Here is a 72,089-nt window from a genome sequence, read left to right as displayed (position 1 = left end):
CGTATACAAACTAGTGCTTTAGTCTCCACCGCGAGCATACAAGTCAATATTTAACCCTTAGAATGCGATCTAAACACTTGTTCAATCCAACACACTTTAACCAATCAAACTCTTTTTCAAAAGGACATTGTTTAGTCCATTCTAATGTGAATATAAACAAACGCTTTAAGTCTTCAATTGTGAGCACAAACAATGTTTAACCATTAGAGCGCGCTCTAAATAATCCTTCATTAAAATAAACCAACCAACAAAGCATAGTCTTTCCCCCGAACTACGAAGCTTTGAGTTCCTCATTCTACCCAAGGATATGTAGGAGTGAGATCCGCAATCTCATTAAACACCATAATAAAAACCTTTTTGCGACCCCTTTTATTTTTATTTTGGACTTTTATCATTAGAAGAAAATAAATAACATTAGACAACATTCAATCGCAAGTTTAACTAAAAGGTTCTCGTTGAGTATAACGGACGTGAGGGGTGTTAATACCTTCCCCATGCGTAATTGACTCCTGAATCTGAATTTGACTGCGACGACCATTTTCTTTTTCTATTAAAGGGTTTTATCGATATTTTCTCTTTCCTCTTTGCGAACTAAATTAAGTTCGGTGGCGACTCTGTTCAAACTATTTTTTCTGCGACTTTGCGAATAATCGTATTTTTCAAGATGCGACACCATATTCGAGCACCCTCCGAATCATATCTTCTCTTGAAAATCGATGGATTGTTTCTCTGAAGTTTGTCCAGCCCATAAAACTCATCGTTATCACCTTGATGATTCTGCTGACACTACAACGCTTGAGCCACTGACTATAAAGAGTCAGCAATTGCACGATTGTTTCTTCTAGCCATTACTCTGTACACCACCAAACATACTTTAGAATAAACAATGCATCGATAATGTACACACACACTTTGCACACTAGGGGCAATTAACATGTCAAAAACTTGGTTGTAAATGTAAAGTGCACCTAAGAGGAGGGTGAATTAGGTACTTTGATCAATTTTTGATTTTAGTGAAATCTTATTTTTAATTTCTAGTTTGATATAGTTAATGAAAGTGGTAAAATACAGAAAAACAAAGAACACTAAGGGATTATCCTAGTTCCTCTCACAACCCGGGAGTACGTCTAGTCCCCTTACCACATGTAAGAGATTTCACTATTTGTTATAACCTTGTACAAGCCTAATCCTAACCTCTATACACGAAATAGAAAATAGAGTGTTACAGATTTTTCAAGAACTATGCAATGTTATTTTGCTATCCTTCAGGGATGTTTTATAAGTTCTTCAGGAACTCAAAATGCTTTATAAGTTATTCAAAAATTATATAATATTATTTTGCTATCCTTCAGGGATGTTTTATAAGTTCTTCAGGAACTCAGAATGTTTTATAAGTTCTTCAAGAACTATATAATGTTATATACTTGATAAGTTCTTCAGGAACTTATATAAATATTTTTTTGCTATTCATCAAGGATGTTTGATAATCATCATTAATTTTTTTTCTAAGCAATATATTATAATTAACAGGTAGAAAATATATATTATAAAAAAATAATAATGTTACCTTACAACATCAGAATATCATTTCAAATCTTGGAGATTCCTACCAATAACGTGTTATAAAATAAAGAGAAATAAGACAATAATATTTATCATAATTATAGAAAATCATATAGACAGTGTAAAAAATATAAATGATTATAAATAAGGAATAAAATTATTTGGGAGACAAATCATTTATTATTCATAAATATATATATATATATATATATATATATATATATATATATATATATATATATATATATATATATATATATATATATATATATATATATATATAAACCAAAAGTTGAAGTGCCACACGCCACACGATAATAGGATAGTTATGTTGGTGATAGAAGCCGCATGTTAGCTGATTCGGCATATTCTCTACAAGGTTCTTTCTAAACCCAACATGAACCTTTGCACCGTCCTTTGTCTCTCACATCACAAACACTGTCGAATAATGGCATGAAAAATGCACTGTAGTATTTTTATATTTATATATGAATAATAACAAATTCACTATATATGCAAGTGCAATTCTAGCTCATGACTAACTAAATTACTTTTCGTGCTTAGTGATGTTCACACATCACCTAAATACGTACTTTTTAACAATTAGTAATACAAACCTAAACCAATTGTTGTCGTTAAAGTAGTTGTTCTAGCTGTTCATTTAGTATTAAACTGTTCTCATTTGGGGGTTTTTTTAACATTGACTTTGAATACTTTATTTATCCAATAAACACACTTAATCGGTAAAGTAATCATTAAAATAGAAGTCATTGTCATCTACTATTTGAAAAGTCAGCCAATTAAATTTATTTGTAGAGCAATGCATTGAAGTGTAAACAAAAGTAAAATATTTTATTATTATCCAATGTTGTTTAGAATGACTCCTAGTAAACTTGTAAGTGGAATGCATTTAGAGTTAATTTGTATTATATTTAAAAATTGTGATGGTATAAATATCGAAAGTTAGTTTAGTTTGGATTAAGAATTTATTTTGTAAACAATTTAAATAGTGTTAGAGAAAATTAGTTTCAGATTCAGATTCTTTCTCTTTCTCTTTAATCATTTTTTTCATCTTCAACCTTGTGTTTCAGCAATTGGTATCTAGAGCTTTAGTTTAGATTCAGGAACGGGAAGCACGAGTGTACGTAAGACGCGTGTAATAAATTTTGCTCGGTCAATTCAAATCGAATTGAAGATCTGAATCAAAATTGAATCACATTTCTTGATTCTGAGGGATTGGGAAACACAAGTGTTTGTGACTTTTTGAGTGAATTTGCACAAGAGCGAAGATGAACGGTGGAAATGGTAGATTGAACGCAAAGCTTCAAGTCTTTGATGGAAAAAATTGGAATCAATGAATGATTCGGATGCTTGTGTTGTTTGGAGCTCAAGATGTTATTGATCTCGTCATTGACGGTTATCAACTGTTGTAGGAGATGCAATTGAAGCACAAAGAAACATGCATAGAGAGATGAGGAAGAAGGGTGAAAAGTTTTTGTTCTATATCCATCAGTGTGTGAATCTGAATGTGTTTGAGAAGATCATTAATTCAACAATAACGAAGGTTGTATGGTGTCGCATCCGCGAAAAACAACCGGCGGGCTGAAACAAAACAAACAGAGCCGCCACCGTGCGTTATTTATCCCAAAAGAGGGAAAAGAAACGCTCAAAGTAAACCTGGAAAAGACATGGTCTCTCGACCAAAGAGAATGGGATCGGGAGTCGGTTATGCGAAGGGAAGGTATTAGCACCCCTACGCATCCGTCGTACTCGACGGGATCCACGCTCTAAAAGATAGGAAAAGGTTGCTAAAACAAACATCACACACACACACACACACACACACAACACAGGTGGGAGAAGAGGGGAGAGGGCTCGCTAGGATATCGCATCCCATGCCTACGTATCTCGTCTGGAACGAGAATCAGAGCTACCGTAGTTCGGCTCACGCACGCCGAAACAAAACACAACACAAAAAGGCAAACATGGAACCCGAACGCCAATCGCTGGACTTACATCAGCTTCCGAACCAAACAAACCCACACTGGAAACCAGATGCCACTTGATGGACTTATACCGGACTCCAAGCACACAACAAGAGGATACGGAATACCAATGGATGGACTTACATCCGTCTCCTAACACACACAAGAAGAAACAAGCAACAAGTTACTAAGAAGTCGGGAACTCGAGCCTAGCAACTGTCAAGCAAACACACAAAAAGAAAAAGGGTGAACACACAGACTAACAGGGAGTCGGGAACTCGAGCCTGATAGCTGCCAAACAAAACACACGCAAAAAAGAAAAGGGTGCCCGGAGAGATCTCGTACGACCTCCTGCCTACGTACCTCATCTGGTATGAGGATCAGGGCAACGTAGTTCCCCTGAACAGGGGAGAAAGACTAGCCTAACCAGATACAGAGGGAGACACAACTAGGGAGACTATGACTCGAGCCTAGATGTTATCATGCATATCATCCCTAAGTTAAGGTTGGCTATCTATCTTGCTCAGGCAGCAAGCTAATCCTAAACAGGCAAAGCAAAGCATGCAAGCATAATCAAAACAAAGCAAACATTCACACTTAGCACACACTATATACAGACAAAGTGGGCTCACACAAGGGTTAGGCTGCAAAAGCAAACCAACTGTATCAGGTGATGTTAGCTCTTAACCCTAACATTGAGAGTTAGGGTGAAGCAGATGAAATAGGAAGTGAGGGGTGTGCCTCACAGCTCTTATCCCTGGCCAGGGAGAGCTTCAGACAAATGAAGTGTGGGTTCAAAAAGTGGGAACCCTTCTACACTTATGACACTGACTCAACTGTACAACTGTGCAAGGATCTTGGGTTAATATCCACAATGCATCAACACCAGTTGTGTGAGCAGAGGGATGACTCAACTGAATAGCAGGAGATGGATTGCACATCTCTTGTATCTGCCAATTGCCTTAACAAAGGTCTTTTCCTGCTTGGGGACAAAGATAAACAATCACAAGCATTGCCTCTTAAGGAGGACTTCAGACAGGTGCCTGGCCAAGTAACAGGCCAGGTCTTCCAGACTACATGGAGAAAAGAAATTCTACCTCAATTGGTTAAGCAACCAAGCAACAGCACAAGCAAGTTCAAAATGAACTAGAGCAACTAAGGTACCTGAAATCAATCCAACATAATCAGTATACCAGACAAACAAAAGTCAAACAGAAAATTACAAGTCCACAGCACAAACAGATAACAAGCATCAATGCACATATGTGCAAGCCACAAGGCCTAAGCATAAATCTCAATGCCTACAAAACAAACTCAAGGTTAGTCATAAACAAGCAATAAACCAATCCCAATTGAGTTCACACCATCAAGTATAAGCAATTGTGCTCTTTGACTTGAAACAAAGCTCAAACATTAGGCACTAACCACTAGGACATGGCCTAGGGTCAAAATGAGAGCAATAAACCAAAACAGAACATGAAACTTATCAAAAATCAAGATCAATCAAATAAGAATCAAATCCAAGTGGTCTCACATTCATATCATCAACCATTATCATTTCATGAAGCAAAGAGTACAAAGCATGCAATTTAGAACCTCATAGGACCAAACAGAAAGATCCAATTCAAATCAACTCACAAACATTTCAATAAATCCCCAAAAAATTCATGGATAAACAGCATTCATTCAAGGATCATCACACCAAATTTCAAGTCATTTGGACAAAAGGAAGCAAGTCAATTAAATTCATAAAGCCAAAGCATACTCAAACATGCTCATACAAGGCATTAAATCATGCATCAACTTCAAGTAATCATAAAACAGAAACCAAACATGATAAATGAGTGAAACCAAAACCATGGCAAACTTCAAGATGTCTATAATACACATGCCAAATTTCAAGTCCATCCAATAAACCACAAGAATTTCACAAAACATATGAGATCATGACTCACAAAAGGTTCACAATTGGTCAAACAGGGGAGAAATTCTCAAAAAAATTGGAAATGCATCCAAAAAATCCATAAAAATTCACAAGTGAACCTAACATCCATAAATATCATCATGCAAAAATTCAGCTCAATCCAAGTTCATATGGCATGGCAAATAAAATCAGGAAGTTAGACAAGAAATGGTGTGACACAAATTGTCACACCTAGATTCAAATGATCACATCTCACAAACCAGGAATGATAAAATCACAAACTCAAAGCCAAAATGTCCATCAAGGTCTCTAGTTTATGCATGCAAAATTTCAGCTCCATCCAGTTAAGAATCATCATTTCATGATCAAAATACCAAGCAATGTGCATGCAAGAATACATGTGAACAAACCCTAGGCCATTCCAAAAACGACACGTGCACAATTTCCACAAAAATCACCAAAAATTAATAGAGATTACAAGGATCATGGTGGAAAATGTTTCATCTCAATTGGATTAATGGTTTATGAGTTATGATTTTTTTTATGAGTGAAGAAAATAAAAAAATGCATGTGGGATGGCATGTACATGTGAAGTATGTGAGAAAAAAATATCAAAAGCCAAAATGAGAAATGCTTGGGAGCGGGATCGAAGGGAGTATGAAATTAAAACAGGAGCGCGCGCTAACACCTTCAGCCAGGCAAAACATGAAAATGAAGATCAAAGCAAGGTTCTGGAAAAATTTCATCACATTCATCATGTGTTCTTCATCATTCATACACTCAAGAACAAATGTTCACCAAATTTGACAAATCTTATATCAATGGAAAGGTCTTTCAACCAACAACACGAATCTAAACTCAATTAAGCCTAATTATTCCTAGATTAAAAGTTTCGAAGGAAAACATAATCATGCACAAAACTTCTAATTCACATAACTCTCTCATTTCTCAACGAAAATCAATGGTTCAAATTGCAGATTCACCTCCTAAGAAAGATCTACAAGAAGCATCAATTAATTTCAAGAATTATCAAAATCGAAATCTGACCTTCTTTGGATGACAGTTGTGAATTCGCGCGAACCAAGCCTTGTAAGTGCAAAACAGATGCTCCTTGATGCTTGAGTTGATGAATGGAACAAGGTTTGGAGGTTGATTGTACACGATCTAGCTCAAAACTTGAATTGCCATTGTTGAAGCTCTCTTTAACAGTCCACGAATTCAGCTTGAAAAGGATGAAATCTTGCTTCCAACAGCTTCAATAATGCACATGGATCATGGATTGATGAAGATCTTGGCAAGGTTTGTGAAAAAATTGCAAAAAAAAGTGAGAGAAGAAGTTGAAGAATTTGGTGATTTTCAGATCTAGATCTTGATTCTGTTATGGTTAATCAGAAAACAGTTATGATTTAACTTATATATGTGATGTTAATGATGCTAGTAATCATGATTAGTGTAATTACAAAGGATTAGTGAAAATCAAGTTTCATGCTAAATGGCCAATTGACCAATCCACCCTCTCATGTGCAAAACCAATGTAACAGTAGAAATTTCTGGTTGTAGCAAGTTTCAAATGATATTTGTGAGCTAGTACAAGTGGAATCATGTGAAAACAAGGCTTATTTTGCAAAAACACCTTTTTCCCTCCAAAATTCAAATTAAGTCCACTTGAAAAATGGACTTTTTATGTGAGCAAAATTCATGAAATGTAATGCTTGTTTTGTATAGAGGACATCAAAAGAATTTTGCTCAAAAAAGTCTCATTCCATTTGGCCTTGTGAATCAAAAGTTATGCACCTTTGAAATTCAACTTTTTTGGACAATGATCAATCCATAACTTGCCAACCACAAATGAGAAATTCATGTTCTTGGACTTTTTGGAAAGGTGAGAGCAAGATCTTCAACTTTCATGTTGGACAAAATTTCATTTGAAGCATTTTTGGACATGTAATTTTGAGGAGAAAACCTTTCCATTTTTGGCAATTTTGAATTACAAGTCACTTTCTATTTTTGGAAAGTTTCCATCTGACTTTATTTTCTTCATTCTTGATGTTTAAAATGTCAAATGAAACTTGTTTGGACATGAATAAAGTGTCTCTAACCCTCTCCCACCTCCAAATCCATCAGTTGACTTATGGTTGACTTTTTCTGACTGACAGATGAATTGGCCATGCACTGATGAACTTGAACTTCAAACTCCTGATGAAATGGCTCAATGATGAAACCCTAGCTTCCATAAGCTCAATAAAACCATGAAATGATCCCCCATCTCAATGAAGACCTCATTCCCTTGACAAGCCCTGATTGGCACAATTCAGATGATTAGGGTTGACCAGAGGTCAAAATCCTAATCCCAAGGTATCTGATCAAGCCTAAGGAATCTCTTGGTGATGACAAGACCATGATGATGATGATGTACCATTTCAACCAAGATGATGATCAATCTCCTTGAGGAATCAAGAAACCCTAATTTGAAGCACCAACCCTCAGATGATTAGTGATCAATTCAATTAAACCTTCAGCTTGAATCTCAACCTCTTTATCTTCTGATCAAGACCTAAGAGGATGACTTGCTTATGTAGCCACATGATTTGCAAATATGTAATGCCTAATGACCTAAGAAATGAAATGCAATATGTTAAGCTAGTCGCAAGAGAGGAGGGCAAATTTTGAGGTGTTACAGCTGCCCCTATTCAATCCACTGTGAACCTGTCGATATGAATAGCCTCGGCTTTCAGATGATCAGGATGAAGAGTGATTGAATACCAAGAACAGACGAACAATTTGCACTCTGATGGGCAATAATTAACAATGCCTGTCAGAATCGTCAAAGAAACAACCTTGAAAGAAAAACCCGTCTGGTACGGAGAAAGTCGGCCGGAATACCGAAACAGAAATGTCGACCCGTATACCAAAATAAATGGTAACACAGGGGTAACCATGGCCTGATCACCACATATCCGCTGGGGATTATTATCATTTTTTTTTTGCTTTTCTTGAACCCCGAAATTTTCTGATTAATAATCTTTTTCCTTTTCTCTGATTGAACTGTATTTTCGCGCTGATCGCGTAATGTCCTTTGATTTTATTCCCATCTCCGCCCGACGGAAAAGTTTCCTCCAGTATCGTACTACTGGGGAACATTGCTGACCTGACGTCATGATGTTAAACTCATCCGAGTAACATCTTCACCATCCGGTGAAACCAAATCTCAAGCGGTAACCACGGCTTGAATCGCGCTGATCGCGTCACGATGTTAAACTCATCCGAGTAACATCTTCACCATCCGGTGAAACCAAATCTCAAGCGGTAACCACAACTTGAATCGCGCCGATCGCATCATGATGTTAAACTCATCCGAGTAACATCTTCACCATCCAGTGAAACCAAATCTCAAGCGGTAACCACGGCTTGAATCGCGCTGATCGCGTCATGATGTTAAAGTCATCCGAGTAACATCTTCACCATCCGGTGAAACCAAATCTCAAGCGGTAACCACGGCTTGAATCGCGCTGATCGCGTCATGATGTTAAACTCATCCGAGTAACATCTTCACCATCCGGTGAAACCAAATCTCAAGCGGTAACCACGGCTTGAATCGCGCTGATCGCGTCATGATGTTAAACTCATCCGAGTAACATCTTCACCATCCGGTGAAACCAAATCTCAAGCGGTAACCACGGCTTGAGTAGCATCTCCACCCACTGGCCAAACCATATCTCAAACGGTAACCACGGCTTGAGACTAGCTTATGCTTGCAATATGATGCATGATTGATTTTCAGCGTAATGCTCCATAATCATGGAAATGCTACGCGATTTATTATGCAGTATGCTATGCTTATCTACATGATGAATGCATAAAAGTATCCCCCTCAAGGGACTCTTCTGAGAAGCGCGAGGCGCTCTGTTGAGGAACTCGCCATTGCTTCAACTCCACCCTGCTGGGGAATAGCACTGCTGCTGGGAAAAGGCAACCCTTGCTGGGGAAAACCTCCTTTGCATTCAGTCCGCTTGGGGACATTGCTGGGGAAGAATCACCAACGCACTCTGTGGGGATACAACGGTCTTTGACTTGCTGGGGATATAAATCCCGACTCTGCTTGAGAAATCACCGCACACAGATACTTCTGCTGGGGAAATTGCCACCTTCAGGCCTGGCGACTGGGGAAGCATCAATCTCGAACCTGCTGGGGATAACCATCCTGATCCTGCTAGGGAGGCCACAGACCTTGAATCTGCTGGGGAATTAGTCCTCACAACTCTGCTTAGGGAGATGAGGAAAGTCTAATAATGAACACCTGTCGACTTGTCGAACCAGGGCACTCAATATCCAACTCCAGTGTCAGCTTTCCACTTTTGAGAGCTCCCAGACTCGTCTGGACTTTTCTGATTCATCACCTTGTATTCTCAACTACCCCGTACTCGTCGAAGAGCGAACTCCTGGGATGTATACAGACTTTTCAATTTCAGACTTTGAAGAGTCTTCTTGATTAATCCCAAGGATCGTCGTATGTCCTCGCCGTCTTTTCACCGTTCTTCTATCCATTCGTCCCTGATTGGACTCCGTGGGGATTGTTTTGTCAAAAGCTTCCACGTCACCACCTGCAAGTGAGGGAAAATACCTAACAGCACCTGCAGAAGAGATCGTTAGATAAAAACGTGCCCCAGGCGTGTCAAGATTTCAACACTTGAGTCACTCAACCTTCCAAATAAGATTTCAAGCTTTCAATCTTATATACATGCATTGGAAGGGACCTGTATGTCTTAAAATGCAAAGATTCTTCATCAACATAATCGGATTTTTTTGCAATCAAAGCGGTAATGAAAAACAAAAACAAAATTATTTGACTGAATATGCATTTTATTGATTGAAAAAGTGTGGCTCAAATTGAGCAATACAATGGAAGCAATTCCTGAAAAGAGGTAATTGCGCACAAAAGGAAAAATCTATCCTAATGGCAATGTGAAACCCGTGATCTCATCAACTTCCAACTCGGTTACACCCCATATGTCCTTAGACTTCCCGTGCTTTCTGCCTTCTGAACAAGACGCTTCCGACCGATCCCTACCGGGGATTATCCGTGTGCTTTAACCAAAGTAAACGATCATGCCAGACGCAGTTGTTCGTTTCAATCCCTCTTTTGCCTGGACCGCCCCTTCAGGTTTTCAGTCCACCGGGATACCCTTTTTTGCCCAAGTCGCCTTTTCAGGTTTTCGACTTGCCGGGTGTACAATTTTTTCTTTTTTTATCCCTAACTTTTGCCCGAACCTTTTCTTTCTGTTTTTTGGTTCGCCGGGATGCCCATTTTTGCCTGGACTATTTTATTCTTTTCGTCCAGCGGGTCTCTTTATACAAAGTATTTTTTAACTGCGTCTGCATTCACAGGGGATGGAAAATCCTCACCATCCATGGTCGTTAACAACAAGGCTCCGCCTGAGAAAACCTTCTTGACCACGAATGAACCTTCGTAATTGGGTGTCCACTTGCCCCTTCGATCGTTTTGAGGAGGAAGGATCCTTTTCAGCACCATATCACCTACGTGATATACCCGAGGTCGTACCTTTCTGTCAAAAGCACGTTTCATTCGCTGCTGATACAACTGCCCATGACAGATGGCTGCCAGCCTCTTTTCTTCAATCAGGCTCAACTCTTCGTACCGGGTCCTTGCCCATTCAGCCTCTTGCAATTTCACGTCCATCAGGACTCTCAAAGAGGGAATCTGAACCTCAACCGGTAGCACCGCTTCCATTCCATATACCAACGAGAAAGGCGTTGCCCCAGTATGCGCATCGAGGTTCGATACCCAAGATACCAGCTTCATACTCAATCACACTGTCGGTGCATTCAAATGCTAGTCGGGTAGCAAAAAGGAACGTGGGATCCTTTTGGTGCAACCAAAACGACACTAACTCCTTCACATTAACCCCATCAGACATCAGAATCCGTTCGGATTCAGGGTCAGGCCCCTCCTCCGGGATCAGTTCCTCACAATCTTTCGATTTGAGAACTTCGATGTCCTCATCAGGGAACTCAAACATCATCGGCCGATAATCCTCAATAGGTTGCTGGGCGAGGTAATAAGACAATACACTCCCCTTTATTGCTTCCTGGGAGGTATACTGAATATCATATTCAATCAAAATCATTTGCCCTCTTGCAACCCGTCCGGTCATTGCTGGCTTCTCAGATATGTACTTGATCAGATCCATCTTGAAATCCACAAAGTGGTATGAACCAACATATACTGTCTCAGTCGGCGAGCAGCCTATGCCAAAGTACATCAAGTTTTCTCGAGCAGTGAATGTATTGTTTCACAGTCGGTAAACTTTTTGCTAAGGTAAATTGCATGCTCTTTTCGACCAGACTTGTCATGCTGCCCCAGTACACACCTCATAGACCCCTCGAGGGCCGTCAAGTACAGGATTGATGGTCGTCCCTCCACATGAGGTATCAGAATCAGAGGTTCCTGCAACTTTTTCTTTTATTCTTTCAATGCCCCTTGGCAATCATTATTTCACTTGACCGCTTGATCTTTCTTTTCAACATCTTGAATATGGGTTCACACGTGGCTGTTAGATGAGATGTGAACCATGACATGTAGTTCAATCTACCTAATAGACCACGAACCTCTTTCTTTATTCTCGGTTCAGGCACTTTTTTTTTATCTTTTTTTTTTATGCAGGATCAACCTTGATTCATCTCTTACAATGAACCCCAACAACTTACCGGATCGCACTCTGATAGTGCTCTTATTCGGATCCAACCTCAGTTCGAACTGTCTTAACCGGTCCAACAGCTTGGCCAGATCTACCAGATGCCCCTCCTCTGTTTAGGACTTTGCTATCATGTCATCAACATAGCATTCAATTTCATGATGAATCATATCATGAAACAAAGTCACCATGGCTCTCTGATATAGGCACTGACGTTCTGCTTCTCTAGAGGACAGTCTTCTCTCCATGGTAGCTTGTGCACAACGACACCGGTATCCAACCCTGGCATATCCTGACACGACCAGGTGAAGGTATCCACATGCTCTTCTAACAGGGCTACCATTCTGCTCTCGACTCGCCTCTGAAGCGGCCCCAATTTTCTCTTCCTTTCTGACCTCGGCGGTGCTTGGAATAACAATCTCGCATCGCTCCTCGAGCGGCTGAATCACCTTCTCCTCTTATTTCAACAACCTGGCTAATCTTCCAGCAGATCACAATCTTCTCCGCCTTCTTCTTCGGCATGATAGATCGGATTGTCGAAGTCATATGAGGTGTAACCAAATCGTTATCAACGAGATCCGGAGAATTACTTTTCGAAATTGGAACAAGACAAATCAAAAAGGGAAAAAACACAGAAAACAAACATTGCCATTTTTATTTGTTTTTAAACTGCAAAAATAAATGAAAAAACAGGGAACACCGCTTTTAACTGAAAAACACCCTTTTATTAATGATGCCAAATGTTGCAAAATGAAACATGAGGTGGCCCTTACAATGGACCAATACGTTTCGGGCAAAACGTATGGCTTTCATGCAAATAAAATTGAAAACAAGAAAATATTACTCTTCCAGTAAAGTGACAGTGATGATCTTTTTTAGGCCTTCCAGTTCCCTGGTACGCACGATCTTATCCATGACTCCAACTCGCGGTCACTGTTAATCTCTTTACGCACTGTATAGGCGTGATCTGGATCCAGCACTCCGGCACTGACAAATGCGAACGGTGGACGGCGTCCTCTGTTCTGCGCAGACGAGTCTTGACCTTCCTGATAGCCAATCCCAAACATATCCGCCTTTATCACAATGCCTATGATCTGTCCCCAGCCTGGGATCCCTCCATTTCTCACCACTTCCACTGCCTGCTTGTAAGAAGAAATGGACGACTTTCTCTCTTTCTCAGCAATAATGGCATTCTCCACCTTGACGGTTTCGGCTGCCAGACTGGGTGCTTTACATCTTACATCGTCCATTTCCACCTCCATCATTCTCTGAGCCGTCTCCCTCAGCATTACACACCCCTTTGTGGCAACAGCCGCACAACAATCATCAACATGAGGGGAAGCTCCATTTTTCGTCTGACGTTTTGGGAACACAAACATCGGCATTTTTAACTGATCCTTCTCAGTCACCTCTATCCCTTTCCTGTCCGTCGACATCAGTTTCATTTTTACAGGACCAGGCCTTGTCGCGGGGTTAGCACTATCATCTGGCGTCGGTGCAAAGTTGATTGCCTTAGAATCCACCAAGTCTTGGACCACATGCTTAAAAGCTTTGCAATCCTCAATGTGATGTCCGGGCGCCCCAGCATGGAACTCACACCTGACATTCTCATCATAACTGGCAACCCTCTGATCCGGTTTCCCTGGAATCAATGTCCTCGGCTGCACCAACCCAATATCCTTCAACCTTTTAAATAGAGAGGCGTAAGTCAAAGGCGGCCTATTGAAATGACGATCTGTCGTCCTTCTTCTCACTTGGCCCCCTGCTCTTTGTGTCTTCTGTTGAGGTGGCGGTTGTTGCTGTGGTGCAGGTGAATTACCAACAGGAACAGTTATAGTGGCAGCATAAGGGTGATAACGATCCTTACCGCGTTCTTTTTTAGCCTACACACCACCTGATTCAACTTCCTTCTTGAGCTGATCATTGTCATAGGGCTTCTTTACTACGGAGGACGAAGCCTTTCCCTGAACTTTCTCCGCTAACAACCATTTCTCAATCTTCTCCACCTTTTCAGCAATTACCTTTTGCCCCAAGGCAACCCCATGCACGACTTTGAACAACTCTCTCATCATCTCTTTAAGCTCGAGAATGTCGGCGTTGAGTGGGTCCATCGGCCTGGGTTTGTTGAGTCTGGGGATGTATCTGTGGGGACGTGTTGCGTGCAAGGGAATAACTCTATGCGCACGAGCAATAATTCCTGAAACAGCCAAGCATGTCAGAAACCAATACCTGCAAAATAGAAAATAGGTTATTATGATCATGCATGAATGCACTGTCTATCCACATGAGGAACACTTTGTCTCTCGATCTTGGCTTCATCGAGACAGATAATAATCCGGCAATAACATTCTGACATCAAGATGCCTCTCAACCGGAATCTCAATCGAGAATGTACCCTGAGTATGGATAGACATGAGTTAGATGCCGATGAATGCAAAATGTGAATGATGCGGATGCGTGAATGCAATGCATTGTGCCATCCTCCAAGTCATCTGAACACTCGTTGCACTGAATCCTGATCTCTGAAGTGATCACAACCATCTGAGGTACTGAACAATCATAAGTCCAACTCAAAGGGTTCCGAAATAAACGGAACTGAAAGGTACATCACCATCATCACCAGAGATTCACTGATCTGATAACCACAATAACCTCTGAATCGGCCCGGGGAATCCTGAAATAAACGGATCCCCACTGATAAATAACACAGACGGAACTCCGGCGTCTCGGAAATAAATGTCCATAAATCCGACTTATAAATAGGACTCTGATCAACTGAACCACTAGTCACCATCAAAGTCACCATCAGAACATGCATCTGTAAGAATCAACCCTCCCCTCACAGGTAAATTCTAATCAGGTCATCCTAAGGCGGATAATAGTTTCGACAATCGGGCAAAGATACTCAATGGGTTTGCCCTTTCGGGTGTGCCATTGTAGCTCTCCTGAGATCGTCTAAACCAAAGATCCGGGAAAGATCGGTCACCGAAGTCAATAGTTCAGATGAAGTGACACAACCAAAGTGGATACTCCACAAAGGAAGGGCACTATCAAATGAACCTCGTCCGGCTTGTGGTACATCACGTTGCCAAACACATGTTGACCTAACATGAAGGAGGCAACATGAAACCACACTAATCCTAGGTGTATACTCGGGCCTGGGTTTTAGCCCCACTCAGAACACCCACCCAAAAACAGAGGAACCACCTATACAGAGGACAACAACATGATAGTATGATGCATGCAAGTATCTATGCAAATATATACACAATCAGAATAATAAATGCAATAAATATAACAAAACAAACAACCTAAACTATCCTAGAACGCTAGGAGAGACTCGCTTAGGGAAGATGGACCAGCGATAGGTCAACTTCTATAGTCCCCAGTAGAGTCGCCAGTTGTCGCATCCGCGAAAAACAACCGGCGGGCTGAAACAAAACAAACAGAGCCGCCACCGTGCGTTATTTATCTCAAAAGAGGGAAAGGAAACGCTCAAAGTAAACCTGGAAAAAACATGGTCTCTCGACCAAAGAGAATGGGATCGGGAGTCGGTTATGCGAAGGGAAGGTATTAGCACCCCTACGCATCCGTCGTACTCGACGGGATCCACGCTCTAAAAGATAGGAAAAGGTTGCTAAAACAAACATCACACACACACACACACAACACAGGTGGGAGAAGAGGGGAGAGGGCTCGCTAGGATATCGCATCCCATGCCTACGTATCTCGTCTGGAACGAGAATCAGAGCTACCGTAGTTCGGCTCACGCACGCCGAAACAAAACACAACACAAAAAGGCAAACATGGAACCCGAACGCCAATCGCTGGACTTACATCAGCTTCCGAACCAAACAAACCCACACTGGAAACCAGATGCCACTTGATGGACTTATACCGGACTCCAAGCACACAACAAGAGGATACGGAATACCAATGGATGGACTTACATCCGTCTCCTAACACACACAAGAAGAAACAAGCAACAAGTTACTAAGAAGTCGGGAACTCGAGCCTAGCAACTGTCAAGCAAACACACAAAAAGAAAAAGGGTGAACACACAGACTAACAGGGAGTCGGGAACTCGAGCCTGATAGCTGCCAAACAAAACACACGCAAAAAAGAAAAGGGTGCCCGGAGAGATCTCGTACGACCTCCTGCCTACGTACCTCATCTGGTATGAGGATCAGGGCAACGTAGTTCCCCTGAACAGGGGAGAAAGACTAGCCTAACCAGATACAGAGGGAGACACAACTAGGGAGACTATGACTCGAGCCTAGATGTTATCATGCATATCATCCCTAAGTTAAGGTTGGCTATCTATCTTGCTCAGGCAGCAAGCTAATCCTAAACAGGCAAAGCAAAGCATGCAAGCATAATCAAAACAAAGCAAACATTCACACTTAGCACACACTATATACAGACAAAGTGGGCTCACACAAGGGTTAGGCTGCAAAAGCAAACCAACTGTATCAGGTGATGTTAGCTCTTAACCCTAACATTGAGAGTTAGGGTGAAGCAGATGAAATAGGAAGTGAGGGGTGTGCCTCACAGCTCTTATCCCTGGCCAGGGAGAGCTTCAGACAAATGAAGTGTGGGTTCAAAAAGTGGGAACCCTTCTACACTTATGACACTGACTCAACTGTACAACTGTGCAAGGATCTTGGGTTAATATCCACAATGCATCAACACCAGTTGTGTGAGCAGAGGGATGACTCAACTGAATAGCAGGAGATGGATTGCACATCTCTTGTATCTGCCAATTGCCTTAACAAAGGTCTTTTCCTGCTTGGGGACAAAGATAAACAATCACAAGCATTGCCTCTTAAGGAGGACTTCAGACAGGTGCCTGGCCAAGTAACAGGCCAGGTCTTCCAGACTACATGGAGAAAAGAAATTCTACCTCAATTGGTTAAGCAACCAAGCAACAGCACAAGCAAGTTCAAAATGAACTAGAGCAACTAAGGTACCTGAAATCAATCCAACATAATCAGTATACCAGACAAACAAAAGTCAAACAGAAAATTACAAGTCCACAGCACAAACAGATAACAAGCATCAATGCACATATGTGCAAGCCACAAGGCCTAAGCATAAATCTCAATGCCTACAAAACAAACTCAAGGTTAGTCATAAACAAGCAATAAACCAATCCCAATTGAGTTCACACATCAAGTATAAGTAATTGTGCTCTTTGACCTGAAACAAAGCTCAAACATTAGGCACTAACCACTAGGACATGGCCTAGGGTCAAAATGAGAGCAATAAACCAAAACAGAACATGAAACTTATCAAAAATCAAGATCAATCAAATAAGAATCAAATCCAAGTGGTCTCACATTCATATCATCAACCATTATCATTTCATGAAGCAAAGAGTACAAAGCATGCAATTTAGAACCTCATAGGACCAAACAAAAAGATCCAATTCAAATCAACTCACAAACATTTCAATAAATCCCCAAAAAATTCATGGATAAACAGCATTCATTCAAGGATCATCACACCAAATTTCAAGTCATTTGGACAAAAGGAAGCAAGTCAATTAAATTCATAAAGCCAAAGCATACTCAAACAAGCTCATACAAGGCATTAAATCATGCATCAACTTCAAGTAATCATAAAACAGAAACCAAACATGATAAATGAGTGAAACCAAAACCATGGAAAACTTCAAGATGTCTATAATACACATGCCAAATTTCAAGTCCATCCAATAAACCACAAGAATTTCACAAAACATATGAGATCATGACTCACAAAAGGTTCACAATTGGTCAAACAGGGGAGAAATTCTCAAAAAAATTGGAAATGCATCCAAAAAATCCATAAAAATTCACAAGTGAACCTAACATCCATAAATATCATCATGCAAAAATTCAGCTCAATCCAAGTTCATATGGCATGGCAAATAAAATCAGGAAGTTAGACAAGAAATGGTGTGACACAAATTGTCACACCTAGATTCAAATGATCACATCTCACAAACCAGGAATGATAAAATCACAAACTCAAAGCCAAAATGTCCATCAAGGTCTCTAGTTTATGCATGCAAAATTTCAGCTCCATCCAGTTAAGAATCATCATTTCATGATCAAAATACCAAGCAATGTGCATGCAAGAATACATGTGAACAAACCCTAGGCCATTCCAAAAACCACACGTGCACAATTTCCACAAAAATCACCAAAAATTACTAGAGATTACAAGGATCATGGTGGAAAAAGTTTCATCTCAATTGGATTAATGGTTTATGAGTTATGATTTTTTTTTATGAGTGAAGAAAATAAAAAAATGCATGTGGGATGGCATGTACATGTGAAGTATGTGAGAAAAAAATATCAAAAGCCAAAATGAGAAATGCTTGGGAGCGGGATCGAAGGGAGTATGAAATTAAAACAGGAGCGCGCGCTAACACCTTCAGCCAGGCAAAACATGAAAATGAAGATCAAAGCAAGGTTCTGGAAAAATTTCATCACATTCATCATGTGTTCTTCATCATTCATACACTCAAGAACAAATGTTCACCAAATTTGACAAATCTTATATCAATGGAAAGGTCTTTCAACCAACAACACGAATCTAAACTCAATTAAGCCTAATTATTCCTAGATTAAAAGTTTCGAAGGAAAACATAATCATGCACAAAACTTCTAATTCACATAACTCTCTCATTTCTCAACGAAAATCAATGGTTCAAATTGCAGATTCACCTCCTAAGAAAGATCTACAAGAAGCATCAATTAATTTCAAGAATTATCAAAATCGAAATCTGACCTTCTTTGGATGACAGTTGTGAATTCGCGCGAACCAAGCCTTGTAAGTGCAAAACAGATGCTCCTTGATGCTTGAGTTGATGAATGGAACAAAGTTTGGAGGTTGATTGTACACGATCTAGCTCAAAACTTGAATTGCCATTGTTGAAGCTCTCTTTAACAGTCCACGAATTCAGCTTGAAAAGGATGAAATCTTGCTTCCAACAGCTTCAATAATGCACATGGATCATGGATTGATGAAGATCTTGGCAAGGTTTGTGAAAAAATTGCAAAAAAAAGTGAGAGAAGAAGTTGAAGAATTTGGTGATTTTCAGATCTAGATCTTGATTCTGTTATGGTTAATTAGAAAACAGTTATGATTTAACTTATATATGTGATGTTAATGATGCTAGTAATCATGATTAGTGTAATTACAAAGGATTAGTGAAAATCAAGTTTCATGCTAAATGGCCAATTGACCAATCCACCCTCTCATGTGCAAAACCAATGTAACAGTAGAAATTTCTGGTTGTAGCAAGTTTCAAATGATATTTGTGAGCTAGTACAAGTGGAATCATGTGAAAACAAGGCTTATTTTGCAAAAACACCTTTTTCCCTCCAAAATTCAAATTAAGTCCACTTGAAAAATGGACTTTTTATGTGAGAAAAATTCATGAAATGTAATGCTTGTTTTGTATAGAGGACATCAAAAGAATTTTGCTCAAAAAAGTCTCATTCCATTTGGCCTTGTGAATCAAAAGTTATGCACCTTTGAAATTCAACTTTTTTGGACAATGATCAATCCATAACTTGCCAACCACAAATGAGAAATTCATGTTCTTGGACTTTTTGGAAAGGTGAGAGCAAGATCTTCAACTTTCATGTTGGACAAAATTTCATTTGAAGCATTTTTGGACATGTAATTTTGAGGAGAAAACCTTTCCATTTTTGGCAATTTTGAATTACAAGTCACTTTCTATTTTTGGAAAGTTTCCATCTGACTTTATTTTCTTCATTCTTGATGTTTGAAATGTCAAATGAAACTTGTTTGGACATGAATGAAGTGTCTCTAACCCTCTCCCACCTCCAAATCCATCAGTTGACTTATGGTTGACTTTTTCTGACTGACAGATGAATTGGCCATGCACTGATGAACTTGAACTTCAAACTCCTGATGAAATGGCTCAATGATGAAACCCTAGCTTCCATAAGCTCAATAAAACCATGAAATGATCCCCCATCTCAATGAAGACCTCATTCCCTTGACAAGCCCTGATTGGCACAATTCAGATGATTAGGGTTGACCAGAGGTCAAAACCCTAATCCCAAGGTATCTGATCAAGCCTAAGGAATCTCTTGGTGATGACAAGACCATGATGATGATGATGTACCATTTCAACCAAGATGATGATCAATCTCCTTGAGGAATCAAGAAACCCTAATTTGAAGCACCAACCCTCAGATGATTAGTGATCAATTCAATTAAACCTTCAGCTTGAATCTCAACCTCTTTATCTTCTGATCAAGACCTAAGAGGATGACTTGCTTATGTAGCCACATGATATGCAAATATGTAATGCCTAATGACCTAAGAAATGAAATGCAATATGTTAAGCTAGTCCCAAGAGAGGAGGGCAAATTTTGAGGTGTTACATATGGGACACATTGATACATTGATATGGTGGTGGTGCATCAGCGAATAAGGTGAAGCTTCAGTCTCTACGTAAGCGGTATGAGAATCTCAACATGAAGAATAATGAAAAGGTACCTGATTACATCTCTAGAGTGATTCTGATCACAAAAAATATGAAATCTTATGGAAAGACTCTCTCTGAACAAGTAATCATTAAAAAGGGATTGAGATCACTTACTCCTATGTTTCATTACATTGTTGTAGCAATTGAACACTCTATGGACCTTAGCACCATGAGAACTGAAGAGATGCAAAGTAGTCTAGAGGCATAAGAGTTGCTTATAATTGAGAAAAACTCTGAAAGAGGGGTAAAGCAAGCTCTGAAAGCATCTTCTTGTAAGAAGAATCAGAAGCAGTCTTGGTCAGAAGCCAAGAAGAGACGGGGTAATGGTTATCATAAGTCGAAAGTCTCCAACTCTGATAAGAAGAAACATCATAAGGGAAAAGAGAAGTTTCACAAGAAGAAGGTTTAATGATACTGTTGTAAGAAGTTTGGCCATTTTGTTGCTGACTGTTGGTCAAACAAGGAAAGGAAATCAGAAGAAGCAAACATAGTCAGAGGAGAATTTGATGATGAACTTATGCTATTGATGGCTTCTGAATCTGATGGTGGATATTTGGTAAACTAGTGGTATATGGACATTGGTTGCTCAAATCACCTAACTGAAAACAAATAATGGCTGATTAACTTTGACTTTAGAAAGAGAACAAAGATCACATGTGTTGATGATTAGTATCTGAATGCTGAAGGAATGGGAAATGTCAAGGTTAGAGTGAAGAATGACAAAATTGTTCAGATCAAGGATGTTTAGTATGTTCCTGGTATGAAGAGTAGTCTGATGAGTGTATGTCAGCTAATTGTGAAAGGATTCTCATTTACTATGAAAGGCAATCTCTTGAAGTTGTATGATTCTTATCAGAAGTTGATTATGCAGTATGAACATGGAAACAACTGAACATTCAAGGTGAATGCGGAAACAAATGAAACTAAATACCTTAGTGCATAAGGTGTTGAATGCGACTGTGAGTTATGGCACAATAGATTTGGGCGTCTAAACTTAAGAAGCTTAAGGCATTTGATTCTAAGAATCTAGTACGTGGCATTGCTAATATTGAGAATCATGAGAAGTCGTGTGAGATATGCATTAAAGGCAGGCAACCTAGATTGCCATTTGCATCAAAAATGGCTCCAAGAGTAAAACATGTAGTACATTATGATGTGCGTGTAGATCATTTGAAGTACCTTCACTTGGAGGAAACAAGTACTTTATGTAATTTGTGGATGAGTTCATAAGAATGATATATGTAATAATAATCAAGTTTAACCATGAGATGTTTGTTGAGTTTTAGAAAATCAAGGTGAAATTTGAAAAACAAAGTGGTTAGAAGTTGGAAATTCTCAAAACTGGTGGTGGAGGTGAGTACAACTCTACAGAGTTCAATAAATATTGTGAGGAAAATGGAATTGAGCATGAGGTTACTGCTCCATACACTCCATAACATAATGGTTTTGCTGAAAGAAGAAACATAACTTTGCTTGATATGACAAAGAGCATGTCGAAGGAGAAGAAACTCCCTCACATCTTATGGGGAGAAGTTGTTGCATATGTAGCATGTATGCTCAACAGGTGTTCAAACAAGAAGCTAAAGGAATTGTTCCTTTTGAGAAGTGGACTTGAGATAAGCAAAATGTGATCCATCTGAAGGTATTTGGTTATGTTTGTTATAAACATGTCCCAAATGCAAAGAGAAGGAAGTTGAATGACAAAATCAAAGTCATGTTGCTTGTAGGGTACCACAGTACATGTGCTTATAAGCTATATTGTCCTATCACTAACAAAGTTGAATTCATCAGAGATGTCATTATGAAAGAATCAGAAGTGTGGGATTGGAACAAGTCTCAATCCAACTCTGGTGTAGTGTTAACACCTAAGTTAACTTCTGAAGATATTTTGGACTCTGAAGGAAATTTTGAGTCTGAAGATGAGTCAGAGTATGAAGTTGACTCTGATGCTGAAGGAGAGTCTAAAGGATAGTATGACTCTGAAGGTGAATCTGATTTTGATCCAGACTCTAGTGGTAATCGTGCCTCTGAATGTGGTACAGTCTCTGAAGGTAGTCCAACATTTGATATTGTTATAGCATCTAAAGAAGATTCTGAACAAGTTCATAGACCACGGAGAATCAGACAAATACCAAGAAGATTTGTAGAGTTTAACATGTTGTAAGATACTGAGACCTTGAAAGGGAAGTCGTTAAATATGCCATATTGGTAGACTCTGAACCAGTAAGTACTGAAGAAGTTCTCAAGAAGATAGTATGGAAGAAGATAGTATAGAAAGAAACAAGATTTAGGAGTTGACAAAGCTTCAAAATAACAAGAAAGTCATGAGTGTGAGATGAGTTTACAAGTTAAAACTGAAGCCAGATGGATCAATTGGCAAACACAAAGCAAGGTTAGTAGCTAGAGGATTTCTAAATAAATATGGATTAGATTACTTTGAGGTGTTTTCACATGTAGCTAGACATGAAACAATCAGACGGGTGATTGATATAGCTGCTAATAGAAATTGGCCTCTGATGTATTTTGATGTGAAATCTGCATTTCTGAATGGTCCTTTACAAGAGGAAGTTTATGTGCCACAACCTCCTAGATTTATGAAAAAGAATCAGGAAGGGATGGTGTACAAGTTGCATAAAGCCTTGTATGGACTAAAACAAGCTCCTAGAGTTTGGAATCTGAAAATTGATTAATTTTTCAAGCTTCAAGGATTCAGAAAATGTGAGATAAAGTATGGTGTTTATGTTCAATATACATTTGATAGCAATATGATTCTGGTGTGTCTCTATGTTGGTGACATATTTCTAATAGCGAGTTGTTCATATGAGATAGACATGTTTAAGAAGGTGTTGATGATTGAGTTTGAGATGATTGATCTAGGAAATATGGTATATTTTATAGGGATGGAGATTTCGTACTCTGATAAGGATATAATTTTGCATCAGCTAAAATATGAACTTGAGCTTCTGAAGAGATTTGAGCTAATAAATTGCAAGTCTGCAATCAGACATGCTGGAAAAAAACACAAGTTGGATTCTGATGTTGAGGGTGATGATATAGATGCTACAATTTTTAATCAGTTGGTGGGATCATTGAGATATCTCTGTAATATCATACCTGACATTTGTTATGCAGTTAGAATGGTGAGTATGTTTATGAATAAACTAAAGTGTTCACATTACCAAGTTGTTGTCAGGACACCGAGGTACATTAAAGGGACTCTGAAGTTTGGAGTTTTGTTCCCTTTTGGTGTTGAATCTGATTCAGAGTTGATATGTTATTCAAACTCTGATTGGTGTGAAGAGATGGTTGACAAAATAAGCACTTCTAGATATTTTTCAAGTGTCTAGGAGGTCCCGTTTATTAGTGCTCCAAGAAGCAACCATTGGTTGTATTGTCAACCTGTGAAGCCGAGTACATTGCAGGTGCTTCGTCCGCTTGTCAAGCTGCTTGGATTTTGAACTTGTTGCATGATCTGAAGATCAAGGTGAGCAAGCATGTGAAGTTGATTATTAACAACAAATATGCTATAAGCCTTTCCAATAATCCATTGTTACATGGAAGGAGCAAACATATTGACACAAATTTCCATTTTCTGAGAAATCAGGTTCAAAGTGGAATGCTTGAAGTTATTCATTATAACACTCAAAAGCAGCTGGAAAATGTGTTAACCAGAGCAATCAAGACTGAACACTTTATTCATTTGAGGTATGGAATTAGTGTTGTTGATTTTAATTAACTGAATATTAATTAAGGGACGGTGTTAGTTGAAATTCATTTCAATTACATTTAGAGTTAATTTGCATTACATTTAGAAACTCTGATTGTATAAATACTGAAAGTTAGTTCAGTTTGGGATAAGATTTCGTTTTATAACCAATCCTAATTTTGTTAGAGAAAGGTAGTTACAAATTCATATTCTCTCTCTTTCTCTTGCGAGGGAGTAGAGAGACCTTTGTCCATGACCTTGCGTTTGATCAAACATTTTTTAGGGCTAGTAGGGGCATAGGGTGATATTCTTTGCGGTATAGTTAAGAGATATTGTTTTTTTTATAAGTGATAAAAAGAAAATAAAAAATAAGAAATTATTTAGAAAGTAAAGTCAATAGCATCAGTTAGCACAAGAGAGTGGTGATTTTTATAGGAAGCTCTTCCAAAGACCTCTACGCCGCATCATATCAATATCATGTTTTACTATATAGTTAGCACAAGCATTCTTTTTCGTAAGAGTATGAAATGTTTGAATTCGTAATTCCCTATAGAGAAGTTCTTTAATGTTGAGAAGAATCGCAACATAGTGACGCCAAACATTAATAAACTTTTAGATAAGTTTTATAACAAAGTTGGAGTCAGAATAACACATATAGTTTTTGATGCCAAGTTCACATGTCATGCATAAACCATGATATAGTGTCATCAACTCATCATGAAGGATATCGGAAAAACCCAATATTACCCATAATATTATGAACCCAAATACCATCAGCATTTCGAATCAATCCACCAAAATCGGAGACATCAGGATTACTGAGGCTACTGCCATAAACATTCAAAATTATATTACTATCTTTGTGTGAATTCTATGTGATAATTATTTTTGGATGAGACAAATTATGTTTGAGAAAAAATTTAGATAATAGATTAACATAATTCATTGTGATGGTTTTCAAAGTATAGGAAGATACAACTTCATTCAAAAGACATAGTTTATTCCTAGCACGCCACAACCACCAGCAAGCATCCAAAAATATAGAGGCACCATCAATGTCACGTCTAATCCAATCATATTAATTACCTCTTGGAATAATAGTGGGTCCAAGAACCTAATAGATTCCAAAAGTAAGTGGCAAATTCATAGTCTCTCAGGTAGTGTAAAGTCGTATAAGCACTCTGATTGTATCTAGAACATAGATTCGTCTAGAGCATACCACGAAGACACAACATAGATCTCATAGGAAGGAATTTATTTAAATTTGTCCAAAGGAATAATTTCACATTCTCAGGAGCAGGAATATGCCACACCCACTTCCAAAAGTTATTAGTTGTCTGTCGTATTTTGAAAAAATTCAAGTCTGTTGAGTCAATCATAACCATCCGAGCAATATAGGTACCGTGTAAATTTCCTTTCCAAGTTAATTGATCAGGCACCAGCGAATTCAAACAAATGGGAAGCACTTTTAGGCGGTCACAAACAACCGAAGGAATATTAGTATATAATTAATTGAAGTTCCAATTTCCCATCTAAGTAAACATCATTCACTCACATTTCCATCATGGATATCCACACGGAGAACTTGCTTTGGGGGTTGTATGATCATGGAAATTTTTATCAAACATCTTAACATTATTAGCAGGTTCATAACCTAAGTCGACTTTATTGTACGATGCTATTTGATTTCCAAGAAGAAGATCTATGTTGTCTCTTCATTTAGTGAACCTTTCAAGTGTGTTTTGCAAACCTTTATTTTTATTTTCAAAATGTCATATTGACTGTACTTGTCAAATTACACTAATACATCATGAGAAGGAGAAGATTCTTGAGCTAAAACACATTGTCTTTGTCTAAGAGTTTCCACTTCTTTCATAAGGTTTGATTTTAAATTTCAAGGAAGAAAATGGTTTCTTTAAATGTTGAGACAATTTGTTTCAACTTACTTGTTTCTTTATTTAACTTCTTGCAAATGCGAAACAAGTCATGATAAGAAAAGTGGGAAGTTACCTCACTATCTTCGTGATCTTCCATAAGATATATATTGGCTTATTCCTTATTTGAGGATTCTAAATCATCGTTATCTCAAGATATGTAGGCTCTTTTTGCTTCTCTCTGAGGCTTCGTGAATATTTCTATGATTTTGGTTTCTTCTTTGGTTTTGATTTTTGGGGAACTTTGGTCTTATATACCTTTTCTTTCTGCATTGATGGCATGTTCGAATGAATGTGGACCTTTCTTCAATTTGGTTCTAAAGATTTGAAGATTATTTTTTGGGCCTTAAGAATTTATGAAACATGAGTTACATGTCTTCATTTCTTTCATTATACTCATTTCCTAATTTTATATCTAGAGTGACTTTTTGTGCATTATTTTTCCTCTTCTTCTTATCACATTCAAGTCTCTCCAACTCCATCTCATGTTCACACACTTTAATAAACAAAGTAGCCAATTCCATGGATGACAAGTTCTTAGATTTACAAATAGCAGTGCCTTTAGGTTTCCAACTACAGTTTAAACATATGAGGACTTTTACAATAAATTCCTCATTTTGAAAATTCCCCCCCAAAGTTCTCATGTGATTCACGATATGAATAAATATCTTTTGCTTGTCATAAATAGTCTTTTCATGTTTCATTTAGAAGAGTTTATACTTATGGGTCAATGTGTTCAACCTCGGCCTATTTACCTCAAATATTCCTTCATGGGTAACATAGAGAGTGTCCCACATTTCTTTTGCAAAAATCATAATTAGCTTAAAGTTGATTTCTTAATACAAGAAGTTGTGTTAGTATAGTTAAAAATTAGAGATAAAAGCGACAAAAAATGGAAGTGTAAAATGTTAAGGAAATTAAATGACATAAAGTAAATAAAGAGAGTTTAGAAACATTGCAGCATCATTTATAGAGGTTCGACCAATCTCTTTCTCTACTCCTCTCTGCAAAAACGGTTATACCACATCATTATCAGCTCCATGTTTTGCTAGATAGTCATCACAAGCATTCCCCTCTCTAAGAGTATGAAATATTTAAACTCGTTGTTCCCTAGAGAGAAGTTATTTAATGTTATGAAGAATCGCGACATAGTGATTTTAAGCATTTACAAACTCTGAAATAAGCTTGATAGCAAAGTTAGAGTCAAAATAACACACCATATCTTTGATGCCAAGTTCCCATACCATAAGCAAACCATGATATAACACAATTAACTCAACAAGGTGGATGTTGGAATAACCAATATTACCCGCAAAACTGTGAACCCAAGCATTATCAGCATTTCAAATTAATCCATCAAAATTTGAGACTCTAGAATTATCGAGGCTACTGCCATCAACATTCAAAATCATATTACTATCTATGTGTGCATTCCACATGAAGGATGTTAGAATAACCAGTATTACCCTCAAAATTGTGAACCAAATCATTATCAGTATTTTGAACCGATCCACCAAAATCAAGACTCCGAGATTGCCGAGGCTACTACCATCAAATTTCAAAATCATATTACTATATTTGTTTGCATTCCATGTGATCGCTCTTATTTGATGAGACATATTATTGTTCCTATTGGATTAGCCATTTGTGTTGACTGTATTTTAGCAAAATAATAACTTGCAAAAGTGTCAAAGTATTTAAGATTGGTCTAGCTTTCTAAAGTTGTATGAAACTACAAATAGGACACATACTAGGCGTGATGCTTCAGCATGCTGGTATGACATTTGTGCCTTGTGCAACAGGGGCAATAATGTTGTGTTTTGGAGTATGTTCTGCAGAAGACTTGTTAAACATTTTATTGTTATTGATTTAACAATATGCTTAAATGATTTGTTTAACATCTAAATGAAGTTTAATTCAGATTTAGTTGAAGATTTAAATTTGAATTTAAATTAAAACAAATAATATCTTGTTGGAGATATTCAAGGAGCAAATGAAATATCCAACATATTCTACATTAATTCTGGACGAATTCAAAGATATTATCCAAGGAGAAAAGCCCAAAGTTACTTTGTTATATAAGGAAATCAAACTTACATTGGAAAGCTAGCACTCCCTTTGAAGATCTTATAATGTTAGGTTTTATGTCGTGTATTCCATGTTAATGCTCTAATAGGATTAGTGTATGATTTTTATGTACACCTCTATGTTTCAGTAACTTGGAATAAAAGTTTTGTCTAGTTGAGTTGTAATCAACATTGTTATGTACACCTCTATGTTTCAGTAACCTGACATAAAAGGTTTGTCTAATTGAGTTGTAATATTCAACATTATTCCATCTTGTGAAGATTGGAGTTGATCACTAGGGTTTAGTGGTTGCTTACCCTTGTCACTAGTTTTGTGGTAGAGAAGAAAGTGAATAGATTCTCATATTTAGGGAGAGACTCTAAATATAAAGTCATTGGGTAGGGTTAGGAAGAGGCATTGAACAATATATAGTTTGTTGTTGTTTGTAAGTCTAATTGTACTAAACTACTAATAGTGAATTTCTTTTCTTGGGTTGTGGACTCAGTCCCCCAGACATAGGTTTAGTTTCACCAAACTGGGTAAATAATTGATTGTATTATTTATTGCCTTTTTACTTCATCATTTATTACTTGTTAGTGTAGTGGTTCTAGTGTATCCTGTCGGACCTGTTGTTGAAGCATCGAGTTTAACATCTATCCCCTGAGGAGCATAATTTTAGTTGGCATCAGAGAAGGCACCATAGCTTGTTGGGTGAGCTCAATGGAAGATAAATATTTCTCAAATGCAGACAATTAAAGATGGAGGATCAGTAAACAAACCACTTGTTTTTGATGACACAAATTATGATTATTGGAAGGTAATGATGGTGGCTTTTCTCAAATCCTTGGGAAACAAGGCATGGAAAAATGTGATCAAGGGATGGAAACGTCTGATGATTACCTTTAAAGATGGTACAACCAGCCTAAAATCAGAGGTTGATTAGACTGATGCTGAAGATGATGAAGCCCTATGAAAGTCCAATGCATTGAATACGATTTTTAATGGTGTGGAAAAGAACATGTTTATGATGATCAACGCATGTTTATAAGCTAAAGAAGCATGGGAGATTATGAAAATTGCACATGAAGACACATCCAAGGTTCATATATGAAGGTTGCAGCTCCTAACAACATAATTTGAGAACTTGAGAATGAATGGAGATGAAATTGTGAGTGAGTTTCACATCAGATTGCGTGATATTTCAACACATCCTTTGCCTTAGGTGAAAAGATGTCTGAAAAAAAGCTTTCCAGAAAGATTCGCATATCATTATCTAAGAGGTTTTATATGAAAATGACTATTATTGAAGAAGCTAAAGACCTAAGTAGTATAGAGGTTAATGAACTCATTGGTTCCATACAAACCTTTGATATGTCCATCAATGAAAGGTCAAAAAAGAAGAACAAATGTATAACATTTGTATCCAACTTTGAGGAGGGTGGAAGTCAAGATGTCAAAGAAGAGAGTTTGACATATGATATTTCTCTACTTAGGAAAAAGTTAAACAAAAACTTGAAGTATCTGAACAAGAAGTGGAAGACCATTGTCCCATACAAGAGGTTCAACCTCATTTCCCATAACAAATACATGAATAAATTAGAACCCAGTAGTGGGAAGGGAACTCGGTGCTTTGAATGTGAAGGTTATGGACACTTAAGAGCAGAACGTTCAACTTTTCTGAAGAATCAAAAGATGAGGTTAAATGTCATTTTTTCAGAATCTGATGATGAAAGAGAATGATCAAATAAGGGGAAGGATTTCACTGGAAAATATGTTTCTAGCTGTGAGACTGATGAAGAAGGTTTCAATATAAAAGAGCTTGTTAAATCCTTCAGAAAATTACTTATTGAATGGAAGGAATCTTTCTTGAGAGAAGAGACACTGAAGAAGACCATAAGTACTATACTCTTGGAAAAAGATAAGCAATTTCAGATCTGAAAGAAGAAAACACCTGGTTAAAATCCTAATTAGATAATATGTCAAAGTCTATTCGCATGCTGAACAATGGGTCTTACATGTTAGATGAAATATTTGAGGTTGGTAAAATCCCAAAAATATGAAGGGAATAAGGTTTGAACCCAGGTCCATGAACAAGAAGGACAAAACTCAGCCTAAGAATTTTCTTCCTCCTAAGAGCATAAGTGATTTCCAAATTTTGGACCACATGGCCCAGTAACATACAAGTTATAAGTATTCTTATAAAGGGAAGAACAAGAACTCTAACAGAATATGTCATCATTGTGGAATATATGGGTATATAAGGCTCTATTTCTCGATAATGTATGGTGATCCTTAACCCTACAGACAACCAAGATCCAAAAGGAAGGATAAGAAGGTTCAGAGAGTGTGGAAACCCAAGTTTGAAGTCAAGGCCTTCATATATCAAACTTATGATGGAATGTCTTCAATGAATGAATGGGTTTTTGATAGTTGTTGTCCGAAGCATATGACAAGAAAATAGTAATTCCTTGAAGAATTAAAACCATTCTCACAGGGATGTGTAACATTTAAAAGATCAAAGGTATTGGAAGGATAGCTAGGCCAGAATCGCCTTAGCTTAATAATGTGTTACTAGTAGAAAGCTTGGCTGCAAACCTGATTAACATTAGTCAATTATGTGATCAAGGGTTTGAAGTAAGTTTCAACAAGGGAGAATGTGTCATCACCAACAAAGAACATGAATAATTGATAAAGGGTTCAAGACCCAAAGGCAATTGTTATATGTGGAGATCAAAATATACATCCTATGAGACATCCAAGGGTGAGAAAGAGAAACACGCGAACAAAGAAAATGACATGTGCTATAAAGGAAGAATGTATGACATGATACTGGACCATCCTGCTTAATATATGGTATTTGAAAAGGAAATAAAATTGATATATGCAAATACTTACGCGAGTATCAAGTAAGTCGGACAATAGAGAAGTTGATCAACCCTCGTAGAAAAATAGGAATCAGAAGGATAAATAGCACTTGGGTCATTTTCGTAGGTGGAAAAATTCTTCTTAGAAAGCGGGAAAAAGGAAATTTTCGCCCTCCTGAAGTTATTACCAATTCGGGGCTCTATTTCATTAGTTAGTATTTCAAAACTTCTTTGTTCCCTCTCATTTGAAAACATCAATTCCTCTCATTTTCCCTAAACATGACTTCTTCTTACCTACCTTTCAAACCAAAGTGATAGTGGAAAACGCTGAGTATTTTAAACCCACTCATATCACAAACATTCATGGAGTGAAAATGTCTGGAGTCAACCTGAAAGAAAACCCTTCCTAAAAAAAACTAGGGTTTCGAGATTAAAAAATAATGTCATTGATGGGAGGGTGATTAACAACATTGTACATTTCAAAATGATTATGCCTAAAGATAGGTCTTCAATCAAATATAAGTCAACTGACTCAAAGAAAAGGAAAGTCTCTAACCCTATAAGTCTGTATAAGAACAAATCATCCGATAAAATTATAGGGAAAAACCATAAGGATAAAACTAAAACTCCTTAGGCTATGGATACTAGTTGCATCTCTAACATGCAGGTTGATTCACATGTTGAACAAAATGTTAAACTCACAAGATCACCTCAAGAAAAAGTTGATAAAGGTCAAGGAAAGCAAAGGAAATAAGACATTCAAAAAGTAGTTAGTGACGATATTCCAATTTCTCAAATAATGAAGAGGATTTGTAATTATACCAACAAACGACCAAAGGATGATGAATAAGAAATAAAATTTGATGAAGGTCATATGATTGCAATGGTTGTTTCCTCAAAGATCAGAGAGAGAAAAAATGATAACGTTGTTTAAAGAGATATTTCTATGAAGGACTCTGAAAAGAGTTCCAAGAGATCTAAAACAAAGAAGAGCATGACATAAATTACTCCTAAGAAGATTCTCAAGAAGAAACTAGTTATCTATAGTGAATTCGAGTATGATGATGAACCAAATGTCCTGGACATCGTGCCCTCCATTGATAAAAAGATTGGTGGAAAGAAAATTGCTGCTAACATTCCTGATGCTCCTCTTGACAATGTGTCCATTCATACTGAAAGGAATGTAAAATATTGTTGTTGAAAGGGAATTGAATAAGGATACGCTTGGGGGTGAAAACATTAGTGAAATTATTAAATTTCTCAAGGAATATAGTTTAATGAAGATAGTGTCTAACATTGGACCATGCAATGAGAAGTTGAATATGGATTTCATTGTTAATCTCTCTCTTCTTATTGCAATAATGAAATGATTGAAGATTTCAAAAAAAGTGTATGTTCGTGGATGCTATGTAAAGTTATCCCCATAAGTCATCAATTATTATCTAGGAAGAAGTGATTTGACTGGAGCCGATGAAGTTCACTTCCTGGACAATTTTTTTCAAGTCATAACAGTAAACCAAGTGAAAGAATGGCCAAGAAAAGATCATATCTCAAGTGCAAACTGGGTGTGAAATATGTGTGATAAACATGATTGGTGCCTTCAATTGGGCTCCCACCAACCATAACTCTATCATAACTGATGGATTGGATAAATTAATTTATTAGATTGAGACCAAATCTAAAATCAACTTTGGGGAATATGTCTTTGATCAAACTATGAAGCATTCAGACTCATTTGTTGTCAAGCTGCCTATTGTTTTCCCCTGCATGATCACTGGAGTGTATTTTACATTAACATTTAAACATTTTGAAGAATGAAGATGTGAAAACCAAGAAGTCAACCCCTCTGACCTTTGATTACAGATTACTTGAAAGGAAACATGCTAAAGACATCGGGCTAACCAAGAGCTCTGGTTCATCTGTTAGTAGAAGGTCACATGTCTTTTCTATTAGACGACATGCTTAGATCTAAAGGGGGCTGAATAGATCACTAGTTAAAACTTTGACAAAAAATAGTTTTGTAAAATTTATGGCGCACGGAAGCAAGTGAAAGTATCCCGAATCAAAATCGTCTAACCGAACCCACTATCAAAAAGCTCATATATGCGTAATAGTAATCACAGTATGATAATGAACCACAAATTGACCAAACACAATTAATCACAACCAGTTGAATGCAAAACAACAAGTATAGACTACTTCCAATGATAATTCACACAAAATATCAATTGAGACAATTTGTCGAACACCTAGTATGCAATCAATATTGTTTGAAATTTTATGTGGTATTGTTGATCTTAAAACCCAATCACAACGTAAGGAATTATGATCAACTCAACAATACCAATTTCAAAATGTAATCAAAAATATTATCCAAACAAATTGATCGCATGATTGATGAGATCAACAATTTGCAAACTGAAAATAAAAGAGAGATAGATAGATAGATAGAGACATATATATATATATATATATATATATATATATATATATATATATATATATATATATATATATATATAGAGAGAGAGAGAGAGAGAGAGAGAGAGAGAGAGAGAGAGAGAGAGTACACAAGGATTTATTTAGGCAGTTCCCCAATCGACCTCTCTACGGGTACGTATTCCCTCGTTTCGACCTCAAATTGAGATAGTGTAATTAATCTTACTTTGCAAATGTATGTATACAAGAGATATGTAGCAATTCAACCCTACAAACTCTAAGTTTGATGTTGATTCTGACACCTTATCTTCTCTTGATTAAAGCTTGATCAATTAACCCAACAATGCCAATTTGATTCACCGTCTCATGCTACTTCTTTGCAAGAAACCCCTTGTTCTTAAAAGCTTTCACTTGATGTAATCCAAAACACACAATTGTTGAAACCCAAGATTTACCAATGTGATCCACCATGTTACTCCTTTGCAAGAACTACCCGTTCTTCAAAGACTTCACTCAATCAGATCCAGATTACGTAATCTTATCCAAAACCTTCAAACCCTAAATGATCTTGAAGGAAAACCCTAGCTCATATTTCTGATTTTAAACCCTCAAAGATCTCAACCCAATTTACAATACAATCAACCTAAATTGGACGTTATCAACCATAATTCTATATGGCACCCAAACAAATAATGATTATGTGTAGTTTGTTTGTGTGTATGCATAGAATGAGGTTGAAGATGATGAGAATGCTTTGAAGTTATGGTTTCGTATAGGTTTTACTATCTAGAAACCTTTTTAGAAATGATCCATGTATGAAGTATTTATATGCATGCGTGTTTGGAGGCAAAATGAATGCGAAAGATTTGAAAAAATTATGAATTTTTGGAAATTTTAGTTGCATAGGTCATGCGTCGACCTGTGAAAGCCGTGAGCCAACCTGTTTAATGTATGTGTCGACCTGTATAGGTCATGCGTCGACCTGTAAAGGTCATGTGTCGACCTGTAGAGGCGACATATCTAACAAAGCTTACAAGCTTTAAAAATGCAGTATATGATTCGACTTATAAAATGTATGTATCGACACATAGAAAATAATTTCTTCTATGTGTCGACCTGGAACATGTATGTGTCAACCTGTAGGTTAATTTTTCATGAAAATTGTTATTGATGCGTGAAACTTTTTCCAACTTATTTCCAAACGTTTTTATGTTTTCTAATGCTAAGATTCACATTGAGAATCAGAGGATACCATCCAATATACATTAACTCTAAAGTTTTGACATTAATGCTAAACTTATTTCCAAAGCTTACTTATAAAAAGAAAAGAAAAATAGAACAATATTACCCCGCTTATGAATTGATGAAGGATGCAATCTTATGTTATTGAACTTCCAAGGAAAGTTAGAGCAAAAGGATGTAAATAACATGCAACAAATCATATTTAGGCAAGATTTAAGATATCAAGTATCCCCAATTCCCTTAGAATATTGAAAAATGGTTCGGTCGTAAGAGGTTTTGTAAAGATATCCGCAAGTTAATTTTTGCTACCAACATGCTCAAATACGACGTCTCATTTCTCAACATGGTCACGTAGGAAGTGGTGACGAATCTCAATATGCTTAGTACGGGAGTGTGACCCATATTTTTGGTTAGATTAATAGCACTAGTATTATCGCACATAATAGGAATACGTTGTAGTTTAATATCAAAATCAAATAGTTGTTGTTTGAGCCACAAAATTTGAGCACATACTATAAGAAATAATTTTTTTATGACGAAGCTAACACCTCGAACAATAAAAAAATGAGGGTATATGTACCAGGAGCTCCAGGTTTCATTTTTTTATAAAAATAAACAACCATTTACCTCGGTTTTAAGAAAAACGATGGAATAAAGCTATAAGGGAACTCGCTCAGACACCCAGTAATTACATTATATATTTTTTTCAGTTGTTTAGTTAATATTTCTCACTTGGCGCCTTTCTAAGTTTCATTTTTATCATTTTTATTTATTTTTTATTTTTTATTAGTATTTACCTCGACTAAATGGTCCAACCGAGAGATAATATATTTTGCATTAATCAATTTCAAAATACTATTTTAAAATCTTATTTTAATTTTTTATTTGATATGTTCAAACGCATCAGTTATACAAAAAAAGTGACGTTATATATATTTTAATTGAATTCCCAAAATATGGCACTATTGTATTTTTTATATTTTATATTTTTAATTAATATTGTCACGTCGGATTTTATATAAAACCGACGTGACACATATATTGCATGAAATACTTCAAACTAAAATCTTGCTAGTTTCTAACTTTTCATTTACCTATCAACGCTCAAACGTCATTTCGTCACTCTCATTTCGCAGAAAACCTAGGCAATTTTCAAGTTGATATTCATAAAAACTCTTCCAATTGATATTCATAAAACGTCATTTTCGCAACAGGTTTATTCTTCACTGAAACGAGTTATAGATCACTTTATTTTTCACTAATCATTTTGTATAGGGTTTTACGTTAGTTTTTCTTTTGATAATTTTGTTTATATGATTTTCCATTTGTTTTTATTGAAATGTTAGTTAATATAGTTTCTCTTGATCATTTTGAGGTTTATTTAGATAGTCATTTCGTCAACAAATATGATTTTCAACAGGTTTGTTCTTCACTGAAATGAGTTATATATCACCCAAATGAGTTTATATCGTTTTGTTTTTCATTGTTTGTCTCTTGATCATTTTAGTTCTACGTATTTTTATCTTGATAGTCATGGCCAAATCGACAAGCACCTCTCATACAACATTTGCTGCAACATCTGTGGATACAAATCGTAGAAGAAAAACTAGAGGTGCCACGATGTATTACAAGGTGAAAAAAACCCATAAAATCGGTGTTCGCTACCCAGTTACAGTTGATGCTGCAACCAACAGGGTTTATATAAAGTGAGCATTTTGATAGATAGTTGACACGTTGTTGAAGAGGACTTGAAGGACACCATATAGAAAGATTTTCATGTATTTTATGATTTGTTTACAAATATATATGATCATTTATTTTTATTTAATACTAATAACATCTCTATTGTGTAAAAATATGAAGTGTTCATTGTTAGTCCAGATGATAATAATGTGAAAAAGAAGATGCTTACATATTGTGGTGAGTGTTGGAGGGGCTTTAAGACACAACTCACCCATGATTATATTATAGAGAAGATAAAGAAAAACCTCTATATGATGTGTATTCATTTATTGATCAAGATGTTTGGAAGAAATTTGTAGAGTCTCGCATAACTCTTGCCTTCTTGGCAAAAAGCCAAAAAGGAAGGGAAAATTGAGCTAGAAATATTTATCCACATAGATTGTCTCGTTAAGGATATCGAAAACATGAAAAGAAGATGATGGAAGAAAAAAGAAAACAAATGGAGGGAGAGTTGAGAGGTTCTATAAATCTTGATCGCACTCCATCTCTACCATTATGCCACGACAAATGGAAGAGCGCACGTCAAAGAAAAGGCAACGAGTTCACGTAAGATGCTTCGTGCGAAGTGGCGCAAAAGATTGTGAGTAGATAATTTTTTCAACAATATTTATTTTAGCTAAATCAATTTGTTAAATTTGAAATTTCATATGTGTTGTAGGATAATCTGGTTGAACAAATCGAAGTCAGCCTCTTCACTTCACAAGATCGTCATGACATATTGGTAGAAGCGATTGAAACCGAGGAGCATCTTGGGCGTGTTCGTGGTCTTGGAATAGGCATTGGCTTTGTACCATCTAAATCATCTAGAGAGAAAACTCGTAAGAGAAAGATTAAAGAGATTACTGTTGTTAAGTTGGAGAAGGAAATGGAGAAGCAGGATATGAAGTTGGAGGAGGAGAGGAAGAGGTGGAGAGAGGGGCATGATAGAAAGTTGGAGGGGGGGGGGGGTAAGAAGGAGTTCGAGGAGGAGGAGAAGAGGTGGAGGTAGGATTAGGATAGGAAGTTGGAGGATAAGAAGGAGATGTTGTTGTAGACGATGCGAGAGAGTGTCCAGAAGGAGCAGGAGGAGCGAGAGAGGATGACTGAGGAGAAGGTGTCCAAAAAATGTATCCGCAATGTGCTTGGGGTATAAGCTATATGTTGTTGTCATTATTGTTTGCATATTTTAATTTTGGATTGTATTTATGTTGTTTTTATGATGCATAAATTGAATTCTTGGGTTTATTAAGCAACATAAATTCAAATCAGTTGGAAATTTGAGTGAATGAAGTTCAGAAAGTTACGAGTGGTACAAGCGCGAAACAAAGTTTTTCTGCCAACCATGGAAGTATTAAACTCATACCGTCAAAAGTAGATAACATTGAGAGACTAAGAATGATCATTGACAGTATTCCACACCCAGACATAGATATTAAATTAAGTCATGATCCAATTCAGTTATTCGCATTTTCTAGGATTTCTGTCCATGAATTTTTGTCGGGAAATATGTACCTAGACAATTTCGTATTACAAATTTGGTCCTCGTAAGTATAGTTTTTATGTTGATCTCTATTTATGTTGATACGTTCTTTTACTTTAAAATAAAGATTTTTTCTTACAGGTACATCCATGAGTTATGTGTTGAAAGAAAACTTGAAAACAAGTATTGCATCTTAGATCTGGAGCACATTGGTCTTACTCGCGGTTCGACAAAAAACAATATCCTTCTTTACTTAAAAGAGAAGTTGAAAGGGAATATCAAAGATTGTTATTTGGCCCCGTTTACCGCAAGTAAGTATATATTAATTTATCTTTTTATTCATAAATCAATTTTATACATATTAATTATTCTGAATGTTTATGCAGTGATCATTGACAACTAATTGTTATATGTCCTAAGAAAAATACTATATATGTGTTTTGCTCGTTGCACTTTGAACTGCCCGAAGAAGTGGTTAACACTTTGAAAGAGTAAGTGGTATTATTTTTAACTTTATAGTTGAATAGTTTTTATTCATGTTTAATTTTAACCGACATGTGTAAAGCGATAGAAGAGTATAATGCACTCAAACACAATGTACTTGGTAAAAAATTAGTCTATGTTTTCCTAAAAGTAAGTATATTACTTGTAATTTTTGATATTAAATTATTTATGTGTATTAGTGTGATATAAATATATGAAATTATTTGTAGTGGCGAAAACAATCCGACAACCATTTGTGTGGATACTATGTTATGAAATATATGCTCTATATTGTCTCCAGAGACATTACAAATGGATGAACGAAACATAATGTATTAACTTAATCCATATCTTTTAAGTTCATGTTGTTGTTGTTGTTGTTAGCTTATCATAATTTAATTTTTGTTCTAATTATAGGAGTTTAACAACAAAACACGAAGATATGGATAACATCCGATCACGTTGGGTCAACATCTCTATATCTTGTTATGATTCTCTAAAACAATAGTTTTTTTTTTATTTAAATGCAATTTTGGTCCCCCTATTTTGCATTTTTTTAGTTTTGATTCCCCTATTTTAAAAACCACGATTTTCGTCCATTTTTTAAATTTTGTTTTGGATTTTAGTCCCCCGATCAATTTGAAAATAAATTTTAATGATGTGACACTTGTTTGGAGAATAATTAAAAGGCAAAAGATGCATAACCCAAAAAGCAAAAGGGAAGAAATTAATTTTTTGGGGGGACATTTAGACATTGAACTTTTTATTCATCCAATTGAAACTTAAAAGTTAAGAATGCAAAACTTAAAATCTCTCGCACTTCAATCTCAATCTCAATTTATTTTTCCTTGAGAAAACGTTAACCTAATAGATTAACATAATTCATTTTGATGAACTTCAAAGTATAGAAAGATATCTTTTCATTTACAAAATATATTTTATTTCTAGTGAGCTACAACCATCGAAAAACAGTCAAAATAATAGAGCTATCTTAATATCATGTCTAATCCAATCATATAAATTGTCAATTTACAAAATAGTATACCTAAAAAGCTAATAGATTTTTAAAAACAAGTAGCAAGTTGTTCTTGTATTTTGGAGTTAGTAACTAATTTTTGTATTGAAAATAAAATACTTAAAAAGAGCTAAACAATAATGAGTTTTAAAGAAAATGTGAGTATATAATAAACTACAATTAGCGATGAGCTTGGACCATTGAAATTGGTACTACCTCTTAAGCCTTGCAATGTGTGCCTAGAATTTATGAAATGGTCCATCAATAATTAACTTTGCTATAAAACATGGTTCTCTAAAAATGCTAGAGAATCAAAAGTTATGACTATGCAAATTAGGTTAACGGTGGTTATTTTTATTCAACAAGTACAAGTGACAAAATAAAATTGATTTTTTTTTAAATTTAATTATATTTATTATTACTTTATTTTATCTCATTAATAGATCTATTATTATTTCAATTCAAACCGTTTTATTCTCTTTTAATATTTTTTACATAAAATTAATAATATATCTAAAACTTTTCCATGTGTATAGCTTATATTTTTTATTTTTATATTTATCAATTTTTAGGAGTGACATTTAATAATTGAAGCATAATCAAATTTATATATAAAAATTAAAATTACTTAAATTTGAAATATATAAGTTAGTTCTATAAATTACCTAAAATATTGGAACAAAACTATAATTTATTTTTTGATTAAGGTTAACTACATGATCATTAAATGGAATTTATGAGCATTTAATTTATCTTTTTGTTAGAAAAATAAAATCAGTAAGAAAACCACATTTTTAGTGAAAAATGTGGGAAATCACATGTTTGAATTCACTTCCCAACAAATTCAATATTTTTCATGACCAAAATTCTCAACATTTTTAAGAAGTCTTTCTTTCTTTTTATTTATATAGATAGTAATATTTTATTGTTTCTGATTTTACGCCGGAAGGAATCAAAATTCAAAAATTGAAAAGCCAAGAGTCTCATTTAAATAATCCTTTTATAAAAAAATAATATTTATTTGCCTATTAAACGCTTAATAATAATATTGTACATGAAGACAAATTTAATATTAATTATAATATAATTTTTTGAATTACTAGTGGACTTGGCTAGTGGAATAGAAGAGATACCAAAGATTGCGGTAACGTATAATACTAGCGATCCTCTTAATGCCAACAAATCCACTAATATCAATTTACATTTATATTTATTTTTTAATAAATATTTCTTATTCATCAGTTTAACAAATCCATATTTTTAATGAAAAGAATCCATTTTGAATATCATTTTAGTAATCCAAAATAAGAAATTAATTTTTATATAATAATATTTCTTAAAGTAAAATTTAAAATTTAAAACTACTTACTATTTAAAAAAATATTCTACTCTATTCAAGTGCAAAGTTGATTCATGTATTCTTAATATATTTTAAATAAATTTCTATAACATTAATTGTTCTTAATTTGATTTTTCTTTTCTAACCACTTACCGTCACTTGAGTATTTAACTAATTTTGAAAAATTAATATAAATGAAATGTAAAAAATATTATTATTATTTTAATTATTAATTTATAAATATTAATAATTTATTTACATTAATAAATAATAAAAAATAAATACAAAATTACCTTCAAAAATTAAATTTTAAATCAATCATTTAATTCAGTTAACACATAAAATTGAGCTAATATATCCATCAAAACCATTTTTTTAAAAAATATTTTATATTAAGACATTTATTTGAAACCGTCCTATAAATTTAAAGTTTAACATAAAATTTATTAAAATCATACTTAAATTAAAATGCAGGATAAATTTTTTTTTAATATATAAATTAAATTAAAAAATATTTTTAAATAGGATTATTATGAAATAAACTTTTTACTATCTGTTTTTTTTTTCATCTTTCAAAAAGTTTGTTATAAAATGTTATCTATCAGTAGTATCTAATATATGAGATGGAGTTTTTTTTGGAGTTTTTTTTTTCAGAATCAATGTACCTATCATATCAAGTACACATAAATAAATAAATAAATAAATAAATAAATAAATAACAAACCTTCAGAAAAAAATATATAATAAAAAATAAAAAATAAAAAAAATAATTGTTGAAATTGTGTGCACTCTATAAATCGGCTATAAAAGTGTGAAAAACTAAAGGTAAAGAAAACCCAAAACGAAGCTGAAGAAAACAGTAAGAAAAGAAAGAAGAAAAAGGGTCTGATAGTCCTTTCTTTGCACTTCAACAACATCAAATCTTCAACATTGCATTCTTTCTTCAAGTAACCCAACAAATCTTGTTCCCTTTTCTCTTTTCTATTTTTACAATATATAAAAAAGATTATAATCTTTTTACATTTTTCTTATTTTCATTATTGTTAAATGTGTGTATATATATATATTTCAGATGAATAGAGATTAACTTGAAGAGGAAAAAAAGATGAGGAATTATGAAGCAATAAAGAGTTTTGAAGAGAATGAAAATGATGAAGATTTGGAAATTGGAAAACAAGAACAACAACATGATGATAACAATGGTAGTGACCAGATCTCTGATTCAGCAACGACGAAACTGAAGAACAAGATTATGAACAAGATTGTTGTTGATGAATGTTCTTCATCTTCATCCATCAAATCTCAGCGTTTGCTTTCTCTCGATGTTTTTCGCGGCCTCACCGTTGCGGTAATCTCTCTCCACCTTTCTTAATTACTCAGTTAATTTTTAGGATTAAGCAAACGACGTCGTTTCGTTCTCAAGTTTCTTCTTCTTTCCTTTCTTAGATTTTGGATTTGGTTGTGTTTTGGTGTTTGTATTAATATTAATATTAATATTAATATTGTTACTAATATTCAATATTTATGAACAATTTTTAGTTAATTTTTTAGGGTTAAAGAGAGAGATATTTTTTGGGGTTAGATTTTGATACTATACCCAATTTGTTAGTTGAAGAATCCAAAGAGTTGCACGTGTTAAAGTAATGTTGCTTTAATTTAAAGTTAACAAGAATTATTTTCGTGTTAAATTGTTTTAATTAATAAGATTACTTTGTTAGTATTACTTAATTGGTGAATTGTCCATTTAAATAGCATTACGGCTACTAATTTGACCCTTTCTTATTGAATATTATTTTATTATATTTTATATAATCAGTTCAATTAATAGTTATGGAGAGATATTGCTGGTTCTATTTATTTATATTTAAAGGTGAAAATGAAAAAAAATTGAGAATTCTTAAAATATTGTTATGTTTTGTTGTATGTATGATATATTTTAATTTAATATATATATATATATATATATATATATATATATATATATATATATATATATATATATATATATATATATATATATATATATATATATAATGATAATCATGTTATTTAGTTGGTTCAATGATAAATTTGGTTAGAAAAAATTGATTAAAAGTAATATTAGTTCATTTTTATCTTAAAAGTTTATGAAATGCTAATGTTTGTTAAATTTCTAATTCTAGTAAGATATTTTTTTTTTCTATTTTTATATAGTTTTTTGACCTATAATAACTTTATGTACTGATTATTATATTCACTCATCTGCATAGCCGTTCATTTTAATAGAATATATGACTCATTAGATAGAATTTCACAATATTCTCTTATTTTTTTAATATATATATGTAAATATCTTCTTAGAGAAAATAATAATATATTTCCTTGTTTTTCTTTTATAATTTGACCATTGATTAGAATTTAAATTATATACTATCTCTGTTTACATGGTCAAAAGAATAATTATTTTTCTATTTGAGTCTATTTTCTTTTTATATATTTTCTCTAGAGTAATTTTAAGAATAATAATTATAATTTTTAATCATTTATGAGTCATATAGGAATAAATTAATAACATATATCTTGATATGATATAAAGTGGAGAATATTTATCAATCCAAGACATTAAAGTATTTACGTGTCTTGTGAACGTATCTTATTTTTAAATGACTAATATAGGTAGTTTTAATTTTTGCACCCCCACTAGCCACAAAAAATTATTGTAAATGATGTATTAAATTAAATAAATAAATTTGAAGAGTTATTATAAATTAGGTTTTAAATAGAAACATCATAATCAAAAAAAGGTGTGATGATAAAGTATGGTTGGTTGGTTAGATGTAATTTGCCTAACCGACTCCTCAATCACCACTATGTTGCTTTATCAATGGGAGATGACTTTGAAACGCAATGCTTGTGTGATTTGCTTTTCTAACTAGCAATCTTCATGTGATCATTTTTACATGTCATAACAATTTACATGCACATCAAATTTTAGTTTAATTGTCCGCGTAAAAAATTTTACATGGTTAACAAATCACATTTACTCGTGTAACCTATGTGGCACAGACTAAAAAAATGTGTTTCTGTCGGTGTCTGAAATTGACACTGACACTTATATTTATGTTTAATTTTTATTTTTTTAAATTATTACTAATGTCAGTAGTGTCATGTTTCTGACATTCGTGCTACATAGATGTGGCTTCAAAAGAAGATATAATCATGGGATTGTATTTAGGCATTGAATTTGTTTAGGTGTTCCTAATAAATAATAGAATGTTTGGGGATGTTCACATGGGATTGTACAATTTTGCTTCTTTGCTTCTTCAACAATTCACATGATACATAAGTCAATCATGTTTATAGTTTGAAAACGACAATTTTAGTTAGGAAGTTGTTGTCTTGTGGTTCATATATTGTCTTGATGTAATTAATGAATATATGATGAAATAGAAGATGTTTCGCCTTAAAGATTAGTTTGTCTCTGCTCAGCTACCAATTGAGCTGGCTTAACGGGAAAATGTTAGTTTGTGCTAATAATGAATTTATGAAACTTAATGCAGCTTATGATTTTGGTGGATGATGCTGGCGGACTCATTCCAGCACTCAATCATTCTCCATGGAATGGATTAACAATAGCAGATTTTGTAATGCCATTTTTTCTATTTATTGTTGGTGTTTCACTAGCATTCACATACAAGGTATTTTACTTGAATAGAACCAGAATTTGTATTGAAACTTTTTCGATAAGTTGTTCATTTATTAACCTAACTAATCTGTTTCTCTAACAGAAACCGTCTTGCAAAGTTGATGCAACCAGCAAGTCGATTTTACGGGCACTTAAGCTTCTTGCGTTAGGCATTTTTCTTCAAGGTGCCAACTGAACCCTTGTCTTTGTTTTCTTTGCAATTTTCAATAACGGTTTGTTCAATTTGCGCTACGCTACAATGTTGTAGTGTTGTCATGGTCGCTATTTTCAACAGCTTGTACTAAGTCGCGTTGCGCTCTAGCTGCTATTCGTTAACTCTATGTTATGTATATGCCGGATATTGAGAACTCGCGTTGTGTCGTTTGCAGGAGGTTATGTTCATCGTGTAAATGATTTGTCATTCGGAGTGGATTTGAAGCAGATACGATGGATGGGGGTACTGCAGGTATGAATTGAACTTTTGTTCGAGTTGCACAACCGATCAATAAGTTGTAGAACATGTTAAAAAATACATGTAAAGTTATGATCATTACATAATCATTTACTTAATTTGGATGCCAGAGAATTGCGGTAGCATATTTGATTACAGCTCTCTGTGAAATTTGGCTAAAGCGTGAAGATATCGTTAATTGCGGATCAACCCTTTTGAGAAAGTATCGATATCAATGGTAAACTTGATTTTCACACAAGAGTTTAAGCTTATACTTAAGGATTTATATGATAAAAACTTAACTTGTGTCTCAAGTCATGTTTTTTTTCTTCCGATCTTTGTCGTGCCGTTGTTAACCTGTTTGATTGAAACAGGGCTTTGGCTTTGTTTCTATCTGTCATTTATCTTTGCTTGCTGTATGGGATGTACGTTCCTGATTGGGAGTATGAAGTTCCAACGGAGCCTTCTAAAGCACCTTCGATATTTTCTGTGAGTGTTCATGTCGAATGCTTTTTCTTGTCGCTTTTTCTGATATTGGTTGAACATATGATTTATGTATATTTATCTACGCCTGCGATAGGTTAAATGTGGAGTGAGGGGTGACACTGGACCGGCCTGCAATGTTGTTGGAATGATCGATCGTAACTTATTGGGTATACATCATCTCTACCGGAGACCGATATATGCGCGGATGCCTGTACGTTCCTCTATGTTCTAAGATATTTTTTGATTTTTACACTGAAAAAATGTATCGAAGTTAAAACTCTTTTTCGAAATGATACCTAATTTGTTTGTTTCGACTTTATTCGAATTTCAATAGGAATGTAGTATCAATTCTCCTGACTATGGACCATTGCCTCCTGATGCTCCTTCTTGGTGTCAAGCTCCTTTCGATCCCGAAGGACTCTTAAGGTGATTTTCCACTATCTCCAATTGACAACACGACCGAGCTTTTCGTTTTCGTCTCTAACTTTATGTCTACTTGGAATTATAGTTCAGTGATGGCTATTGTTACCTGCTTGATTGGCTTGCATTATGGTCACATTATTCTCCATTTTAAGGTAACTCCTAACACTTTTCTATTGTATCAACTTCTTTGTGAAACACATACACCAGACACGATACGATACTGACAATCAACACATGTAAGAAAATGAATTGATTGAGTGTAGTAATACGTGTCAATGTCATGCCAGTGTCGGATATCGGCACATGTTAGACACCTAACACACTTTTGGTTTGAATGTAGTCATATTTGTCAATGTTATGTCAGTGTCAGATACAGACACATGATAGACACCGGACACACTTTTAATATGAAGTATCCGTGCTACATTTCTATTCTAGTTATGAGTATTAATGTTGTTTCCTCCTTGTTACATGCAGGATCATAGAATTAGAATCATATACTGGATGATTCCAACCTCTTGTCTTGTAGTTTCTGGTCTTGTCTTGGATTTATTTGGTAACCATTCTCTCTTAACTCTATTTGTTTGTCTAATATAAATTATAATGTGTCAATTAATTTATATTCTTTGTAGTATTAATTAATTAACATAAGCTCTTGTGTTACAGGAATGCATGTAAATAAAGTTCTCTACTCATTGAGTTATACTTGTCTCACTGCTGGTGCTTCTGGCATCCTCTTTGTTGGAATATACCTGATGGTTAGTCGTTAAATTTAGCGTCGGTTTAAGTTGATCTATTCGAGCTTATCTACTGACACAAAAACTTCTGAGATAATACTTGTTGGAATTAAATTCTTTCTTCTTCCTTGAAGGTTGATGTATGTGGCTATAGTCGCATGACTTCGATTTTGGAATGGATGGGGATGCATGCATTAATGATATATGTCCTAGCAGCTTGCAACATTTTCCCAATTTTCATCCAAGGATTTTATTGGGGAAATCCTCATAATAACCTTGTAATTTCTATGTCCTACTTTACAATAATTTAATAGTTTTTAGTAATGCTTTAAAAACCGAACCAGACAGATCAAACAGGTTGAACCATGATCAAACTATCGTTCGTTCAACCACGGTATCATCCTCGTTCAAGTCGTTTAACACAATTGAACCATGACTCAGATGTTGTTTGTTTTGCTGGTCTAATGTCTGGTTCGGTTTTTAAAACATTTTTGTAACTATAGGATATGATTTGCTATTATGACAATTCTACATGCTTCACTATCTAATAATGTTATATGATTGCAAAATTTCTTGTCACAGCTAAAGTTAATTGGAGTTGGAACATGAAGGGGGAGCAAATATTGCTAGTGGACAAGAAAATTATTGTGTTGTTAAATGGTGAGACATTTTTTGTTACACCTATGTCTTAGAGTAACGAGGAGGACCAAGCAATGTTTGTGGATTTTTGAGACAAATTCTGAGCTGGTCTTTTTGTTCAAGAACATGAACATGAATAATGTTTCTCTGATCTATTGATAAAGTCACCTACATGGATGATGCATGATGTATTTTGGAGAAGATACATTTCTTCATGGCATAGCCTTTTTTTAATTTTTATATATAGAAAAAAATGAGCAGCTTTTGTTTATAGTATATGACTGCTAAATATTTTGTACTTTGTATCCTTGAAATGGTAGATTTCAAGATGAGATATCAATGTACAACTTTTTTTTATATTTATTATTATTAGCTTAGAAATGTCAATTTCTTGATGCAATAAGATTGAATATATTAAGTGCAACAAATATATCAAATAAATAAAGAGATCAACATACGATAAAAACAACTTATTCTACTGAATTAGATATGTGGATCAATTTTTGTTATAATTTTTTATCAAAATGATTATGTTTCTATTTAAATTATTAATTTTGAGATCTTTCTAAATAATTTTTTTATAATCTTTTTAGGTCTCCGCTCCTTTATTAGTTTGTCTTCTCTCTATTTGATCTATCCTCTTTATTGTAGATCGGTCTTTTCTTTACATGTCCAAACCATCTAAGTTTATTTTTTATCATCTTCTCCACTATAAGCGCTACTTTGATATTTTGTGATATTTTTATTTCTAATTTTATCCATACTAGTTTTACCACACATCTAGAGCAACATCTTCATTTCAACTACACTTATTTTATTCTCGTGTCGATTCTTACATGCTTAACATTCTGGCTCGTACAAAATCGCAGGTTTTAGTGCAGTCGATAAGACTTTCCCTTAACTTGAGCGGTACTTATGCATCACATAAAACATTTGATGCCCTTCTCCGTTTCACCATCCAGTTTGAATTCGATGATTTACATCTCCTTCTATTTCTCTATCATTTTATATTAAACACGCAAGATATTTAAACTGTATGACTTGAGGGATTGGTCTTCAACTTTCACCTCTAAGTTAGAAACGCTTCTTATTTTGTTAAACTTACGTTTCATATACTCCATCTTACTTCTGTTTAGACGAAAATAATGTGTTTCTAAAGTTCATCTCCAAGTTTCCGACCTCTCATTTAAATCCTTCTTCGACTCTCTAAAAAAAACGCAAAAAGCATGTATCTTGGATGTGTTCTGTGAGTACATCTAAAATTAAGGTAAAAAGGTAGAACCTTATGGTTGAAGATGCAAATTTGTTATAATGGAAAATCGTCATTCTCTCCATCCCGTATCTGCACACTAGTTGATACATATCTTGGATAATTCGAATATATACAATCATAAACATTTTCTTCTCTCGAGCTTTTCACAAAATCTCTGTAGGCGTTTTATCATATGCCTTCTCCAAATTAATAAAAATTAAGGACATGTCATGTTGTTCCATCTGATATGCTCCATCATAGATTATTGTTTCCATGGTCGATCTTTCACGCATAAAATCAAATTGATTCTCAGTGATTTATATAACTCGTAAGCTTAATCCCTATGCACAATTTTATATACCCTCTTATTCTTATAGATTGGAACTAATATATTTCTTTTTATTCATCCATCTTGTGTTTTGACCTCATAATTTTATTAAAGAATTTGAGATCCGTAAATTATCTATAAATATTTTTTTATTTTAATTTTATACAAGTCTACATTACAATTTTTTTATCTAATAGTTTAATGATTAGAATTTGACCCCTCAAAAATAAATAAGTGAAATATCCCTATATAAATTATGCTTTAAAGATTCGGACCATATCTCTACGATCCTATATTTTTATACAATTATCAATTAAGATGAATTACCCAACATGTTTAAACGAAATTGTACATTAAATATAAATATGATAGGAAAGAAAGTATCATGCATGAAAAAAAGTATCATTAAATATAAAAGATGATCATGTACATATAACTGATGAAAAAAAGTATCATTAAATATAAAAGATGATCATGTACATATAAGTATTGAATAATTTATTCTAAGCAACATTTCGTTCATATTTTATTTTTGTAAAAAATGTATTAAATATAGGCAGTTACATAGTCTTCTCCATTTGCAATTTTTTTTATCCTCCTTAACTATCAATAAGAATCTTCAACCAAATGTAATTCTTCATAATAAAGAAAGTATTATCAGGTATATTACTTTACAATAAAAAATCCTTTAAAAAAACAATTATTTACTCATTCATTCTACTCGGAACTCATAAAGCAAAAGATAAGGTAGGCATGTGTAGCACAAATTTTGTGTGAACTAGGAATCAAATCCTTATGGGCTATCATGCGGACAAAAAATACATTTTGTTGGTTGCAAGTGACAAATAACAAATCCTCATGGGCTTTCTTATGGTTCAAAAGTGCTTTAAGTGGTTGGCCTATATTTTCCAAATCCCTATCTTAATGAAATGAAAGGGATAGAGGGAAATGTACAATAATGTCTGTCTCTATTCATAATGCCAAGGGATGATTTTTCCCTTCCATATGTTATTTTGAAATAATAAATTGTGACATAGTACATGTTATGTGTTTATGAGGAAGCAACACATTGAAAGTGATTTTTATTTAATGAGATGCTGACATTTTTGAGGTTTCAAGTGGCTTAGCTCGAGCTTCTTGACTTAAACCATGCAAAGCAATATCTTGAGTTCCTGAAATATATATGATATACATATACTTAACAAAATTGTATTCAGTGAATAGTTAACATGTTGTGACACTTCTATATATTCATAATATCTACTGAATATAATTAACCATATATTTGAATTTTTAACCATTCAAGTTGATATCACTATTTGAGGTTAAACTTGTGTCAATATAACACAACTCTTGCCACAAAGCAGACTTGTCAAATTCTAATCAACTGCAAAATGAGTAAGTCAATCAATCCATATGTTGCATAAACTAAATTAAAACAAAAATGGGTATGTAGTTGATACAATTGGTAATATTGATGTAGTTCTTATCATTGCTCAAGCCTCGAAAACCACAAAAATTTGCAACAGAATTCTATGAAAGATCAACCAAGTTTGGTGAATTGGTTAAACTCATTCGTCTGCAGCTGTGGAGGAGTGGTGAGGAAAAGTGGCCCACACATCTTCCCATGTCCTCTGGCCTTCAGATACTTCCCTGATAACAGAGGCAGCATTTTCCACATCAACACGCACTTGATCCTTGCTGTCTCTTTCCCGAATAGTCACCGACGTTGTTGAATCCACGGTGACAGCAAAGGGAACACCAAGTTCATCTGTTCTTGCATACCGTTTTCCTATTGATGTACCTAATAACATTTTTACAAGACACAAACAAAAATGTAAGGTTAACATGCAAGAAACGTTGACAATTTCAGAACAAGTTTAAGCCAATTAATATAGATATCATCAAGAAAAAACACTTGAATATGAGAGCTGAATGATCAAACTTGCACTTTGCCAAAAAAAATGCCTATTTCATAGAAAATACTCCTCGTACAACTTCTTCCCAACCAAGAAGTTATCTTCCAGGTAAATCATCCTTGGTAGAAGCATTAAGTTTCAGAGACTTACAAGGTTAATGTTCTCATGTGATAGAGCGCCTAGACTATAATGAATTATCCAACATTAGAACAATGATCAAGGAGTAGAAAATCAATGTTTGTGCCAACATAACAACTAACAATAGATATTATCTTGGTAATTATGACATACTGCCTAATGAACAAAAGATCCAATTACTGATTAGATTATTCATTTCCAAGGAGGTGCATGACTGCAACAGTTTTAACTTTTAAGAGCCAACCGTCTATAAGGCTAAGATTAATTTACATTAAGGATAATATTAAAAGAAAAAGTTTAATTTACATTAATTTGTATCCTTTTATATATTAAATATTAATAGTATTTCAAATTTACTTATGAATGCAATTTTATATATTTCCTTTAGACATAAGATAAAATTGCAATACGCAATTCATATTTATGCATCAAATTATAAATTTATTTTGCCAAGTATAAATTTATTTTATGATAACGTATAAATGACTAAACACAAAATTATGTTGTCCTTCAAATGTGTATGTATGCCTCAATAAAAATCTTGTAAAAACCGAACCAACCAAACCAATCCAAACCGCATTAGTTTGTTTTGGCTCGGTTTTATTTCTAAAAGGAACCGAACCAAACCGCACGATTTTTCTCTTAGCGGTTCGGATGACTTAGCGTAAAAACTTCCTAAACCGCACTGCAAACACCCCTACAACTGTTAACAAGAAATATAGCCAATTGACAATTACAAAACTAGTAGTACTGCCTTTAAGATGGTATCCTGATCCTCATCTCCCATTTGTAATTTGGAGAAATCAAACAATGTTTTGAATGTTGGGCGTGTGCCACATACTTTTTCAGTGATTAGCTTTAGAGGTTTTGAAGGAATTGTAAGGCAACATTTTGAAGAAAATGGTCAAAGTAAAGTATCTCTTTAAAGTTTTAGTTGGACCAAAGAAAATTTCAATAAGTTTATGCAATTTTCTTCTATGTCCTTTTAAGACTTGAAAGAATTTTCCACACTTTCTCTATTGGTGTGTTTTCTTCTTTCCATTGTTGTTTTGTTCTTCCTATTTCAGTATGAAAGATCTCTAGTCCTCTAAATTCCACAATGTTTCCTTCTTTTGATCTTAAATAAATAAATTCTTTTTAACATTCATTCATGCAATCACCCCAGCCCAAACCTCTAAATTTCTATTTACCATTAGCCTGCAGGTATATTTTACATGTTAATGAGAGCTTCAATTTTAACAACATACCTGTAATGTCAATCTTATGCGAAATTCCAGCAACAGTCAAAGACTTGGAAATTAATTTGGCAACCTCTTCATACTTCTGATTTTGAACTAGAGGGAAAACTGTGCACTTAATAGGAGCCACAAGTGCAGGAAAGCGAAATACATTTAACTGTTCATCCCCGGCTTTACTCGCTCTCGTATAGAAAGCGTGCTCAAATAGGCAATATATTATCCGTCCAATCCCAAAGGATGGTTCAATTACAGATGGTGTGAAAACTCTCTGATGCTCTTTCTTTATCTCCTTGTGAATTGTCACCATATTCTTGTTAATAGATACAGTTTTCCCAAGTGTACACACTTCAAACTCAACCTCACCTTTTGATTCCAGCGCAGCCTTCAAATCCAATGCTTCTTTCTCATTCATTGCCTATCAGAGAAGATTACATCTCTCAAAATGTAATGCAGATAGGTATTTGCAGAGAGTCATGGTACTAAATAACAAAATAGTTACATCACGAATTACCTCAAGTGCTTCAACCACCTTCTTCTGATTACCTTTGAAAGCCAGGCCCAATTCTTTCTTTATGGGAGTTATAACTAATTTCTGAAATAATTCACACCCCAAGTCAATTAAAAAGAACAAACACTTCTTATAGCTGCATTAAAAGTTGGCAATAAATAAACACCATCCGCATTAAACAGTACCTCCACTTCCTTAGGTTCTGAAAATTTTTCATGAGCCACCAGTGCAACGCCACTTTTCTCCTGTAGTATTGAATATAAAAGCATTATGAGAAATACAGTCCACCACACAGGAAAAAAAATGATATTCCTTAGTTGCTTTTATATTATAAAAAATATATTTTACCCCCTTCAAGTACATTTTGGACCCTCTTTTTTTTTCTCTCTCCACTCATCTTCTTATTCTCTATCTCTCTCTTAATCTCACTCTCTCTTCATTATAGAATCATGTTGCTTTGAAGAGAGACAAAAATAGAGTTAGGAGAGGAATGGAGATTAAAAGGGGAGGAGGATCCAAACCCCTTGTATAGCCAATTATCCATTCCCCAACTTACTCCCCTTATATTTTGTATTATTATTTAACCAACATGTAATTTGGTTTTACATGTAGTTTTCAGTTAAATGAAATGCAAGCTAAGCTGCAGACCTTGAAAAACTAACTTCAAGCAGTTTAAGTGGTAAATAGAAACCAGGGGCAGTTATGTGATAAATAAAAAAACTATATAGTGGTGACAAGGTCCTTGCTGTGCACATGCCCTATTCCTCAAGGTAGCAAAGGTATTGACACATCAAGGTTCATGAGTCCTAACATACGAAAACCAATTTGAATTATACTTCCAAAAAAGTTTAACCATTAGAATCACGTTGTCTTGGTTTATTAAAGTTTATCATAAAGCAGTCAGTAAATAAGAGCAATTACCGAGTGGGCACGCAAATCATATGCAGATCTATCGGCAATGCCAACACACTCAATCCAACCATAGGAACACTCAATCTCAGCATCCCAACAGTCAGCGGCATAATGGGCCATCTCATTGGCAAGATGCTGCCTGAATCTCAAACGGTCTTTGTCTATACCGAGATGCGTCAAGAAGAGATATACTCTCCCAATGAAATAACCAAGGGTCTCATTATTGACAATACCCTGATAAAAAATGAAACTAATCATACCATGTGGTGTATTAAAGAATAGATAACAATTTTAGGGGTGAAAAGAGCATTCACTACTGCACTGTTATTGGAGCTAACCTTTGAAACAGCTTCACCGAGACGTATTCTCTTTGCAGACTGACCAGACATCTGTTCCTCCCTCGGGAACATGAAAAACTCTAAGTCAGCAACTTCGGTATACTTAGGATGAGACTTGTCTTCAGGGTCAACAAAGTGCTCAATTTCGGCCAAGGTGAATTCACGGACTCTGAGAAGACCTTGACGGGGAGATATCTGTAGAAAGATACAGAAACCAAACTAAATCCCAATTCCACAAATACCGTACACAAGTTCAAGCAAAACCCACAAACCTCATTTCTAAAAGCCTGTCCAATTTGTGCAGCAGCAAAGGGTAGCTTGTTTCCATTATAATAGTACAAGTCCTTGAAATTAACAAATATGCCTTGCGCAGTTTCTGGCCGCATAAACCTGCCATTTGTAAAAGGAGTTAAATGCTTCCCATGATAATCAAATTTTGAATACATCAAGTGAAAGAGCGATGGAATAGAGCGTTGTAAGTGATTGCACCAAGTAAAATTCACATTACAAAAGACATGGGAATCTTTTACATATTTATTATTGCAAACGCTACTAATGATTGTTATGTACTACTCTGGACTTAAATATAAGCAAAAGTCAAAATGTAATTGGTCCAAATTTAAATCAAATATGCTTTGATTTTTATATTTAAATCTGGGAACAGTGACGCCTATGTCTTATTTACTAGAATAATAGTTAAGTGGACTAGACCTTATGTAATCATTTACAACACTCTAATATATGCCTATATAACTCTAGGGACATATGGGCTCTATACAATAGGGGGAGGGCCTTTTATTTTGAGCTTTTAGTGTCTCTGTCTAAGAGCATTTATATTATTTTGTATCTTGATAACATGGTTTGGATTTGGACAGGAGTCTACGCTAGCCCCGTGCCATCCATCTGGGAACAGCGAACTTTTTTTCCAAATTTCAGATGATAGGACATTTCTTCCAATTGGCACAGAAAAATAAAGCAACCCATGAAATTTTAATTTCTTGTGGCATGTGGACTCTTATGTGCTAAAAACAAATTTAATTTTGACATGTAGCAAAGGTTTTGGTTTTGCCAAGTACACACATTTTAATTCCTTCACGTGGGTTCTTTGGTGTATTAGAAGCAAATTCATATTTTGAGAAGTCTAGCACGGGATCAACACTACCTTGTGCCACAGATCTTGGCTTGGGTAAAGCACAAACACTAGGCTTTGCTTCAAGCGATCAAGCTGTACTAGGAGTCCGATTTAAAAAATGAAATTTGCTATTTGGACTCCCTTGCAAGGAGTTAATTCTGTGAGGGAAGCAAAGCACACCTATCATCTTTAAACCGATTAGATAGAGCTCATAAGGAATTTCATGGCTAAGAATTTGCATTTTGAACTTCATCGCATCTTTTTGAAGGGTAACTGGTGTGTGGACGTCTTTCTAAGTTGGAACCAGGACAACTCACCAGTGGTCTTCTACTAGAGGATGGTATGGGGTCGGTTGTGCTTCTAAGGAATAAATCCTCTTGCTTTGGGTTTATAACAAAAATAATAACAACAACAACAATAATAATAATAATAATAATAATAATAATAATAATAATAATAATAATAATCACATATAATCATAATAATAAAGACAAACAACAAAGAAGAAAAAAGAGGTTTGAAATGACGAACCCAGAAGCTAAGCCAGATGGACCAATTGAAGTTTGAAACATCAAATTGAAAGGGTAAGGATCAGACAGTGGATTCTTGGTTTCAGGAGCTGTGATACCATATTCCTTAATCTTAGCACCAAGTTCTTGAGATGAGAAATCGTCCAGCATGGCAAGCACGTGTTTGAGCTCTGCAGCTTTGTCTGATGACAATGTGAGATCCTTTTGAAGCTTCTCATTGCAGTAGTCCTTGAGCAAGTGATCAGCACGGTAGCATGTTCCAGTTTTCTCGTCCTTAACCATGAGATCAGTGAACTTCTCCACATGGCCAGAAGCTTTCAGAACAACCTCTGGCGTCACACATGGACAATCAACCTCAAGCATGTTTTCCTCCAAAACAAAATGCTACATGCAACACAACAATAATTACACAATTAGAATTGAATAAACAGCTTACATAAGCTTTTAAACACAAGTGTTTATCGTAAAAGTGTTACTGTATAAGTTTATAAAAATATATTGGAGAAGGAGAAATTTTTATTAATTAAAGTGACACTCATGGCCATTTTCCAACCATCCCTGAGAGAATTTGAACTCAATACCTTGAAATTACAAGATAAACACTTAGCACCTCAAGTATTTATGTATAAGCTATTTCCATAACTAAAGATAAAATCAAATCAAATAGTTTTCCTCTGAGCTATAAGCTATCTCCGTAAACTATCTAGAGAGCTTAAGAAATATTCTAAAAACAGCTATGGACATACTGGTAAGGCTCATTTGGATAAACAACTAAATAAACCACATAAAGCATAAGTACTTCCATATAAGCTATTTCTATAAAAAAAATACATAGTGAAATTATTTTCATATAAACTATAACCTATTTTTACAAGCTTACGGAAATAAAATGAAAACAAATAATTAACATGTCTAAGTTGTTTTCCCTAAGTTACCCCTAACAGTTAACAAGTGCTTATGCCACTAGATAAGCTAAAATAAATCAATCCAAACAGATTCTAAATTGTTTCTACTATAAGTTTTTTCAAACATTCTCCCCTTCTCACTGAGTACTACAGAAAATAAGCTCAAAGAATTCAATCCAAACAGCTCCTAATTAACAAAATTCAGCTCCTAATCCAACAAAACTCAGCTCCTAATCCAACAAAATTCAGCTCCTAATTACATTTCATTCTTCGCTGCATAGAAATTAACTTGATAGATTCACATTTAGTTAGTTCACTGTTTGTAACGTCAACAATTTACCTGACGCCAGAAGGAGAGGACATTGGATTTAACAGCACAACCTGGAGGACCATAATCGTATAAACCAGCAACGCCGCGATAAATCTTAAACGACGGAATGTAAAACAACCGCCGTTCAAGCGTATTAACAACCGATTGACGGAAGGCTTCACGGGAATCGGAGCCGGAGAGTAGCGACTGAAGCGATTTCTCGATCGAGGATTTCTCAAGCTTGAGAGCGTTTAGGGCTTGAACGGCGGCATCGATGTCAGGTTTCGGCGCCGATGAAGCTTTGAGTGAACGGACGGTGTTACCTTGGATTTCAACGGCGGAGAGTTTGTCGGCTAGGGTTTTGCGTAGGGTTTCTTCGGTGGAAGCCATTGAAGAAGAAGATGAAAGAGATAGAGATTTTGTGAATGTGAGAAATGAGAGTGGTTTTGTGGCGGCTTTGGATATTGCTCTTAAGTGTGAAAGTAACATAAGAATTTTCAGTGACTGTGGAGTTGCGTTGTGTGGGAATTAGTGGAAAATGGATTGAGTGCAGTGGGAGTGTATGCACGGTTAGTGCAGTGAAAGTGATCTTGGCCGTTGTAATGATCTGATGGGGTAATTGCAGCCACGTTTGGGTTATTAAAAGCTTGCAACTACTTACTTCATGCTTTCCACCTACATTGTTTTGAATTTTGTGACTCTTTTATTTATTTGTGATTGTTACATCGTTGACAAATGCTAAGTTAGTGTATACTCTACCATAAATTTCGTGGACTTGTATATAATTATGAAAAACCACTTGATTAAGTTCCATGAGATGAAATTAAATGGAGCAGGGATAAACTAATATAAAATAAATTTTATAAATTTTATCACTTGGATTAGTTGGTTCTCTTTTTTTTTTCATTCTACTACGTTTGTTTTAAGATGTCCAAACATAATTTCAATTTAGATTATTTTTAAATTGATAGAATGTGCCGGAATTGTTAGAAGTAGAAAACTTGTTTTTTTTTCTTCATTCTATTAGGTTTGTTTTAAGATGTCCAAACATAATTTTAATTTAGATTGTTTTTAAATTGATAGAATGTGGCGGAATTGTTAGAAGTAGAAAACTTGTTAGTTTATTAGAGTAATTGAAAATAAGTTAAGTTTCCACTCTAATCAAAGTATTTGTCATGTAATAATAAAGGCTTATTGCGTCTATCATTGTCTTTGAGAATTGAATTTGCAGAAATCATTTTAGATCTTTTAGAAACATGTTATTTTAACATGCTCTGATATCAATTGTAAGTATTAGAGTACACAACCTAAGAGATGAGTGAATTAGATTTAATAATTTTTAGAGAGAAAACAACAAACTTTTACCTTAAGAATTTTCTGGTTTACTTTTATTGGTTTGATGAGTAATGAAGTGATGAACTTATTTTTTCGATTTAAGATATATAAGTGATATGCAGAAAAAATAAATGCAGTAAAGTAAATGAACAAAGAGAATTATACTAGTTCCCTTATCAACCAATGGTACATCTAATCCCCTTACATCGTGTGAGAGATTTCATTATTGTTAAATCTTTGTACAAGCCTCACACCAAGACTTCTAATACAATCTTTTAACAATAACAAAGAAGTACACCACTTCCTTGATTTCACAAACACCAACAACAATGGTGGACTTTGAATCACTCTAATTCAAAGAATCTTTCCAACAAATAGAAAGACAATCCTTCTTATTTGCAACCACATGTAGAAAGAACAACCTTTTCCTTATAGATAAAAATCACCACACACTTGGTGAAAATACAATAATTTATATGAAATATATTATAGCAGACTTTGCAGCAACTATGATGAGATTGATACTTTGCTTCTTTTCTGTATAAAAGTTTAATCTTCTCGTTCAATGAACAAATTAATATGATATAAACATTTAAGTGCTCAAGTGTTTCTCTAAACTTTTTCACATTAAAATGAAAATTATGCAGGAAAAAGTCTTCTGTTAAAATGTTACAGACACTTGAAAAACAGTAAAAATGTTCATGAAGAAGGTGATTTTGATTTTGAAAAAAATACTTCTATTTATAATGAACCATGCACCTCTTGATTTTCATAAACAATTGTTGGAAAAATCTTGTGAACAATTTTCATGATTATGAAAAGGTTTACAAATGAAAGGAGGTGACAAGAAATACAATGATTTAGGAAAGGTTACGAGGATTGAGTGTCATGAAAGGATGCATGAAAAAATTAGAGTTTTTAATAAACGCAGTGACGAAAATCAATTATTTTATTTAAATTTTTCAAATTTACCTTGATGACAATCGATTAATTCATAACAATAATCCATTGTCTCATTACATTAAAATTCTTGAAATTTTTCTAAGCAAAATGACAAATTCATGGTTTGAACCCATGACACTTAAGTATTTGGTTGGAACTGTCATTTTGTGGATAAGAGTGTCACTTATGTGAATGTCATCTACATGCGACACTTTAATGATTTCGAGCGGATCCATGAGCACAACTGGGGGGCCGTTTGTTTGGTCTACTTGTACTCCAATTTATTTGAATGTTGTATGTGGAAGACCAAACACGTGACAAGCAACATCACACCATTGTATATTTCTTGGTCTTTTAGTGTTTGTGTATTATTTTCATAACACTTTTGCATCGCCATTACTAATGATTAATTTGTTCTATTTTCAGACTTGGATCCTCCAGCACTTCAAACGCATATCCGACTGGTCATGTGTACCAACCTACACTGAGGATATGCCACATGCTTCTGCATTCGCCCCGCTCAGAGGGAACCTGGCGATAGAGTTGAGTGTATCATAACCCCTTGGCAGCAAAGGATATACATTTTCATATGTGCGTTGATCACCGTGAGACACGTCCATTTGATGACATAGTCTTATACTCAGGATGGTTGACTTGCGGTTCACATCTGACGTACCCTCATCTTCCTGAGTGCGTCATGCGGAATTTCGACTACAAGCGGTATATTCTCAAAGACTTTTTTGTGTTTGCTCCTCCCGTTATGACACGTAGATATATGAATGTTATGTTTGATGATTATCTTAATCATCTGGTACCGAAAGAGACACATAATATCATAGCTCCTAGTGAATGTAGCTACAGAAACGATTACATTTGGTGGTTCTTCAGGATGTCACATCCTTATAATATATAGGATGTTCCAAGAGATTCACCGATGTCAACTCATCAAGAGATACTATAGTAGGAACAAACTAGGGCAGATCATGCTATTGATGTGTTGCCTAGATGTCGTATTATCATGGAGATTGGATAGACGGGTTTTGACAAATGACTCTTTCTGGGTGACTCCAATGTCAAGGACATTGTAGATGTCATTATGGCATAGGCACGAGAGACATTGCATTATACGAGGGAGCGTAGGAACAGGGGGTCTCGAGTCTATCGTATGCAATAATTTATAGTATTTGTACTTTAGATTTATTATCGGTTGTATTTTTTATTTTGACTTATTTCGACTTCATTGTGTACTATGTATTTATTATTTTATATATGTCATTTTCTTCGTATCGATTGTATGGTTTAATTTTAAAAAATAGTAGAAAATGATAGTATAGCTATAACATATCATCTAATTCATCAAAGTTTCTCTAAATCAAAGTCAAAAACTATTGTTCGGCGTGGTTACAGAGATGTATCTTCGGATTCTGTCTGGTGCGAATACAGAGATGCGTCTCCGGAATAAATATATTGGATGTGACTCAGTTTTAACATTTTAACTAAAGAAAATGGTGCTTCCGAATATGCATCTCCGAAATCTGAAAGACAACTTAGGATTTTCATTTTTTTTACCACTTAGGATATGATTACTAATTTCCTAAAATAAAACTCTAATATTTGGTCTTTTAAAAATAAGATGTATCTTAGCCGAATGGAGCTGTTTCTATCTCATTAGTTATTATCGTTTTTATTTCATTTTGATTGGGGCATAATAAGAAATTTAGTTGTGTTTCTTTCTAAAATATTTAAACAATAGAACTGAATTATTTTATTCACTTCATTTATCGCAACTTCATTCTATTCCGCTATGTTTATATTTATATTATTATTTTTTTGTTAATTTTCTTATTTTTTTTAGATGATTACACAGTCTCATTACAAACTTAATGTGATTATTACTTCATTCATGTTATATAAACAATGATAACTTAAAGTAAAACCATTATCATTTATCTAACTTGAGGAAGGCATTGCTAATATAAAATCAAAGTAAACCCACCATCACACATTGTTTTTGTCTAAGCATCTATGCAAGGAATGGCTTCTCTATACGAATGGTGAAACCAGGCCACCCAATTCAACTTCAATAGCCTTCATATATTTTTGCAACTAACTCCAACCTTCAGCTGATCTTCACGTTTATAAGACAATATTGTAACCACTACCTAAGAATTAACATGAAGCTCTACTCTATTAAATCAGCGAGATCGAGCTAATTTGTGGCCATGTTGGTATTTTAGTAAAGAGCTTTCATGCAATCTTGGTTTCTGTAACTCGATACTAACTTAAATCGAATCAAATTTGACTACTTTATCTATGGTACAACTCATTCATGGTGAAAAATCAATAATTTCTGCCATAAAACAATAACACGGTATGGCCATGCCACAGTTCAAATCTGTCCAAATTTCAACATATCATATGCTTCTTAGTATATAAGTTGCTGTCTACAATTGCAATGGTAGCCGCATCGACTTTATTTGCTCACATTTTGTTACAAAACAACGTAACTGCAACTGCGGCTATAACTTCAACTTAGAACTATGATATGTTTACAACACGTGGTGAACATCTGATAAGGTGAAATCATTCATGTGCAACACGAATAACTTGCTTACCGACGTTCTTGCCGTGGAAAAGTCCAACAAAAGCAGCAGGAGCACTTTCTAAGCCTTCATTCATGTCTTCAAAATACACAATCTTTCCTTGTTTATAGTAACTTGAAACCTGTTCTAAGAATTTTGGGAACAGGTGCAAGTAATCGCTTTGCAAGAAACCCTCCATTCTTATGCGCTTATAAATGAGAGAGGATAAATTGGAAATTCCTTTGGGATCAGAAAGGTTTGACTGAGAAATCATCCCACAAACTGCAATTCTACCATGAATCTTCATGTTAAGAAGAGCAGCATCAAGCATGTCACCACCCACATTATCAAAGTAGATGTCAATGCCTTGTGGAAAATACCTATCAATTGAGCCATAGGAAAAAAAGTTAGATTAATGAAGTATAATATAACAATCTATGTTTTTAGATTGACTTATTTGAATTTATCTACTAACATACGCGCATGTATGGCAGAAGAATTTATGGAAACAGTTTATGACATGTCCATGAGGATCTTGTTTAAACAGTTTAATTAAGTGCTTATCATAAAAGTGATTATGTAGAAGCTATTTCTATAACAAGAGATAAACTCAAGTTAACTATTTTCATCTAAGCTATAAGTTGTTTATAGAAGCTATCTTTAAGAGCTTATAGAAATAAGCCGAAAACAGTTTATGGAAATGACATAAACTGTTTTCTTATATTCTCTCAAAACAATCTCACAAGTGTTCATGCTAATAGAAACACTCAATTGGGACAATTCCAAACAGACCCAAGATGTTTCCAGCTAATTTTTCTAATTTCTCAAGAATAACTCTTGAAAACAACTTATAGTACATATGAAAACGGTTAAACATTTTTGTTATAAAAATAGCCTATACACAAGCACTTATGCGATAAGTGTTTGTGTTGTATGCACTTAATTAGAACTCAATAGTGCTACTTCTTTAAATCATTTTAATTTCCAGACACAATTGCTAACCATTCAGAACTATATAACATCCTTGAGCTTGATACTCACCTTTTTAGAGCCGCATCCAAGTCCAATTCTTCTTTATAGTTAAAAGCTTCGTCGAATCCAAGCTTCTCCTTTAGAAGTTCAACCTAATGTAACAGATTAAGCGAGTCAAAAAGCAAACTCAACTAAATGTCTGGTCCAAGTATGTGTGTGCATATACATGTTTCTAATTATCTATGCTTAATCTATTTTCATTTTCAGACATAAAAGAAAAGGAAAAAGTAACTTGAGCATTAATAGAACAACTTAATTAAGTGTTTATTATTATACAAGTTATTCTAGAGGTGTAATTAAGAGCTTATTTTCAGACCTTTTCTTTTGAGCCAGCACTTCCAACAACATAGCAGCCATGCAACTTTGCAAGCTGGCCAACAAGTTGACCCACAGCACCAGATGCCGCCGATACAAAAACATATTCGCCACTTTTTGGGGCACACACCTCATAAAATCCAGCATAAGCAGTAAAACCCGGCATTCCTGCAAATTAAACCGATTAATTCACAGTGTTGAGTAGTTCAACTGATTTGAACTAAAGATTAAAGAAGTTAAATTGTCGGGGTTCGATCAAACCCCGATGAAACAGAAAATACAAACATTTGTCTGTAAAAACGGATCAAAGAAATTACCTAGAAGACCAAGATGGAAGGAAAGAGGAATGTGATGATCATGCTCAATTTTTCTCAACTGCTGTGCTTTAGCGATACTGATGATGCTGTATTCCTCCCAGCCGGTAAACCCGGAAATGAAATCACCAGCTTTGAAATTTGGATTATCAGATACAATTACTTTAGACACACCAAATCCTTCAAGTGCCTTCATTCATCAAAATAAATTACACACATGTGTCAACTTAAACTTAAGTACTACAATAATTATATAACATTATAAATATAAATAAATCGATTCCAACTTTGATAATAAATAAGCACTTAAACCCTATTTTGATGAACAATGCAATTAAGTGCTATTAGCATATGCATTTATCATGTAAATACTTATGTACTAGTATAACTTAAGCAAACTATTTCTATAACACAAGATAAAATAAAGTCAAACAATTTTCATACTATAAAGTATAAGTTGTTTTTTATGAGTAATTCCAACGGATGTATAATAGTGGTTAGTTATACCTGTGAGGGAACGAATGGGGGAATGTAAGATCCATGAAAATCACGCATACGACCACGCATATAGGGATCGCAAGAGAGATAGAGATTCTTGAGGAGAAGCGATTGTGGTGGAAGTTGTTGATTAAGTTGAATATTTGAAAAGTTGAGTTCCATGTCAGTTTGTTTGGGAACTCCATCGATGTATCCTTTGAATATCACCTGCTTGTTTGCAACTTCTGAGTTTGACATTATGAGATCTAAACTGCAATTGCAAATGACAGGAAGAGAAGTGAAAAAAAGTGGCAGAAAAGTTAGTTAATCACGATGGAAATTTAAGCAGCCAGAAAGTCAAAAATAAGCACGTCGGTAGTCAGTTGAGACCGCACGTGTGCTCATAAGCATCTCCACCTGACATATAGGGTTTAATAGATATACTAGCAAATTATGCTTCTTTTTAAATTTTCTATACAAATGTATGTTATTTGCTTTCAAATACTTAAAATGTATTTTAAAAATTTGTCAAGAACTTATAACTACTTAACGATTTCCTTTTTTTTTATTTGTATAATTTGTTGTTAGAAATAAAGTTGGTGGGAGTAATTAATGTAACATAACTATTTTGTTATTTTATACTTGTTGTTAGAAAAAAAGGTGGTCGGAGTAATTAATGCTACATAGTTAGAAATAAAGGTGGTGGGATGGGAGTAGTTAATGTTACATAACTACTGTTTTTAGAAATAGTAAAAATGATTATTTACAATTTAATCATTAAAAAAGATTTGTATGAGTAAATTGTTGGTTATATATTTCTACGCCGAAATTATATATATATATATATATATATATATATATATATATATATATATATATATATATATATATATATATATATATATATATATATATATATATATATATATATATATATTATTTTTAATTAAGGGATATCCATATAAAAAAATAAATTATTGTTGTTTCGTAAGGTTGCGACTCTTATGAAACACATACTTTGAGCAACACTTTTGGTAAATATTGTACTATTTCACTTACAACAACAATTTTCAAACGTTAGCACTGTTTCGCTTACAGCAACAGTTTTCAAATGTTGTACTTTTTCACATTTTGTAACATTTCACGAAGTGTTGCATATTTCTGAATTCAAAATACAAATTGTTCATGTTTCTGATTTAATAAATTAACATTCACTTACATTTTTTTGTCATTTTAGAAAACACTCAAGATTATTAATTATTCATAATTTACAACAATCTCTCACTTGTTCTAATAATGACAAGATCAATTCCATAAAAAGATATATAAAGAATGTTAATATAGTTAAGTATCTTTCGATTTGAACTTAACCTTAGTAAGGATAACGCAAAGTCTAATCGAAATGTTAGGTAGCAATTCTTTGAATCATTATCCCTTGTGATTAAACCGACTTTACCTTACACACACTCTTTAATGGTTCTTCGCCTACATCTCTCGCCTAACATTATTTATCGTCATGTGATTTTTCTATTTTCGTGAATTTTTCATGAGAGAAACTCTAACTCTCACTTTGAGACGACACCATCTCGAAATTCATATAGGTGAAGTTCATTTTGTATCTATTTCTTTATATACATAACCTCGATATATAACTTCATTAAGAGTATGAAAAAATCAATCATAAATATGTAATAGTCAATATTGTCACAAAATATTGCATAAACTTCCAAATTAGCGACTTGTTGTTACTCATTGAATCTTAGGTTAAGATTTTTTAACTTCATATTGGGTTGCTACCGTTGTCGGAACTCTTATTCAAGAAATCTTAATCTCGTACCTCTTGAGGTAGTCTTTACTAAATATATGGTCAGTGATTTAGTAAATGGATCAAGCAAATTATAACTCGATCATATATATGTGAATGAAATGATTACATCCTTAATCAATTTTCCCACGAAAGAATGTCTATGTCCTACTTGCCTAGACTTTATGTTATACACTTTTGTATGCTTTAGGTAAAGTGGTTTGACTACCGCAATGTATCAACACTTTTGAAACATTGTCTTTATCCAATGGAACTTCCAACAGAAGGTCCCTCAACCATGCAACTTCTTCATCAACGGAAGCAAGAGCCTCGAACTTTGATTCAATGGTTGAGATAGTGATCCACATTTGTTTCTTGATCTTCCAAGAAATTGCACCCCTAACTAGTGTAAATATCCATCCAAATGCAGAATTATGATATTCAACACTCGATATCCAACTCGCATCGGTATATCCTTCTAATATGGCAGGAAATTTACCTGCCAAAATTGTTGTGTTTTAAAAAGATAACCTAAATTCTTTGTGATGGTCTTTCGATGCTCGCCATTTGTATTGCTAGTAAATTTACTCATTTCAATAACGGCAATGTTATGTTAGGTACATTGCATCAAATACACTAGATAATCAATTGCACTTGCATATTCCAATTGAGCCACAACTCTTTCATCATTATTTTAAAGTTTGACACTAGGATAAAATGGAGTACTCACTTTCTTGAAATGTGATTTTTTGAACTTGTCAAGTACTTTCTCAACATAATGTGTTTGACTAAGTTCATAACCCCCACTATTTTAATTTAATTTGATCCCCAAAAGTGTGTTAACTAGTCCAAAATAATTCATCTTGAATATGGAAGTTATAAACCTCTTTGTTTCTAAAATTTCATTAATCTAGTTGCTAATGATCAATGTGTAATCAACATAGAGAAAAATCAATATCACAATATTCTCACATAACTTTGTGTACAGACACTTGTAACAAGAATTATATGAAAAATGTTTTTAGATAATCATGCATGATGATGTAAGAAGGTTTTTAGATGAAGTGAGAAAAGAAATTATGAGCAATTTAAAATAATATAGTATAAATTTGCAATGGCGTTGTCGGTTTCCCCCTCTGAACCAATTTTTGAATTTTTTCAAAAGCTTCGAATTTAAATTTTGGCAAAATCTGTTTTTTCATGTAAGAGGTCTCATTTAAAAAAAAAGTTTTACTGCATTTGATTTTTTTGGGGAAAATTAGGCGAATTCTGGGGAAATTGGGGAAACATAACACATTTCAACAAACATCACAAAATTGGGAAATCAGACGACTCAAACAGAGTCGTTCGATTTCCTATGGAAAAATCCCAACTAAAAAATAAGTGATAAAATAATATGTCAAGTAATTTACACATATTACTATAATCCACCACAACAATGCAAACCTACAAACAGTAGCACAATAGGGACCTTGAGGGATTTATCCCAAATTCCCTTTTTGGGTCTCAGAGCAATCATACGAAAAAATAATTACATCGATTATGCCTATAGGGATTTGCTCAAACCCTATCTGACACAATCACACAGATCATACAATTAGGGAAAATTAGGGAAACATAACATAAATCTCAAGGCACTAATAAGAGGGTAAGGAACTCTCATTATCCTACATGCATAAATCACCCATAAGAAGACAATTACCCTTACCTTGAAATTGCATAGTTATTGGTAAAGTCTTTTTTCCTTCTTAGAGCTCTCCTTAGAGTTTTCTCGTAGCCGCTACTCCAACTTTTCTCAATTTCACGTAAAGTGTTTTCTCAAATCCCATTTTTTCTATTTATCAAAAACATCTCATTATCACAACTTAACCTTACAACTTCTATAAAACTCAAATCCTCCCTCACTCTCAAATTTTTATAAATTATTATTTTAATTAAATAAATATTTAATTCAAATAATTATTTAATCAAAGTTTCTATATTTTCTACTCTTTCAACCTATTACAAGATAATTAAATATATATAATTATCTATAATGATTCCAATAATATTTTACATTTGAACTTTCCCACATTATTGGATTAGAGAGAAATTATTTTGTTTGTTGCTTTATGATATGTGCCATATTTATCTGAACCTTGTGATGGTATCAGGAGCTATATCTTTTTTCTATTTGGACCATCATCTTTCTATAGGAACCAATACTCAGTATCTTCAATCTTTTCTTCAATCCATTGTTTCCTCTTCACATGTGTTTCACACATTCGACATCCTCAAGATTTTCTTTTTAGAAAATCTTTCTTATCTTCATTCACTGAATCTCCTTCCACACATCACCAGATTATTGGGCTTTCCAGATTTCGCTATCCACCTCCGATGCATTACTACTTGTATACCTTCTTTTCCTTTCATTACTCTCTCTCTCTCTCTCTCTCTCTCTCTCTCTCTCTCTCTCTCAAACTTTCTTCAAACGTTCTTGAGAAAACCCAATAAAATTCCCAGAAAAACCCTTTTCTTTCAAACTTCCATCCCAAAAAACTACAACACCTTTATCGCATATTCATACATTCATATCATTACCTATAAAATCTTCACTAAAACTCATCTCACCTTTATCCTTCGTCCAGACCTTCATACCCATTCACCACAACTTCAAACAACCTTCAAGAAGTTCTCCAAAAACATTCCATAAACCTTCATCTAATCTCCAAAATTTCTTCACTGAAATCCAAAAATATTTCACAAAATACACTGATTCGTCTCTCTTTCATACTCCCACACCCTTTCACCACAACAACTTCAGAAATCCTCACTTCAACTTCAAACCTTCATTACATAAACCCAATAACTTCACCATCTTCATCGCCACTTGAATAACCTCAAATAAGAATTACCCATGAATCTTCAAGAAACCATCATCTAACCTTCAAAACCCTTTCTCCAGAAATCCAGAAAGCAGTCACAAATTCATCGATTCATCAACTCTTCTCAATGTCCTTATTTTTTCCCACAAACTTCCATTCCCAAAACTCGTTTCCCTTCCCTGAATTTCCTTGGTCTCTTCCTTTTCTAAACCCTAGTTTTGATATTCTCTTTCTCCCTCATTATCCATGGCCTATACAATCTTTGTTGACTTTTCCACAAACCCTTTAAACCCTTATTAAATTCATCAAAATGAAAATCCAACCCTCACTTAGTTACTCCTTAATAGAAAAAATTATCTCTCTTGGACATGCTCTAAGAAATTAGCTTTGATCTCCAAAAATAAGTTGAGATTCATTGATGGTACCTTTCTCAAACATAATCCCACCAATATTATTCATGACCCTTGGATCCGTTGCAACAATCTCGTCCTTTCATGGTTTCAAAGGTATATTTATAACACCATTCTAAGTCAAATTTATGGCTAGAAAATGCTCACACTGTTTGGGAATGTCTTCGCAACTGTTTCTCAATAGGTGACAGTTTTCGTATCCCTGACCTTCAAGATGACTTAGTTCGTCTCCAGCAAGGTAACCTCGATCTCTCTAACTGTTTCACTCAACTTACATCTATGTGTTAGGAAATTGACATTTATCGACCAAAACGTGAATGCACATGTGTCATTCCTTGCACCTATGGAGCTTGTAAAACCAAGTTCTCACTTGGGTATATTTTGATGAAGACATACATGGTAAAAAGAAGAGAATAAATTACATCATGATCAAGTCAACTATGAAGACTTTTGCGCTCAGAAGGAGTTGAACATGGGACCTCCCCATCATAGGGCAAGTCCCTTACCACTAGGATACGCCCTTGTTTGTCATATGAACATGCTTTCATAACTTATATTTTTTTTAACTTTCTCAAAGGACCAATCAATTGACATAAAGGACCGATATATTGTTTCAAACTCATTGTTTCAGAAAAATCAATTTTCTTTAATGGACCAATCGATTGTTTCCTTGAACCAATAGATTATTTCAAACTCACTACTTTAGAAAAATAAATTTTTATATTGGAACAATTGATTGTTTCCTTGAGGCAATTGATTGTCATGTCTAAAATTTTCAAATTTTATTGTTGCAAAAAAATGGACCAATAGATTGACATCAAGGACCAAACTATTGTTCCCGAAGCTTTTTCGTTTTTCGGAAACAGGGATACACCACTTCATGATGACTCTTCGGGGCAACTTTTCCAAAACCTTGCAAATCATTTTTCTGATAAGTTTAACATTTCCATGATGAATCAAAGGGTACTTGTGTCATATAAATAGAAACCAAATTTTATATTATATTTGAATTATAATATTTTAAAAGAGAATGAGTATTCATTATGTCAAGATTTTTAGAATTATTCATACTCAATTGTTAGAGTTTTCTTCAATGATCGTCTTTCGAGAAGTCTTCTCTATTAATGCCTCAAAGAATCCTTCAATGATTATATTTTGAGAAGTTTTCTCTGTTAATGCCTCACAGAATCCTTCAATGATTATCTTTTAAGAATTTTCTCTGTTAATGCCTCAGAGAAATATCTCAGTTGTTGTATTTTGTCTTTCGAGAGTTTTCTCTGTCAATGCCTCAGAGAATCTCTCGGCCGTCTTTTGTGTTGTCTTTCGAGAGTTTCCTCTGCTAATTCCTCAAAGACCCGTTTGATCATTATTTGTGTTGTCTTTCGAGAGTTTTCTCTGTTAATGCCTTAGAGAATCTCTCAGTTGTCATTTATACTGTCTTTCAAGAGTTTTCTTTGTTAATACCTCATAGAATCTCTCGGTTGTCGTCTATGTTGTATTTCGAGAGTTTTCTTGGTTAATGCCTCAGAGAATCTCTCGGTTGTCATTTGTGTTGCCTTTTGAGAATTTTATCTGTTAGTTCCTTAGAGAATCCTTTTGTGTTTTTCCTATGAGAGTTTTAATTTGTTAATGCCTTGAAGAATCTCTTTGTGTTTGTCTTCTGGAAGTTTCCCTGTCAATACCTCAGAGAACCTTTCAGTAGTTGGTGTTTCCAAAGTTTGTAATTGAAGGAAAAACCCTAACTGGTGGGTGGAGAAAAACCATTCATACCCCCAACAAGGTTGACCCTTCATGAATTTATCCATCTCATCACCCTTCCTTTAAAGGACAAAAATTGGGTATTTTCGTATTTAATTATCTTCCATCACGAATGTATGCAGACCATTGTCATTCATACTCTCTGGTTCGAGGTATTTAAATAGGGGCATCTGACATACCCCTCTTTTACATATCACCTCGATAATGGGCATGTGATTTTCATCTGATGAGAGGTACCTAGGTCATGGTTTTATTCATCATTTATACTTGTTTTACCATAAGCATGCATCATCTCATAACCATTGGATCTCATCCTCATACAATAAAGTCAAAATCAAAGTCAAAGTCAACCTTTGTTTAAGAAGGCTATTACTTTTAGTTCCATCTCATATCATTCATGATTTTGTCATGAATAAGAAGTTTTGTCAGAGTCAACTTTTAACTAATTAAAAAGTCAACAAGTTGTAAAATGGGAATTTGGTGTATGTGACCTAGTTTGATGTTCATGTGCAATTTGAATGGCTCAAAGACCAAGTGCAAGCTTAAATTTTCCCCTTCATTTTAAGTACCTTATATGGTACAAGTTGCTCATGTCACTTACAACATCATACAATTGTCATCATGAATGTCACTAGGCTTGGTACCATGACTTAACTTTCCCTTCACAAATTCAAGTAATAAACAAAATAAAACATTGCTTGATTCATTTCTATTTGAATCCTAAGGCTTTGATTATCATCATGTTTTCATGTTTGTCATTTTCAATTTGCACAATATTTTGAGCTAAAACAAGTTGAATTGTAAGGTTGATTTTTATGATCATCGTGACACCAAATTTACGTGGTTCATTTCATAACAATTCAAATTGAAGTTGAAGAAAAGTTACAAGTTGACAAAAATCAAATAAATTTGGGACTTGAATTTTCTTTTCAACCAAGTCACACACAGTTTTGCATCAACTTCAAATCAATTCAGAATTGCAAAAAAGAACAAAACTAAAATTAACTTTGAATTGGATTTCAAGCATTATCACATGATTATTACATGGTGATCGTTGCACCGAGCCAAATTCAAGACAAAATAAACACAAATTAACACAGATGAATTAAAATTGAATGACAAATTGTGATTTTAATTTCATTAAGTTTGAATTACAAATTGGTTACAGAGAATTACCAACTTTTGCACATGAGACCATAAATAATATCACACGGCTTGCACCTTCTTTCCCCCATAAAATCAACAAGCAATCTCACGTTCCCTCTCAATTTTCACTCAATCCCCTCCCTGACATACCTTTCACCTTTCTCACATGATTTTGTAACAAACTTTGTGTTGAAATACAAGAGACTAAGAGA

The 72,089-nt window shown here is 34.5% G+C and overlaps 3 protein-coding genes across 3 annotated transcripts; 1 reads left to right on the top strand and 2 right to left on the bottom strand.

Annotated features, from left to right (window-relative positions):
• Positions 1–41,767: 41,767 nt before the first annotated feature.
• On the top strand, positions 41,768–47,775 carry LOC127128769 (uncharacterized). The gene is made up of 14 exons (XM_051058140.1): positions 41,768–41,935; positions 42,061–42,336; positions 44,528–44,665; positions 44,756–44,837; positions 45,042–45,118; positions 45,235–45,341; positions 45,478–45,592; positions 45,684–45,800; positions 45,924–46,015; positions 46,098–46,164; positions 46,490–46,568; positions 46,679–46,770; positions 46,884–47,027; positions 47,332–47,775. The coding sequence occupies exons 2-14, from the start codon at positions 42,094–42,096 to the stop codon at positions 47,356–47,358; spliced, it is 1,380 nt and encodes a 459-aa protein (XP_050914097.1). The 5' UTR covers positions 41,768–41,935; positions 42,061–42,093; the 3' UTR covers positions 47,359–47,775.
• Positions 47,776–50,321: 2,546 nt separating this feature from the next.
• Positions 50,322–57,428, bottom strand: LOC127128768 (glycine--tRNA ligase, mitochondrial 1). Its single transcript, XM_051058139.1, has 9 exons — positions 56,929–57,428; positions 55,685–56,067; positions 54,294–54,411; positions 54,022–54,216; positions 53,693–53,917; positions 52,957–53,016; positions 52,775–52,855; positions 52,273–52,678; positions 50,322–50,772 (listed from the first exon to the last, which is right to left on the bottom strand). The coding sequence occupies exons 1-9, from the start codon at positions 57,385–57,387 to the stop codon at positions 50,540–50,542; spliced, it is 2,160 nt and encodes a 719-aa protein (XP_050914096.1). The 5' UTR covers positions 57,388–57,428; the 3' UTR covers positions 50,322–50,539.
• A 4,077-nt stretch (positions 57,429–61,505) lies between these two features.
• On the bottom strand, positions 61,506–64,397 carry LOC127128767 (2-alkenal reductase (NADP(+)-dependent)). Its single transcript, XM_051058138.1, has 5 exons — positions 63,926–64,397; positions 63,422–63,608; positions 63,106–63,272; positions 62,799–62,881; positions 61,506–62,137 (listed from the first exon to the last, which is right to left on the bottom strand). Exons 1-5 carry the CDS (start codon positions 64,151–64,153, stop codon positions 61,759–61,761), a joined length of 1,044 nt encoding a protein of 347 aa, XP_050914095.1. The 5' UTR covers positions 64,154–64,397; the 3' UTR covers positions 61,506–61,758.
• Positions 64,398–72,089: the final 7,692 nt, after the last annotated feature.

This window comes from Lathyrus oleraceus, chromosome 3 (assembly GCF_024323335.1).
Source record: "Lathyrus oleraceus cultivar Zhongwan6 chromosome 3, CAAS_Psat_ZW6_1.0, whole genome shotgun sequence".
NCBI classification, from domain to species: Eukaryota; Viridiplantae; Streptophyta; class Magnoliopsida; order Fabales; family Fabaceae; genus Lathyrus; species Lathyrus oleraceus.
The sequence above is the reverse complement of the archived record's forward strand: the minus strand, read 5'-3'. Positions and strand labels throughout refer to the sequence as shown.

Bases quoted from the DNA above. Each gene is read 5' to 3' on its own strand.
- LOC127128769 (XM_051058140.1), top strand. From the start codon at position 42,094: ATGAGGAATTATGAAGCAATAAAGAGTTTTGAAGAGAATGAAAATGAT. The intron at 45,593-45,683 runs GTGAGTGTTCAT...CGCCTGCGATAG, and splicing joins AAGCACCTTCGATATTTTCT to GTTAAATGTGGAGTGAGGGG. The intron at 47,028-47,331 runs GTAATTTCTATG...TTCTTGTCACAG, and splicing joins GAAATCCTCATAATAACCTT to CTAAAGTTAATTGGAGTTGG.
- LOC127128768 (XM_051058139.1), bottom strand. From the start codon at position 57,387: ATGTTACTTTCACACTTAAGAGCAATATCCAAAGCCGCCACAAAACCA. The intron at 53,918-54,021 runs GTTAGCTCCAAT...ATTTTTTATCAG, and splicing joins TCGGTGAAGCTGTTTCAAAG to GGTATTGTCAATAATGAGAC. The intron at 52,856-52,956 runs GTACTGTTTAAT...GAATTATTTCAG, and splicing joins CAGAACCTAAGGAAGTGGAG to AAATTAGTTATAACTCCCAT.
- LOC127128767 (XM_051058138.1), bottom strand. From the start codon at position 64,153: ATGTCAAACTCAGAAGTTGCAAACAAGCAGGTGATATTCAAAGGATAC. The intron at 62,882-63,105 runs GTCTGAAAATAA...CTGTTACATTAG, and splicing joins GTGCTGGCTCAAAAGAAAAG to GTTGAACTTCTAAAGGAGAA. The intron at 62,138-62,798 runs GTGAGTATCAAG...CTCAATTGATAG, and splicing joins TTGGATGCGGCTCTAAAAAG to GTATTTTCCACAAGGCATTG.